At 39.4% G+C, this 72,089-nt stretch overlaps 1 long non-coding RNA gene and 1 pseudogene across 1 annotated transcript; both read left to right on the forward strand.

The window, feature by feature from the left end:
* Positions 1-5,756: 5,756 nt before the first annotated feature.
* LOC110129018 (kallikrein-7 pseudogene) lies at positions 5,757-10,300 on the forward strand (annotated as a pseudogene).
* A 10,288-nt stretch (positions 10,301-20,588) lies between these two features.
* LOC110129026 (uncharacterized) lies at positions 20,589-57,547 on the forward strand. Its single transcript, XR_002311363.2, has 3 exons — positions 20,589-20,665; positions 55,506-55,674; positions 56,811-57,547. It is a non-coding gene; the product is annotated as an uncharacterized lncRNA (long non-coding RNA).
* The last annotated feature ends 14,542 nt before the right edge of the window (positions 57,548-72,089 follow it).

Genomic DNA, 72,089 nt, shown 5'->3' on the forward strand with positions numbered 1-72,089 from the left:
TTTTATTATCAGCGAAGTTGTATGATATCACTTAAATACAGACTATGATATGTTAATGATGTGTAGTATGTACCCTAAAGCAACCACTACAAGGACACAACAGAATTACAGCCAACAAGGAGAAAAACCTGGAATCATAAAAAAATAAAATAACATAAAAAACCCACTAATCCCAGAGAGGGCAGGAACAAAACAAAAAGAACAGTTGGAATAAGTTAAAAAACAAACATCATGGTGGTAAATTTAAAACCAACCACATCAATTACCACATCAAATGTAAGTGTGTTAACTCCTGAATTAAAGATAGCAGTTGAAAAACTGGATTTAGAAATAACAGAAAACAAGGTTCAACTACACATTACCTCAGGATACACACTTCAGTTATAAAAACAAAAACAGTTTAAAAGGAAAGCACAGGGTCAGACGTACCAGACTGCCACTAATCAGAGAAAACTTGAATGACTGTATTGATATCAAATAATTCATAGTAAAGAATATTACTAGGGATGTAGGGAGTCATTTTATAATGTAATGGTAGTCATTAAATCTAATGGTACATAATAATTCTGGATGTTTATGCTAATAACATTTCAAAATTCTTGGCAAAAAAACTGATAAAATTGCAAGGAGAAATTAAGAAGATCTACAAATAAATTGGACATTTCACTACTCTTCCATAAATAATTGGTATAACAACTAGACACAAAATCAGTAGGGTTATAAAAGACTTGAAAAACACTGTAAACCAACTTGAACTACGTGACAAGGTCACAGAAGTGTGTGAACTGTTAGAGAACTAAAAAACAGTTGTCCTGAATAAAAAACAAAACAAACTTTAAGAAAGCTCAGAAAAGCAGTTTAATGAGCCCAGTAATAAAATTAATGAACAGAAGGAATACTTTATAAAAGAGATTGAAGCTGTAATAAAGAACTAAATAGAAATTTTAAAGTTGAAGAGCTCAATAAATGAGATGAAGAATCCAATAGAAAGCATTGGAAATTGAGCAGACCATATGGAAGAGAGAATTAGCAAGCTCAAAAATAGAAATCTAGAAATGATTCAGGTAGAAGGGGAGAGATTTTTTTCAAAATGAAGAAATTCTGTGAGAACAGTCTGCCTCCATCAGGAAAAGCAACATAAGGTTAATGAGTATCCCCCAAATGGAAGAAAGGGAGAAGGGAGCCGTGAGTTTATTTGAAAAAATAATAGTTGAGAACTTCTCAGCCATGGGGAAGGTACTGGACAAACAATTCCACAAAGATAAGAGAACATCTAATTGTCTCAATGTCAAAAGACCCTTTTCCAAAACACTTTATATTAGAGCTGTCAAAAATCATTGTTAAAGAAGAAAAGTCAATGATAAGCAATTTTGAAGGCAGCCAGAGGAAGAAAGACAGCAGCCTACAAAGGACACCCATCAGGCTATGATGAGCAGATTTCTCAGCACAAACTCTACAGGCCAGCAGAGAGTAGAATGACATACTCAAAATATTAAGATTAAAAACTGTCAGCCAGGAATACTCTATCCAACAAAGTTACAGATACGGAGAAGTAAAGGCTTTCTCAGGCGAACAAAAGCTGAGGGAATTCATCACAACTAGACTTGCCTCACAAGAAATGTTGAGGAGAGCTCTTACACCTGAAAAGAAAAGGTAAAAGTAAGGTGATAAGTAGAAAGTTGCAGCTCTATATCAGAATACATTATTAAATGTTTAATTATAACATAAAAGTTATAAAGGAAAAACAGCAGAAAGAATATTTACTTCAATATGATAATGAGCTCAAAATGTGAGAGAATAAGTTGAGACAACAGAAGTATTGAAGAGGAAATGAATGAACCCATATAGGCAAATAAAGATAAGATGCTTTCAACAGAAAAAAAAAAAACCAAAACCAGTCATATCATCTATGAGACACTTTATACAAACCTAAAAGTAACCTTAAAACATAAATCTAGAGCAGAGACATGAAACAAAAAAAGAGAAAACTGGGAAAAATATTGTAAGAAAATCACCAAACCAAAATGACAGAAACACAGAGAAAAGAAAAAAGATACAGTGTAACCAAAAAACAAAACAAATATAACAGTGCTGTGTACTTATCTGTCTGTGATAACCCTAAGTAAATGGATTGATACCACCAATCAAAAGACACCGAGTGGCTGGATGTATTAAGGAACAATACTCACCTATATGCAGAGTTCAGGAGATTTAGCTTTGAAAACAAACACAGATTCAGAGTTAGGAGATGAAAGATGATACTCCAAGAAAATGGCAGACAAAAGAAAGCCATAGTAGCCTACTCATATCAGACAAATAGATTTAAATTAAAAAAAGATAATGACAAATATGGACATTATATAATGGTAAAGGGAATAATTCATCAAGAAGACATACTTATTAATAAATGTGTACCTAACATGGGAGTACCAGAAGTACATAAAACAATTACTAATAGATATATGGGGAGAAATTGACAGCACCACAATAATAGGGGACTTTAACACACCCCCTTATATCAATGGATAGATCATCAAGGCAGAAGTCCACGAAGAAATACTGACTTAAATGGATTATTATACTCGATGTACCTAATTGATATGGCTTCCCAACTGGTGCAGTGGTAATCTGCCTGCCAGTGCAGGAGACTCGGGTTTGATTCCTGGGTCTAGAAGATGCCCTGGAGGAAGAAATGGCAACTTACTCCAGTATTCTTGCCTGGATAATCCCTTGGACAAGGGAGCCTGGTGGGCTACAGTCCATGGGGTTGCAGAGAGTTGGACACGATTGAGCAATTGATAACATATATAGACTGTTCCATACAAATGCAGCAGCTTCTTAACTGTGCAAGGACCATTCTCAAGGATAGCCTATATTTTGGGACATAAGTCTCAAAAACTTTAAGAAAATTGAAATTGTAGTAAGTATCTTTTTTGACCACATGGTATGAAACTGTATCTGCAAGAAGAAAGCTGGAAAAATCACAATTATGTGGAGACTAAGCAGTATGCTACTGAACAATTATTGGATCAATGAAGAAATGAAGTGAGAATCAAAATACCCGAGGACAAAGGAAAATGAAAGTGCAATATAGCAGAAACTGGGATTAAACGAATGTGATACTAAGAAGGAAGTTTATAGAAATACAGGCCTAACAAGAAACAAAAATGTCTGAAACAATCTAACCTTACACCTAAAGGATTTAGAAAAGAACAAGCAAAGGCCAAACTCAGTAGAGGAAGAAAAAAATCAGAGTGAAAATAAAGAGAGACTACAAAGGCAATATAGAGATCAGTGAAAGTATGAGCTGTTTCTTTGAAAAGATAAATTTGACAAAAATTTCACTAGACTCAATAAGAAAAAAAGTCTCATGTAAAAAAGGAGAAATTACAATGTGTAACACAGAAATACAAAGGATAATAAGAGAATACTATGAACAGCTATATATCAACAAATTGGACAACCTAGAAAAAATGTACAAATTCTTAGAACCATACAGTCTTCCAAGACTGAATCATGAAGAAATAGACAAATCTGAGTAGACTAATCACTATTAAGGAGGTTCAAATAGAAATCAAAACCTCCCAAAAAACAAAGCCAAGGACTAGATGGCTTCACAGGTGAATTCTGCCAAACATTCAAAGACAATCTAATACCCATCTTTTTCAAACTCTCAAAAAATTGAAGAGGAGGGAATGCTTTTTAATAAATTTTATGAGACTAGCATAAAATTTATGGACAGGCCTCCCTGTCCATCACCAACTCCCGGAGTTTACTCAAACTCATGTCCATCAAGTTGGTGATGCCATCCAGCCATCTCATCCTCTGTCGTCCCCTTCTCCTCCTGCTCCCAATCCCTCCCAGCATCAGGGTCTTTTCCATTGAGTCAGCTCTTCGCATCACAGGTGGCCAAAGTCTTGGAGTTTCAGCTTCAGCATCAGTCCTTCCAGTGAACACCCAGGACTGATCTCCTTTAGGATGGACTGGTTGGATCTCCTTGCAGTCCAAGGGACTCTCAAGAGTCTTCTCCAACACCACAGTTCAAGAGCATCAATTCTTCGACACTCAGCTTTGTTTATAGTCCAACTCTCACATCCATACATGACTACTGGAAAAACCATAGCCTTGGCTAGATGGACCTTTGTTGGCAAAGTAATGTCTCTGCTTTTAAATATGCTATCTAGGTTGGTCATAACTTTCCTTCCAAGGAATCAACATCTTTTAATTTCATGGCTGCAGTCACCATCTGCAGTGATTCTTGGAGCCCCAAAAAATAAAGTCAGCCACTGTTTCCACTGTTTCCCCATCTATTTTCCATGAAGTGCTGGGACCAGAAGCCTTGATCTTAGTTTTCTGAATGTTGAGCTTTAAGCTAACTTTTTCACTCTCCTCTTTTACTTTCATCAAGAAGCTCTTTAGTTCTTCTTCCCTTTCTGCCATAAGGGTAGTGTCGTTTACATACCTGAGGTTATTGATATTTCTCCCAACAATCTTGGTTCCAGCTTGTGTTTCATCCAGCCCAGTGTTTCTCATGATGTCCTCTGCATATAAGTTAAATAATCAGGGTGACAATACACAGCCTTGACATACTCCTTTTCCTATTTGGAACCAGTCTGTTTTTCCATGTCCAGTTCTAACTGTTGCTTCCTGACCTGCATACAGGTTTCTCAAGAGGCAGGTCAGGTGATCTGGTATGCCCATCTCTTTCAGAATTTTCCACAGTTTATTGTGATCCACACAGAGGTTTTGGCATAGTCAATAAAGCAGAAATAGATGTTTTTCTAGAACTTTCTTGCTTTTTTGATGATCCAGCAGATGCTGGCAATTTGATCTCTGGTTCCTTTGCCTTTTCTAAAACCAGCTTGAACATCTGGAAGTTCACGGTTGACGTATTGCTGAAGCCTGAGTTGGAGAATTTTGAGCATTAGTTTACTAGCGTGTGAGATGAGTACAGTTGTGTGGTAGTTTGAGCATTCTTAGGCATTTCCTTTCTTTGGGATTGGAATGAAAACTGACCTTTTTCAGTCCAACAAAATATTAGCAAACTAAATATACCAATACAATAAAAGAATCATACTGTGTGATCAAGTGAAATCTGTTTCAGGTATGGAAAGATGATTCAGTGTCTGTAAATCAACCAGTGTGATACACCACATTAGCAAACTGAAGAATAAAAATTATATAACTAACTCAATAGATGCAGAAAAAGCATTTAACATGATTCACACATATTTATGGTAAAAACTCAATAAAAATATACGTTAATACAATAAAAGTAATATGTGAGAAACCCATTGCTAACCTTTTAGTCAATGAGAGAAACTGAAAACTTCCTTTAATAAAGATCAGGAATTAGATGAGGATGCCCATTCTTGCCACTTTTATTCAGCATGGTATTGAAGGTTCTAGTTAGAGCATTAGGTAAGAATAAGAAATAAAAGCATCCAAGTTGGAAAGAAGAAGTAAAATTCACTATTCGCAGATGATGTAATTTTGTAAACAGAAAACCCTGATCACTACCAACATAATAGAAGTGATAAATTAATTTAGCAGAATTGCAAGGTAAAAAAATCAATATAGAAAAGTTGTTTCATTTCTTTGAACTGTCAGAAATTTAGAAAATTATCCCATTTATTGTTGCAACAAAATGAATAAAGTACCTAGGAGTAAATTTAACTAAGGATGTGAAAGATTGTACACTCAAAACTATTAAGATATTCTTGAAAGAAATTAAAGAATACCCCAAAATAGAAATATTTTCTGTGTTCATGGATTGGAAGAATTAACTTTGCAAAAATTTCCGTATTACTTAACATAATATGCATATTTAAGGAAATCCCTATCAAAATCCCATTGACATTTTTTAACAGGAATAGAACAGAAAATCCTAATACCTGTATGGAACTACAAGGACTGTGAATAGCCAAAGCAATCCTGAGAAAAAGGAATAGATCTGGAGGCATCACACTCTCTAATTTCAAGTTAAAGTACGAAGTGTAGCAATCAAAACAGCATGGTATTGGAAGAAAAGCAATGACAAACCTAGACAGCGTATTAAAAAGCAGACACATTATTTCCCTACAAAGGTTCATATAGTCAGCTATGGTTTTTCCAGTAGTCATGTATGGATGTGAGAGCTGAATAGTAAAAAAGGCTGAGCGCCAAAGCATTGATGCCTTTAAACTGTGGTGTTGGAGAAGACTCTTGAGCATCTCTTGGACAGCAAGATCAAACCAGTCAATCCTAAAAGAAGTCAATCCTCAGTTTTCATTGGAAGGACTGATGCTGAAGCTGAAGCTCCAATACTTTGGCCACGTGATGCAAAGAGGTGAATCATTGGAAAAGACCCTGATGCTGGGAAAGATTTAACGCAGGAGGAGAAGTGAATGACAGAGGATGAGATGGTTGAATGGCATCACCAACTCAATGGACATGAGTTTGAGCAAGCTCTGGGAGATGGTGAAGGACAGGGAAGCCTTGTGTGTTCCAGTCCATGCGGTCACAAAGAGTTGAACACAACTGAACGACTGAACAAACTTGTTAGAAAAAGCAGACATCAATGCCTGACTCCCAACTGAGTGGTGCCCAGGTCAGATCTGACCTTTTGGAGCTGAGAAGGGGCTTCATTTATGCCCCAGCAGAAGAGAGCCCTCCCTTGCTGGCAGCCCCTGAGAAACTCAGAGGTTACCATGGTGGCACCCTTGCTGATCTTATTGCTGTCCTTTGTCCTGGGATCTGCTGCACAGGATGCCCAGGGTGACTAGAGTTTGGAGAAGATTATTGACGGAGTCCCGTGTCCAAGAGGCTCCCAGCCCTGGAAGGTGGCCCTGTGCAAGGGCAGTCAGCCCCATTGTGGAGGTGTGCTGCTCAGCGAGCAGTGGGTGCCCACCACTGCCCACTGCGTGATGAATGAGTACAACGTGCACATGCACAGTGATCGGCTGGTGGGAGGCCAAAAGATCAAGGACACGCGGGCCTGTCCACCATCGGGGTTAGTCCATACAGACCCGCGCTAACAGCCTCGTGCTGGCGAAGCTAAATGACTGGGCCAAGCTGTCATCTACTGCCAAGAACGTCAACCTGCCTTCCCACTGCGACCCCCCACCCGCCCCGGACCACGTGCACTGTTTATGGCTGGGGCACCACCACCACTGGCCCTGATATGACCTTTCCAGTGCAGCTCATGTGCGCAGACGTCAAGCTCCTCTCCCTTCGAGACTTCAGGAAGTTTTGTAAGGACTTGCTGGGAGACTCCATGCTCTGTGCTGGCATCCTGAACTCCAGCACCTGTGGAATGGTGTGCCTGCAACGGTGACTCAGGGAGACCACTAATGTGCAAAGATACCTTGCAAGGCCTGGTGTCCTGGGGAAGTTTCCTTTGCAGCCAACCCAATGACCCAGGTGTCTATACCCAAGTCTGCAAGTATGTTGATCGGATAAAAGATAATGAGAAGATAACTGCCAGTCTCTCCCTACTCCCATCTTTCCATCCCTATGCCTTGGAACAGGAAATTCACAGAAATAAGGGCATCAGTGACTTACAATTCTCCACGACCTTATCTTTCCTCAGAGACATGTCAGAGCCTCAGCAGTATGTGTATAAGCCAACAATACGTGTGTAAGCCAGTCAAATCAGTAAGGACCTAAAAACAAAAACAAATACAGAAACCTCGGTGCTGGTAAGGATGTAATGAGACCAGCCCTCTCTGCCACTGAAACTGTAATTTTATACAGTTTTTATGGAAGGTGATTTGGCAGTTTGAGTGGTACATTTGTTCTCTACCTTTGACCTAGTAATTCTAGTTGTATACTAAAAAAAAAAAAAAATCCAAAATGTGGAGCAGAGTTTGAATTTGTCACAGTATTGTTTTTTATAACATGATAGTGGAAACACTGAAGGTATCTAGAAACAATGGATTGGTTAAACAGTAGGCTGGTTTGAGGCAAGGATACTCTGAAGCTGTTAAGGATAATAATTGTGTAGAATTCTTAGTATTATCTGAGGATGTTTATGCTATGTGATACTAAATGAAGGAAGGAAGATACAGAAATATATGTGTATGTGATTCTCACTATGTAAAATGAAAATATTCACAAAATAAAACCTGAAAAGACATTTATCAGCCTGCATTTAAAAAAAAAAAAGACTTGCAAATCAATGGAGTAGAATCAAAGAGCCCAGAAATAAGCCCACACCTATAGGGACAGTTAATTTATAACAAAAGAGAAAAGAAACACAATTGAGAAAGGATATTCCCTTAATAAATGGTGTTGGGAAAACTGGACAACCACATGCAAAAGAATGAAACTAGTCTACTGTCTCATACAGCAAAAAAAATTAATTCAAAATCATTTGAAGATTTTAAGACCTGAACCCATACAACTCCTAGGAGAAAACACAGGTAGTATGCTCTTTGACTTTCATCTTAGCAATATTCTTTTGATTGTTTCCTAAGGCAAAGGAAACAAAAGGAAAAATAAATAGGACTACAGACTAAAAGCTTCTGCAGAGCAAAGGAAACCATTAACAAAATGAAAATAGAGCATACTGCATGGGAGAAAATATTTGCAAATCTTATATCCAATAGGGGGTTAATATCCAAAATACACTACCCTGGTGGCTCAGATGGTAAAGCATCTGCCTGCAATGGAGGAGACCCAGGTTTGATCCCTGGATTGGGAAGCTCCACTGGCAGAGGAAATGGCTATTCACTCCAGTTCTTCCCTAGAGAGTCCCATGGACAGAGCAGTCTGGCAGTCTGGCAAAGAACTAGACACAACTGAGCAACTAACACACACATCTAAAATATACATGAAAAACTGACACAACAACAACAAAACCAGTTAAAAATGGTTAGAGAATAGACATTTTCCCAATGAAGACTTTCATGGGGCCAACGGGCATATGAAAAAATGCTTAACACTAATCATTACAGAAATGCAACTAAACCTACAGTGAGGTATCATCTCACACTCATTAGAATGACTGTTGTTACAGATACAGGGAATAACATGTTGGAAAGGGTGTGGTGAAAGGGAATATTCATACACTGTTGATGGGAGCGTAAAATGGTACAACCACTATGGAAAACAGTATGGAGATTCCTCAAGAAATTAAAAATAGAATTTTCATGTGATCCAACTATTCCACTTCTCGGTATTTATCCAAAGGCTACAAAACTACTAATTCATATATATATATGTATACTCACACCTTTGTGTTCATGGCAGTAACTTACAATAGCCAAGAATCAAAGTACCCATCAATGGATGAACTAGACAAAGAAGATGTAGTATAGATGAGAACATCAAAGTCCATACCATTTGGGAAAAAAAGAGACTGTGATTAATTAAAAGTAAGCATGTGTGCCTAGTTATTTCTTTAGTAACCGCAAAACTCAGTGTGCTCTGCTGAACATCAGTTTAATGGAATTAGAAATTCTGTTTGAAGCCTGAAGTTTCCATACAGTTGCCAATTTAGTCACTGAGGGCATGTTCACCCACATTAAGAGAAAGTGGAATGTGGCCTGAGGTTGAATTTTGCATCCTGATGGCAGTGTCTTAAGTATAAAACCCCACTGTGAGGTCAAGATTAGAAAGATTAAGGGCACAGAGCAATTTTTCTTCGAAGAGCAAGCTCTAGACTTGTAGGTCTGCTTGATAACAGAGCTTTGATCTTTCTCATTTTGTTAATCTGTAAATCCAATCATACTCACAGTTGAGCACAGGAATCTCATTCCCTCTCATGAGCAAGGCATTCCTCGGAGCTGCTGTATGGCCAGGCAGAAATTCTCCCTGAGAGAATTCATGGTAAGTCTCATGACTTAGACTTACGGTTACAAAATGCATTTGAGTTTTAAAAGGAGAAAGGAATGACACAATAACTATTGTAAATATTATGTACAATTAAGATAGAGGTGTTAGAATCAGTAAATCAGACATTTTTAACTCAGCATATTTATTGTATATATCCTGCATATTTATATGTGCATATATGTATTAGAATTTGCACCAGAGAACAACTGTTAGCAAACTTAACCCATTATGTTAGATTTGTAAAGGTTTCTAGGATTATGTGTGTGTGTGTGTGTGTTAGTAGAACATAAATACAGCATTCATAATGGGAAATAGAAACATATCATTGAGCTAACTTTCTAATCAGTCACTTAGGTAATGAAATTATTCAATGAATGACATTGGGTCAGCTGATTATTAAAAAATCATTACTTCAGTTCTTATTCATCTGTTTCCCATGGATAAAAATTTTAAATGTTGGAAATTTGAAAAATTAATGTATCAAAGAGTGCCCATAAGAACATTAAAAAAAAATCTTGTGTTTATTATGTGTTTGGATGTCTGTGGTCTGTGGTGTGGCATGCAGGGTCTCTGTGTGGAGCACAGGCTCTGTGCTGTGGCGTACAGACGTCTCTTTAGCTGTGGCACCTGGATCTGCAGTGGGCAGGTTCATCCGCGGTGCAGCGGGCCTAGTTGCCCCACCGCACATGGGACTTTAGTTCGCCGCCCAGGAGTCAAACCCTTCACTTGCGCTGGAAGGTGGGTTCCCAACCACTGAACCACCAGGGAAGTCCCTGACAAGTCATGGAATAGGGAAAAAGGGTCATGAAAACTGAAAACCAGAGTGGAAGTTATTGAAAATATTGTCTATGTAAACATTTTAAACTTCTGGGGGGTAAGAAACTGTGCAAAAGAAAGTCAGATCAAACTACAAAATACACAAAAGTAAATTAAGCCTCTCTGTATAAAAGTTAATATTTGTAACATGTCAAAGAACTAATCTCTTGATTCTGCTTTAAAATCTTGCAAATCAATAAGAAAAGGACCAACTTAAAAGAAGTAGGGAAGGGGAAAATGATTAAGAATAGGCATTTTAGACTGAAAGAAATATAAGTAACTCATAAACAAATGAAAATGTTATATTTTAACCATACTAAAAGAAATGCAAAGGAAAATATTAAGATTCTGTATTTCACATATCAAATGAGATAGATATGAAAGTTTGATAATATATAATTTTGTGAAGAGTGGGGAGAAATAAGCACTGTTTGTGGAGGTTGAAATTGAGAAACTGTTTGGAAAAAACCAACTGTATTGACCCAAAGGTAAAACTGTATGTAACTGTTTATTCTAGCAATCTTAGTTTTAGAAATTTACGTAGTCATATTCACACATAAACAGAGATAACATGTACAAAAATAATTAGTGCAGTTTTATTTTAAAAGGCAAAAATCTGAAAATAACCTTGATCCTATCAGTAGGGAGTATTTACATAAATTACATTATAGCTATACAACAAATGTGATGCTGCTATTAAAGAATGTGTCTTGCCTTGGAAATCCATGCACAGAGGAGCCTGGAGGGCTGCTGTCCGTTGGGTTGCAATGAGTTGGACATGACTTAGTGACTAAACAACAACAGAACTAAAGAATGAGGTATGTTGATGTGTGCCAAAATGAACAGAATATATCTTTGAATGGATAATGGCAAAGTAGAGAAAGGTGTATTAAAAAAACTCCCATTTGTATAAATATGAAGAAACTATAGACACTCATATCTATATAGCCACAGCAAAATCTTGGAAAAATATATGTGAAACAGCTAATGATATTAAACTTCTCAGAAGTAAAATTGGAGCTCTGGGGTGGCAGGAAGATAAATTATTTTAAATTAATTGGCACCGGCTACATGGCATGCAGTATCATAGTTTCTTGATCAGGGATCCAGCATGTTCCCCCTGCAGTGCAAGTGCAGATTCTTAACCACTGGACCACCAGGGAAGTCCTTGGATCTGCCTTTTTGTGTAACTTTTTGTACTACACAGATTCTTTTTACTGTGTATATATGTAATTTTTATAATAATGAAATATTTTTATTTTATTTTTCCCTATTATTTTTATTAGTTGGAGGTTAATTACTTTAAAATATTGTAGTGGTTTTTGCCATACATTGACATGAATCAGCCATGGATTTACATGTGTTCCCCATCCCGATCCCCCCTCCCGCCACCCTCCCCATCCCATCCCTCTGGGTCTTCCCAGTACACCAGCCCTGAGCACTGGTCTCATGCATCCAACCTGGACTGGCGATCTGTTTCACACTTGATGATATACATGTTTTGATGCTGTTCTCTCAGATCATCCCACCCTCGCCTTCTCCCACAGAGCCCAAAAATCTGTTCTATACATCTGTGTCTCTTTTTCTGTTTTGCATATAGGGTTATCATTACCATCTTTCTAAATTCCATATATATGTGTTAGTATACTGTAATGGTCTTTATCTTTCTGGCTTCACACTGTATAATGGGCTCCAGTTTCATCCATCTCATTAGAACTGATTCAAATGAATTCTTTTTAATGGCTGAGTAATACTCCATGGTGTATATGTACCACAGCTTCCTTATCCATTCGTCTGCTGATGGGCATCTAGGTTGCTTCCATGTCCTGGCTACTATAAACAGTGCTGTGATGAACATTGGGGTGCATGTGTCTCTTTCAGATCTGGTTTTCTTGGTGTGTATGCCCAGGAGTGGGATTGCTGGGTCATATGGCAGTTCTAATTCCAGTTTTTTAAGAAATCTCCACACTGTTCTCCATAGTGGCTGTACTAGTTTGCATTCCCACCAACAGTGTAAGAGGGTTCCCTTTTCTCCACACACTCTCCAGCATTTATTTCTTGTAGACTTTTGGATAGCAGCCATTCTGAGTGGCATGTAATGGTACCTCACTGAGGTTTTGATTTGCATTTCTCTGATAATGAGTGATGTTGAGCATCTTTTCATCTGTTTTTTAGTCTGTATGTCTTCTTTGGAGAAATGTCTGTTTAGTTCTTTGGCCCATTTTTTTATTAGGTCATTTATTTTTCTGGAATTGAGCTTCAGGAGTTGCTTGTATATTTTTGAGATTAATCCTTTATCTGTTGCTTCATTTGCTATTATTTTCTCCCAATCTGAGGGCTGTCTTTTCACCTTGCTTATAGTTTCCTTTGTTGTGCAAAAGCTTTTAAGTTTCATTAGGTCCCATTTGTTTATTTTTGCTTTTATTTCCAATATTCTGGGAGGTGGGTCATAGAGGATCTTGCTGTGATTTATGTCGGAGAATGTTTTGCCTATGTTCTCCTCTAGGAGTTTTATAGTTCCTGGTCTTATATTTAGATCTTTAATCCATTTTGAGTTTATTTTTGTATATGGTGTTAGAAAGTGTTCTAGTTTCATTCTTTTACAAGTGGTTGACCAGTATTCCCAGCACCACTTGTTAAAGAGGTTGTCTTTTTTCCATTGTATATTCTTGCCTCCTTTGTTGAAGATAAGGTGTCCATAGGTTTGTGGATTTATCTCTGGGCTTTCTATTCTGTTCCATTGATCTATATTTCTGTCTTTGTACCAGTACCATACTGTCTTGATGACTGTGGCTTTGTAGTAGAGCCTGAAGTCAGGCAGGTTGATTCCTCAAGTTCCATTCTTCTTTCTCAAGATTACTTTGGCTATTCAAGGTTTTTTGTATTTCCATACAAATTGTGAAATTATTTGTTCTAGTTCTGGAAGTATACCATTAACCTATGCTTATCTCAGTAGATCCAGAAAAAGCCTTTGACAGAATTCAACATCCATTTATGATAAAAACTCTCCAGAAAGCAGGAATAGAAGCATTATACCTCAACATAATAAAAGATATATATGACAAACCCACAGCAAACATTATCCTTAATGGTGAAAAATTGAAAGCATTTCCCCTAAAATCAGGACCAAGACAAGGGTGCCCACTCTCACCACTACTATTCAACATAGTTTTGGGAGATTTGGCCACAACAATCAGAGCAGAAAAAGAAATAAAAGGAATCCAGATAGGAAAAGAAGTGAAACTCTGTTTGCAGATGACATGATCCTCTACATAGAAAACCCTAAAGACTCTACCAGAAAATTACTAGAGCTAATCAATGAATATAGTAAAGTTGCAGGATATAAAATTAACACACAAAAATCCCTTGCATTCCTATATACTAACAATGAGAAAACAGAAAGAGAAATTAAGGAAACAATACCATTCACCATTGCCACAAAAAGAATAAAATACTTAGGAGCATATCTACCTAAAGGAACAAAAGACCTATACATAGAAAACTATAAAACACTGATGAAAGAAATCAAAGAGGACACAAATAGATGTAGAAGTCTAATATGTTCATGGATTGGAAGAATCAATATTGTGAAAATGAGTATACTACCCAAACAATCTATAGATTCAATGCAATCCCTATAATAATGAAATATTTTAAAAATGTCACTGCACTGTTTGCCAGATCTGCATCTCCATTCCTACCCTGCAGATAAGTTCATCAGTACCATTTTTTCTGATTCCATGTATATGCATTAATATATTTGTTTTCTCTTTCTAACTTATTTCACTCTGTATAACAGGCTCTAGGTTCATCCACCTCATTAGAACTGACTCAAATTCATTCTTTTTTATGGCTGAGTAATATTCCATTGTACATACACAGTAGGGGAAGGAAAGAGTGGGATAAATGGAGAAAGTAGCATCGACATATATCCATGATCATGTGTAAAATAGACAGCTGGTGAGAAGTTGCTGTGTGACATGGGGAGCCCAACGTTACCCTCTGTGATGGCCCGGAGAGCTGGGATTGGGGAGGAGGGAGGCTCCTGAGGGAGGAGATACATGTATAGTTATGGCTGATCTGCTTTGTTGTACAGCAGAAACCAGCACAGCATTGTAAAGCAATTTTCCTCCAGTTAAAAAACTAAAAAATCACTGCACTGAAGTTTTTAATGTATGACTTCAGAATAATGATATCTATTTAATGAGTGCTGATCATGTGTCAAACACTGTGGTATGTTTTATAAATATTATTTCTTTTTAAAAAATTTATTGAAGTGCAATTGATTTACAAAGTTGTGTTCATTTTTGCTGTACAGCAAAGTAATCCAGTTATATATATATACATACACACACACACACATTCCTTTTCATATTCTTTTCCATTACAGTTTATCGCAGGATACTGATTGTAGTCCTGTTGCTGTAGAGTAGGATCTTGTTAATCTATTCTATATATAATAGTTTACATCTTTCAATCCCACACTTTCAACCCATCCCTCCCCCGCCCTGGGCACCCACAAGACTTTTCTATATGTAAACATTATTTCAAAACCTCAGAACAACTATGAGGTAGAAATTATTCTGTCTTCAGTTTAAAGGTGAGTAATGCAACATCACTCGTTATCAGAGAAATGCAAATCAAAACCACAATGAGGTACCATTACACGCCAGTCAGGCTGGCTGCTATCCAAAAGTCTACAAGCAATAAATGCTGGAGAGGGTGTGGAGAAAAGGGAACCCTCTTACACTGTTGGTGGGAATGCAAACTAGTACAGCCACTATGGAGAACAGTGTGGAGATTTCTTAAAAAACTGGAATTAGAACTGCCATATGACCCAGCAATCCCACTCCTGGGCATATACACTGAGGAAACCAGATCTGAAAGAGACACGTGCACCCCAATGTTCATCACAGCACTGTTTATAGTAGCCAGGACATGGAAGCAACCTAGATGCTCATCAGCAGACGAATGGATAAGGAAGCTGTGGTACATATACACCATGGAATATTACTCAGCCATTAAAAAGAATTCATTTGAATCAGTTCTAATGAGATGGATGAAACTGGAGCCCATTATACAGTGTGAAGTAAGCCAGAAAGATAAAGACCATTACAGTATACTAACACATATATATGGAATTTAGAAAGATGGTAACGATAACCCTGTATGCAAAACAGAAAAAGAGACACAGAACAGTACAGACTTTTGGACTTTGTGGGAGAAGGCGAGGGTGGGATGTTTTGAGAGAACAGCATCGAAACATGTATATTATCTAGGGTGAAACAGATCGCCAGTCCAGGTTGGATGCATAAGACAAGTGCTCAGGCCTGGTGCATTGAGAGGACCCAGAGGGATCGGGTAGAGAGGGAGGTGGAGGGGGGATCGGGATGGGGAATACATGTAAATCCATGGCTGATTCATGTCAGTGTATGACAAAAACCACTACAATATTGTAAAGTAATTAACCTCCAACTAATAAAAATAAATGAAAAAAAAAGATGAGTAATGAAAGTTTGGGTATGTTAAAAGACTTGCAGAAATTCACATAACTGTTAAATGCTACATTTACTCCATGCAAAAGTCTCATTAACCAAATGAATTAGAAGTTTGGGTTCTTAAGAAGCAATGCCAGGATCTAGCACATTTGTGAAAATGGGAACAATTTGCTCTCCTTTTGTAGCTTTATTGTTCGTTAGATTCATAAAATGTTCGTGGCAGAGGGAGGATTCTTAATCCTGGCTTGACACAGTAACTGGTAATGGTCTAGCCCTACTGCCATAAACAGCTATAAAACTAGATAAAACTGGAAATAGAATGTTTTTTAATGTGAAAAAGTACTCTCGGACACTGTACAACAGACACAACAGAACCGTGATCCCTAAATAAGGAAAACGAGTGAAGTGAGCTCCATGGTGATTGCAGCATTCTGCTCAGAGGCACATTGTGGTTGTAGCATCTGGGACTGGAGACCAGGAAGAGCACAGGTGTCTGGCTGAGTGAAGGAGACAGAGTTCAGAGTTTGGAGATACTGTGGGGGCCTGGAGTTTAGAGACAGAGTAATAGGAAACAACTGCGTAGGAAAAAGGACTGTGGATACTTGCATGAGACTCCCACTTAGCGTTTAGCCGATACTACGATGTGCTTGCGCTGGGTGAGACTCTGAAATCCAGGGTGAAAACCAGTTACCAGGGAGCTGAGGAATCAATGGAGATTACAGAGTTTACATGTGTTGTGAAGACATTTGAATTCCACCCACCACAGACTTTATTGACTGCCTCAGATAACTGACACTTCAGAAAAGCCACATCTGAGGATTCAGCCCAGCCCTAACAAAACTTATAAAGTCTCAAGATGATCAAGCTGATCCACAAGTAAACTAGTCTGCAAGTTAAAATTTCTCTCTTTAACTGGGACTGAAACTATAGCATCTTCAATATCTAGGATTAAGTAAAACATTGTTAGACATGCAAAGACACAGCAAAATGACCCACAATCAAGAGAAAAATCAGTCAACTATTAAGGACATGCAAAAATGACGAAGATGGTAGGAATTAACTTACCAGGACATAAAGCAACTATTATAAATATAGTCAAAGTATACAAAAATAAACCACTGCATGAAAAAGGTAATACTATTTGCAACATGTATCAAAGAACTAATGTCTTGATTCTACTTTAAAATATTACAAATCAAGACGAAAAAGACCAAGTTAAAAGAAATAGGAAAGGGGACAATGATTAAGAATAGGCATTCTAAACAGAAATAAGAACTTAAAGGAGTAAATGAGAATAAGGAGGGAACAGATAAAAGTATTGTAGTGGAAAAAAATGGAAACTATAAAAGAGAAAAAAATAAGCTTTTTGGTATTGAAAGAAGTAATATCTGAAAAAAGTTCATCAGATCAGTTCAGTTCAGTCACTCAGTCGTGTCCGACTCTGCGACCCCATGGACTGCAGCACGCCAGGCCTCCCTGTCCATCACTAGCTCCTGGAGTTTTCCCAAACTCATGTCCATTGAGTCGGTGATGCCATCTAACCATCATCTCATCCTCTGTTGTCCTCTTCTTCTGCCCTCAATCTTTCCCAGCAATAAACTTGTAAGTAAATAATAAACTGTAGAAAAAAATGTATCAGTGACCTTGAAGACGGGAATAGAAATGATTAAATCTTAAATGAGGAGGAGTAAGAAAAGAATCTTGATGAACTATGGGACAGTAACAAGTAGTAAGATGTGTAATTGGAGTCCTGGAAGAAGCAAAGAAAGAGCTTAGGGGTAGAGAGAGGCAATGTATGAGAAAAATAGAGAAGGAAACAATGATTAAAATTTTTCAGATTTCATATAGAATACAAGCTCATAGATCCAAGATTCAACAAGCCCCAAGCAAGATAAACAAAGTGACATCAATGCCCATTTTAAATATTGCAAGCTAAGGAAAAAATTCTTAAAAGTAACAAGAAAGAAGAGATACTACAGATGACAACAGAAATTCATAGTAGAAAGCAATAGAGAAAATTAACAAAGCCAAAGTTGGTTCTTTGAAAGTATTAATGATAATAAACCCTTAGAAAGATAAATCAAGAATGAAAACATTCACCAATATGAGTAACAGACAAGTGTATCACTGTAGGTATATGCTACAGTCATTAAAAAGAATATAACAAAATTCATGAACAACTTAATACCAATAAATTTTATAAAGTAGTTTTTTGTACTTTGCTGTGTTGATACCTTTGTTGAGCCCTATCCTCCCTTTGCATGAAATTTCTCACGTGACTTGAGGTGAAAAAGGAAAAATCAGCAAAACAATACCATATTCAATGCAGCAAGTGATTCTAGATGCTACATAAGCCACGCCACATTCTCAAACATTAAGATAGTTTTGGTTGGCCCATGAGCTAAAGGACTTTCCTGCCTGATTATGATCATTAGTGTCCTAAAATATTTTCTGTAACAGGATGACACTTTTAAGATTTCTAGCATTAAGTACAGTTTAGGTTATTACTTTATTCTGGGATAATTAACTGTTAAGTTTGAATGTGTGGAATTTACTCCTCTCTCAGAATCCCTGACCTTCTGTGGCTTATTAACATTATTGTAGGTCAGTATATCTGTTGTTCTCTTGGGGCAGAGGAGAAAGAATGGCTTAGCAGCCTTGGGAAATATGCTTCCATGTGCTTTCAGGCTGATGTTTATAGAACTGTTGTTGATAAGAGTTGAATGAGACCAATGGAAGGATAAAATTCATTAGGGAGAAGAGTTTACACTTTCCTGATGGAACGTTGTGTTCCACACTCTCCAAAACAACTCTGAAAGTTGAAATGGGAACCCCATGAAATGCTGTAGAATCAAGGAACAACAAAATAGGCTGGACTTGTAGTTAATTCAGCAAGCATTTACTGAGACCATGTTAGGTGCTAGAATCAGAAAAACACAGATACGTATGATAACCTTGCCCTGGAATCAGTCTGCCGTGGTTTTTATTAATAGCTCTTAGTGCACATGAATCACTTGGGATGCTTTTAATGAATATTTATGGAAGGAGCACACCCCAGGCAATTAAACCCTCATCTCTGGAAGTAAGGCCCAAGCATCGGCGGTTTGGAAAGCCCCTGTGTTCCATGTGCAGACATGATTTACGGAGGGTGAAAGCACAAATAAGCCAGAGGAAACACATCCGGAAAGGTATGATTTAGTTGGTGTTGGATGTATAGAAAAAATTTGCATAAATTTTGAGGATTCAAAGGAGGTATTTAGAAATGAAATGAGCTTTCTACTGAGTGTAACAGGAAGGATTTGGATGGGAATTAATGAAGTAAGAGAAAAATATGCATGAGAGAATAAGGGTGAAAAGGAGAAACACTAGCAGCTCTTCACTAACCCCCTCTTTTCTTCTTTCTCTTCCCCCTCCTCTTCCCCTCCTCTTCCTCCTCCTCCTCTTTTTTTTCTCTGCAACAGTGGGTCAGAGAACATGGGAGAGATTAAAATTAGGTAAACATTAGGGATAGTGATGTGTTTGACAAAAGGTGAGAGGGTGTGGAGAAGAGGCTTTTACAGTGTTGATGGGAATGTAAATTGATAAAGTGACTATGGAGAACAGTATGGAAATGCCTTAAAAACTAAGCATAGAACTACCATATGACCCAACATTCCTACTATTGGGCACAAACCCTGAGAAAACCATAACTCAAAGACATGTACCTCAGTGTTCATTGCAGGACTATTTACAAAGCCAGGATGTGGAAGCAACCTAGATGTCCATTGACAGATTAATGGATAAAAAAGATGTGGTACATATATCCAGTGAAATATTCCTCAGCCAAAAAGAGGAATGAAATTGGATCATTTGTAGCGATGTGGATGAACCTCGAGTCTGTCATACAGAGTGAAGTAAGCCAGAAAAACAAATATATGTTAATGCATATATATGGAATCTAGAAGAAAGGAACTAATGGACCTATTTGCAGGCAGCAATAGAGACGCAGGTGTAGAGAATGGACTGGATGTGGGGGACAGAGAGGGTGGGACGAGCTGAGAGAGTAGCACTGAAGATGCACGCTACCTCTTGTAAAATAGACAGCTAGTGGGAAGCTGCTTCATAGCTCAAGAGCTCAACCCAGTGCCTTGTGACAACCTAGAGGGGTGGGATGGGGGCTGGAAGGGAGACTCAGTAGGGAGCGGGCATATGTAGACGTAAGACTGATGCATGCTGTGGTACAGCAGAAGCTAACACAACATTGCAGAGCAATTACACTCCAGTGTAAAGGTGACCTTTGGAGCAAGTTTCTAAGCTGGTAAGATGAATGTTCGAGAATGGACCGATACCACCTTTAGACACTTCACTTAAATGTTATTTGTTGTTGTTTTGTGAGCAATCTTATGGATTTTACGCATTATGACCTGACCAAGATATAAACATTCTTCCTGGAAACGGAATTCCAGCTGTGGGGGGTCCTAGAAAGTCAGTGGGGTCTCGGTTCCTCTGCGTCAGTCTCCGCTGGACTAACACTGGAATGTTCGTGGGGGATGAAGGTAGGCTCTGGACCTTGGCATGTGCTGCTCTATTACACAGTTTTAGTTTAGAAGGTTTTAGTTCATGCCCAGCTTACTTACGTGGAAGACTTCCCAGGTGGCACAGTGGTAAACAATCCAGCTGCTGACGCAGGGGACACAAGAGATGTGGGTTTGATCCCTGGGTAAGGGAGATGCCGTGGAGAAGGAAATGGCAACCCACTCCAGTGTTCTTGCCTGGAAAGTTCCATGGACAGAGGAGCCTGGTGGGCTTCAGTCCGTGGGGTCTCAGAGAGTCGGCAGGACCAAGTGCAGTGCAGCCGCACCTTACTCCAGCTTCGTTTGTCTCTCACAACTCATCTCAGTGTTTCTGTCTTCAGGCACACCATCCCTGGATGACTCGACCCTATCTCTGCCTTTTAGGACACTGGGATAGAGAAGAATAATTGTGTTCCTTCCCTGATGCTACTTGTCCTGAAATTTTCCTTTCAGCCCATGGAAATCATAAAGCAATGAAGATGTAGGAGCTTTTCTTGATGTAACGGTAGCAAAAAAACCCCACATGTATAGTACAACATAGTTCATGTAAAATTTTATAGCATGTGTCCTCTTTGATGATTTCCAAATCCTTCAAAAGCCATTATTAAGAAAAGGAAACAGGCTTAAAAAGTTAAGTTTCTGCCAAAGTCATTTGGCCAGCACATGTCTTTTTCCAGACTTGTACCAGACAGTGCCTTTCCCCCACGCCTTTCATATGCGTTTGAAAGACATTCCTTTCCAGTTCATCAGAAATGTGCCAGAAGCTCATAGCATCTGAGAGTCAGAGGAAATCTTAGTCCTCCCCTCCACTTATGCGGCCAGTGCAGTGATCCCCTCCACAGGGTTCTTTACAAGTAGACAGTTAGCTTCACTGGAATATCCTCAGCAGTGGGCACCTTATTCTTTGCTCAAGGAGCGCATTTCAGTGTTGAAGTGCCCCACTTATCATCTCCCTCCACGCCAATATCTAGTATCAACAAATTTACACAGATAACTTAATTCCTGCCTAAGTGATAGCAACAACAACACCATTTCTGAGAATATTTGCATTAGAAATAAAAGCCTTGGGACAAAATACCTTAGTAGGAAGCAATAAAACTAAAAGTGCAATGTGTGTGTCTGTGAGTGTATGTGTTGCTCAGTTGTGCCTGACTTTTTGCAACCCCATGGACTTCTGCTGGGACTTTTGTGACCCCTGCTGGGCTTCTCTGTCCATGGGATTCTCCAGACAAGAATACTGGAGTGGGTAGCCATTCCCTTCTCCGGGGAATCTTCCCAACCTAGGGATTGAATCCAGGTTTCCTACATTGCAGGCAGATTCTTTACACTCTGAGCCACCATGTAAGCCCCAAAGTGCAATAGCAGGCATCAGTAGGGGTTGTATCTGGGTCCTGCCATACTGGGGAGCCTCGTGGTCCTTACTGCGTGAGGAGCTTCTGGTTTGTCTTGTGATCACATCCTTGGTACCTTCTCCTGCCATTCTGTCTTGTGGAAAATAGTAACAGAAATTATTACCACCTTTATTCAAGTAAGGAGCTCTTAAAAAAACCCAGAGGCATAGTTGGGAACTGGTGAAAAACTTGCATTCCCCACCCTACTAAACTAAGAAAAAAAGAACTCCATGATATAACAGTATGCCTTGCTAGAACCTTGGAAACAATGAGTGTTGAAACCTGTGACATTTTATTCATTGATGCAGTTCTTAAATATTTATTCAGTACCCAGTGTGTGCCAGTTGTTAAGCATAATGCTGAAGATACGATCCTGAGCAAAACCAGACAGGCCTCTGCTGTTGTAGGGTCCAGAATCTAGAAAGGAGGCCCTTGTTCATTTTCAAAATTGAAAGCAAATGTGAAGTTGCACCTGAGGTTTGTACTCTCAATAAGTGATTTTGTATCTTGAGGAAGTTCAGGGAAAGTGACTCTATAGAGTTGACTGGTCTGAGATATGAAGGTGACCAGCTGTGTTATTAGGGGGAAAGAGTAGAAGGCAAGGGGTGAGGAAGAAAAGGTTTTTTCCCTGAAGGTAACAGCATGTGCAAAGGCCCTGCAGTTGGTGCAGCATGGTATATTGGGGAAGTGAAAGTAGTGCATTTGAAGAACAGGCACTGAGTGAATTCATATACCTGGTGAGGCCTTTCCCCGGAGAAGGTCAGATGTTCATTTCAGCTAGTCACAGTTTTTACCATCTCTGCAGAGTTGTTGGGGCTTCCCTGGTGGCTCAGATGGTAAAGAACCTGCCTGCAATGCAGAAGACCCAGGTTTGATCCCCAGGCTGGGAAGATCCCCTGGAGAAGGGCATGGCAACCCACTCCAGTGTTCTTACCTGGAGAATTTCATGGACAGAGGAGCCTGGCGGGCTACAGTCCATAGGGCCTCAAAGAGTGGGACACAACTGAGTGACTGACATTTTCACTGAGTTGGTAGCTTTTAGAGGTTATTCATCTCTCCAGTTGAATAGTTGGAATGTTTTTCTTTTTTCCCTCTAGTGAATGTAACCTAGATTCATAGACAAAAAAATTAAAGATCATTCAATCCTGAGGTGGCAAATAGATACAGTTTCGAGTGCCAATCCTTCCAGACTCTTGGTGGCTGCTTGTAGTCATATCATGACAGGGATTCTGACTCATGTCTGTCTCAGATTCCACCTTCTTTTTCTCTTTTGGTCAGACCCTAACTCAGTTCTAGCATCCTGATCACTCTGCTTTTCTGCCTTTGTCTTGGAAAGAAAGAAAGGCTTTATTTTCCACTGGTGCTGAGACTTTTGAAGACGTCTTTTCTTCTGGGTATTAAAAATAGAAGTGGACACCATTCGAGGCATTCACTTTGGAAGGGTAGTTTGCCTTTGGATGAATTCTGGATCTGTATCTTCATTCTCAGCTCGTAAAAGCAATTGCGAATGGACTGGTGCTTTACAATTCTCTGTAAAATTTAGGCAAATGTATGCATTTGTTCTGAAAATTTGGGGGATAAATCCTTCCATCAGTTTCATTAAAAGAGAACAATGATACCAAATCTACAGAGGAGATTACAAAAATATGTATCCTAACACTAATCAGTATTAATTTCAAGAACTACAGGTTTTTAAGATTTGGGAAATTTGGCAGCAGAACTTCATTTCAGATATTGCATGCTACCCAAGAAGATGAAATATTTAGAAACTGGAGATTGCTAGAGGCATAAAATATCGGTGTTTGCAAAAACCTACAATGATAAAATATTTACAGCCTTTCCAAGCGGAATTTTAATAAAAGTGTCAGCAAGTAGAGCTTCAGGGTCAGGTCTGTAGGCATATTGGCTGCCCCATGATTTTGGACATGTGGGAGAGGTTACCAAGAAGAATGCAGATTTTAGTTTATGGTTCTCAGTTTGGGGGCAAGTTTGAATAATTGTTTTAAATGCATATTTATTTATGTTCATTCTACATACTTTAAAAGTATAAAATTCCCCAACTGGTAGTAAAAATACTCTCAGTGCCTCAGATGTGTGGACTTAAAAAGGAAAAACAAGATCAGTAAGATAGGCTTCAAGTAAAAGATGTGTATGGAGTCTTTTTGTAAGAAGTAAACTATTAATGAATCATTCTTGTGCCCAAAGCAATTGGAATAGGATGAAATCAACTGAATACAGAGCAGAGGAATATGCAAGCTCTTTTGAGAGTCTAGTATGTACCAGGCTCTTTGCTGCATACTTTATACATACTAGGCTCTTTAATATTCATAAAGATATTTGACAGAGATAGCACCAGTCCTGGATTGCAAAGGAGGGAATTGAGGGTCTGTAGGATAAGTCACTTATGTGATGTGCACGTCTGGGATCTGAACCCATGTCTGTCTGACTTAGAGATGCCTCCTCTCTTTCCCACTCCCTGGAAATACCTGTTGAGAAGACAAATAATTCACTCTACTTTTTCTGTCCCCTAGTTCAACACCCACGGAAGACTTGCTTTGTATAGTTTTTATGGAAAGTTGGAGACTGAATCTTCTCATAACCCTCAGCAGAGAGCAGTATGTTTGATGTGATGTGTCTACATCCAATTTGAAATGGTTTTCTTCCTCCTACATGAGTTGACCCAGATTCCAGCAAACACTGCCTCTCCTGATTTCTAACTAGATTTTTGCCTTCTCATAATGTAACACTTTTGGTATAGACGTCTTGTGATCTAGAGTTTCAGAGGCTCTTTCAAAAGGTGTCTGGAGAAGGATTTAATGGCCCTTGCCATGATCACCTTCTGAATGTCAGTGGAAATGGAAGATCACGGAGTATGTGACTCAGCAGTAGTCATGCAGGCAGCTGACTTTAAAATCATGTAGAGGGGAAGGGGGCCAAATAACATGTTCCAAGGTGTCTCAGATGCCAAAGACTCTGCCTGCAATGCAGACCTGAGTTCGATCCCCAGGTCGAGAAGATCCCCTGGAGAAGGGAATGGCAACACACTCCACTGTTCTTGCCTGGAGAATTCCATGGACAGAGGAGCCTGGCGGGCTACAGTTCATGGGGCTGCAAAGAGACAGACGTGACTGAGTGACTAACACTTTCACTTTCAAGGCACAAATACCTACACGGGAATAGTGTGTACAAGAAATGTTCCTTTCGAAGACTTGGTTTGTACCCGCTTTATAGCACTCATCACAGTCTGCTTTACCTTGGGAATAGTAAATATGAGTCTGTCTTCTCAACTAGGTTGTCCATACACTCTGTGTTTCATTTCTGTGTGGCCCAGTGGCCTGCACAAAGTCAGCCTTCAAACCGTGTGTGCTGTGTGGATTGGAAGTATACACACGCCAGAGCAGGGTCAGGCACACTCGCCCGTTGTGAAGCTGGGTGGTGCCGCAGAAGCAGTCAGAGACCCCCCATTGTTTACCTGTGTGCCTCACCTGCTCATCCATGAAGTGGGACCAGTAGTCCTTTGTTTTCTGAGAGGTTGGGAGAAATAAATTTAAAAAACTTTTTAAGTTGCTCATCACATACTTGCAATGAAACAAGTTTCATGAGTCCCTGCTACCCCCTCTTCTCTTGCTCCTCAAAGCAAAGGGTTAAGGAATCAAAGTGCCCCCCACCCCCAACTCTGGGCACCTCCTGGAAGGAGCACAAACCTATATTCCCTACATTTCCTTACAACCCCTGCCCCTTTCCAAATCTGTATGCCGTATCTGACACCAAGGAAAGAGAGATGTTTAAGTATTATCCCCACCTGCCCATCATCTGTACTGTGTGTGACTCTCATCTGATCCATCAAGGATGTTTCATGCCTTCAGTTTAGCAACCACACTCATAAGTCAGACAAGCTGCTTTCTTTCCTCAGGTTCCTCACTAAAGCAGTTCACCGCCAGTTCACACCCGAGGGTGCTTTTTATTCTTCTCTTTAAACAAACTCAGTCTGTTTTCCAAGTAACCATTTCTGTTGAACTCCATCAGCCCTACAAAATGAGGCCAAGAAGGTGCTGGAAAAACACATTTCTTTTATAGAAATTGAGATGACTTAATACATTGGTGATTAAGGTGGCTGTTCTAGATGGCTCATTTGTAATCAGGGCTACTTAACCCCTTCTTTTTCCAAAGAAAGGAAATTCAATATGTTTATGGTCCTAGCTCCTTCATAATATTAAATATTTTATATTTCTTCTCTTTTGGTGAGTAAATGAACACATATATGTATATATGTAGTGTGTATATTATATATATATAATATTCAGTAATACATATGAAAATATATTTCATATATGTCATCCAGCATACTTCCCACACAATAGCAGACATACTGGATGTTATTTTAATACTGTTGTTCCAAATTTTAATATGAAATGAATATCATTGCTACCAGGCAAAACAATAAAGTGCCAAGGGTATTTCTTTAACCAGTACAGCAGAATTTGTGTTCAAATCATTGAGGTACATCTGTATCTCACAGTGATCTCTTTAAGAAGCAGCACATTTAAATCAGTAGTTTCACTCCTGGTGCATAATATGGTGGAACTACTCATAAGGAATCTGTGGTGTATAGTATATCATGAAGGTAATTATCATCACCACCATTAAAATGGCTAGTGGGAATTCCATGGTGACCCAGTGGTGCTCTCAATGCCAAAGGACAGGTTCAATCCCTAGTTGGGAAACTAGCATCCTGTAAGCTGCAAGGTCTGGCCAAAAAAAAAATACTGTTTTTGAGTGTCTAATGGTACCTCTTTACTCTCGGACTAGCATGTCCTTTCTCTGCAGAACTGCTTCTTCCTCCCTCACGCCTCACCCCTGCTCCACTGAGTGGTCTCTTGTGTTTGTTGGGGGATGTTCTGTGCTCAGCTCTCTGCCTCTTGGTCACAGCTGATTGGTCTTAGGTAGGCCAACCAAACCCCTTCCCAGCGTATTTCTAAACAAGAACTAGAAGAGGATCCAGTCACCTTTAGAAATTAAAACTCTTTAAGAATCATGAGGCTTGAAAGCTTGCCAGTGTAATGTTTCCTGATGTATGAAAGACTCAGTCTTCAGTAAGAAAGAAGGAACTGAGACTCTGCCCAATCACTGAACTATTATTTCTTGACAACAGTCTAAATGAGAGAGGAGATCAGGGCTGGCTTATGAGCATGTGACCTGTGCAAAAATTAGAAGGGCTTCATTCTGGCTTTAATGTTTTTCTGTTGCTCTCTTGACATTCACATTAATTTTTTTAGCAAGAGGCCCCATGATTTCATTTTGCATTGAACCTGGATAGGATATACTAGTTCGGATATAGTAGTTCAATACCTGACACACAGTGACTACTCAATAAGTGAATGAATTCATCAATGAATAATTTTTTTCCCTTAAACATAAATTGGAAATTTCCAAGTAGAAAGGGAAAATATTTTTTAACACAGAAAAATATTTGTGTGGAAAGCACAGAGTAGAAAAGAACTTCTGTGATTCAGGAAATGATAGGAAATTTGAATTCATGACAAGCCCAGCCTATTTGGGCTTTCCTGGTGGCTCAGACAGTAAAGAATCCACCTGCAATGCAGGAGACCTGGGTTCAATTCCTGGGTTGGAAAGATCCCTTGGAGGAGAGGATGGCAGCCCAGTCCAGTATTGCCTGGAGAATTTCATGGACAGTGGAGCCTGGCGGGACAGTGGAGTCCATGGGGTCGCAGAGAGTTGGACACTACTGAGTGGTTAAGCACAACACAGGGAGAGATGAAGTTGAAAGAAAATGAGAATTTTGAAAGCTTTCCATGTCATTCTGAAGAGGCTAGGCTTTATTATATGGATTAAATAATTCATGGAAGTCCACTAAACAGGTAAATAACAGGGATATGGTGTGAAGTTTAGAAAGTTTCTTCGTCTGGTGACAAATGGACTGAGGGTTAGGTAAGTTTCAAGGGATACTTAAGCAGTAGAGGTATGTTGGGAAGGAAAAATAATTTTTCTCCTACCTTTCTTAGTTCTTGACTAAGACCCCCTGTAATAAAAGATGGATTAATATGAGAAAAACAAACAGATTTATTACCATGTATATCTCATGTATTTATGAAAGATAGCCAGGGAAAGATGAGTAACTCTCTGGGGTGACTTAGAACTCTGACTTAAAGTACTATCTTTGACTAAAGACAAAAGAAGAAAGGTGTGTATCTTGTGGGAGGAGAGGTATGGGGAAAAAGGTTGCAGAAGAGTTACCAGGAAAAGCATGATAATCAAGGTCATGTTTTTTCCACTGATTCAGGTTGGTGCCTTCCCCATAGATAAAATTCTGTTTGATTTAATTATCCTCCTCCTGGTACTGAGAGGAACGCTCCCTTACAAATGGATATTTCCTTTACAAATGCAAATTTCCTACAAAAGAGTAATTTCTGCCCTGTGTTCAGAGCCTCTTCTGTGTCTGCTGTTTGTCAAAATAATCAACCCCCAAAATCCTTATGACAAAGAAGCTTATTTTGGGGTGGCATATTCTGCTACCATTAACCTCTCAATCATGTTTTTCAGTTTCCAGTGTACATCTTACACATATTTCCTCCATGGGTAATTAATTTTTTTATCCATATTTTAAAATATATTGTTTTAATTTTTCAGCTGCTTCTCAATTGCATATAAAAATAAAATTAGTCTTTAAAAAATTATTGACTTGTCTTTGCAATGAACTATTTTTGCATAATTGTACACTATGATTAAACATTTTTGAAGGTTCAAATTTGTACATTTTTATTATGTATCTTTTCTCAAATGTATTTATTATATATGTTAGATTATTTGAATAATTTCCAATTATATACTCAGTTCACCAAACAGGCTCAGTTGCATATATTTCCATGAGATATCTTCTCTCAGAGGTTTAACAATCTTAAATTCAATATAATAAAATATAAGCATCATGTATTCACTCCAGATCTCCATCCTCAGCCCATCCCCATCTCATTTGGTAGCAACTACATCTTTGCAGTGGCTCCAGCCAAAACTCTTAGAGACAGCCTTGATGCCACTCTTCACATTCCACATCTAATAAGCAACTCCTGGTGACTCTAGCTAAAATACATCCAAATTATAATTCAGCTTTTATAATTGACCTAGTGAAAGTGAAGTGAAGTCGCTCTGTCGTGTCCAACTGTTTGTGACTCCATGGATTGTAGCCTACCAGGCTCCTCCATCCATGGGGTTTTCCAGGCAAGAATACTGGAGTGGGTTGCCATTTCCTTCTCCAGGGAATCTTCCCAACCCAGGGACCAAACCTGGGTCTCCTGCATTGCAGGCAGATGCTTTATGTCTGAGCCACCAGAGAAGCCCATAATTGACCTAGGCACAACATAAAATACTTATGTATGGTTAAAGAAGAAAATATAAGATTTCTTAGCTTTGACAGTCAAAAATCAATGCATATAATTTGATAGTTGGCTCTCCGTATCCACAGCTCCTTGTTTGCAGATTCAATAAACTGTACATAGTTCATGTAGTACTGTAGTGCATACCTAAGAAAATCTGTGTGTAAGTGGCCCCACACAGTTCAAACCCATGCTGTTCAAAGGTCAACTGCATATGAACTTCAGAGTCTTTTCTAGCCCTAAGATTGCATGGTTTTATAGTTTTTTGTATTACATAGTTAAGTAATGTAATTACTTAATTAAGGTAATTAAGGTAGTTAAGTAATCACCTCCTCTTACATGGAGGTGATTCTCCATAATTATACCAGATTGTGAGCTCTTAGAAGGCAGATACTTTTACTTCTTCACCTCTGCAAATCTAATATGTAGTGTAGTGTTCTGTATGTAGAATGTCTTTTAAAAAATCTTTCTTAAATAAAAAATTATTTTCTATCATTTATAATTTTTATACAGTTAATAGAACCAATAAATCACTCACTATGCCTCTAATATTATGAAATTCTCTAAAAACTGACAGTATAGAGGAGAGGTATAATACCTGCCCTTATGGTATATAGCAAAGAAAATAGCATATTCTAGCAGCAAAAATAACAGAAAAACAAATATGCACACACACATATAGTATGAGATAGTGTCACATAATGATGTAGTAGAGTATGAGCTCTGGGTTCAGAAAAACTTGGGTTCAAACCTATATGCTGCTACTTTAGCTACTGTTAGCATGGAAAGATTTCCTGGTTTCTGTGTGCTGCTTTTATAAAACTGGAGATAACAGTTTTTTTTCAGAAATGTTACAAGGACTATATTACATAATATGTGCAAGGGAAGAGTATTATATGGAAAAGTAACAACTGTGAGATTCTTAGACCAAAGTTAGAAGAGTCAAACTGGCTTTGCTTTTATCATTATATTTTTGCTTGTATTATTATTATGCTTATATTTCCTCATTACATAAAATTGACCTGTGATAATAAACGTCGTTCAAATTGTTCCACATAATCTTGGGATCCGTTCATGAGTTTGCTCTCTCCCTTCATCCATGTGCTATCTTCAATTTTTTTGAGATCTTACTGTCCTTCAAATATTGTGTTATAGCATATATTATATCCCTTAATCCCAGCAACCAGTCTTGCCAAATAGTTATTATTTTCCTAATTTTACAGAAAATGAAATGATGCTTAGAGAGATTACATACTTTTCTCAAATTCATACCACTAGGAAAAAGTGGAAACAGTGACAGATTTCATTTTTCTGGGCTCCAAAATCACTGCAGATGGTGACTGTAGCCAAGAAATTAAAAGACACTTGCTTCTTGGAAGAAAAGCTATGACAAACATAGACAACATATTGAAAAGCAGAGACATCACTTTGCCAACAAATGTCCATATAGTCGAAGCTATGGTTTTTCCAGTATTCATGTATGGATGTGAAAGTTGGACCATAAAGTAGGCTGAGCGCCAAAGAACTGATGCTTTTGAATTGTGGTGTTGGAGAAGACTCTTGAGAGTCCCCTAAACAGCAGTGAGATCAAACCAGTCAATTGTAAAGGAAATAAACCCTGACTATTCATTTGAAGGACTGATGTTGAAGCTGAAACTCCAATACTTTGGCCACCTGATGTGAAGAACTGACTTATTGGAAAAGACCCTGATGCTGGGAAAGATTGAGGGCAAGAGAAGTGGGAGACAGAGATGAGAGGGATGCCGTCACCGACTCAATAAGAGTTTGAGAAAACTCAGGGAGATAGTGAAGGACAGGGAAGCCTGATGTGCTGTAGTTCATAGAGTCTCGAAGAGTCAGACATGACTTAGCAACTGAACAACAACAGCAGTAACAAAATACCACTAGAAGGAGCATAGTTTTAACCCAGATTTTCAGACTAAATCTTGCTGTTAAACATCACTTTCTATTACTTTTCAAATATTTTCTGCACATCACACTACAGGTAGAGTACTCTGTAGAGCACATGACAAATGCTAGTCAGTTTCTGACAAATTAAATAATAAATTTCTGTTTGGGCCCCTGAAGAAAGAAGAAGGTAAGAGTGGCCAGAACAGCAGTGAGTAACTAATGTCAGTGAAAAACTGTTGCCTGCCATATCAGTCTACAAAGAATATTGCAGCTGTCAAGTCATCACATTACAGTGGCCCAACGATGAGCCTTGGGGGACCTCAGGCTAGAAACAGGATGCCCACCATCTAGCTGGCAGCAGCTACAGCCACACCTGAGGGTGCAGCCTGAGGAGACTCAGGACGACAAAGCCCAGGGCACTGGCCCCAGGTGGTCGAGGTGTTTATCAAAGGAGTGATTTCAATGAGCCCAGTCTCTTGAATCTTCCGGCATATAGAAAAACGCTAAATTCTTTAATTGAGATACCTGGTTTTCTTTAACAGTGATCATTTAATGTTCCAACTGCCTGGTCTTTGTTGCAAAAACCCCTGTATATCCTAGCTTCTCCTTTATTTTTTCAAAGCAGTCCCTTAGCACTATCTTGAGTGGCTGTGTTTCGGGCTTAAGTCCCCAATTATGTCCACCAAATAAAACATAATTCTCAGCTTTTAGGTTGTGCTTTTTTTTTTTCCTTTCAGTTGACACTTAAGACTGATAGGACCCACATGGGGTCTCATTGATAAGATGGCTCATTGTGTCGACCTCGCAAACAATAAATCACAGTGGTCTATGAGACTGACCAAATTTCCCGAATGGCATCCTGTTAACTCACTGGTGCCTATCTTCTCAAAGCTGGGAGATCACCAGATTCCCATCCATTCAGAGAGTTTTTCATTGGTGGGTTATAAAAAGGACTCCCGTCAGAAAGGGAGAACGCAGGTTCTCCTTCAGAGCCAGTCAGCCTCTCTTTTCCCTCTAATAAATTTCCTTTTCTTGCCTGACTGCCCGGCTCGCTCTCTTTTTCTCTGCACTCGCCTTACAGACTCACAGTTTTTTCTTGGTAGAGCCGGTAGGATAAGGTGGATGTTGGAGTCAGACATACTTGGGTTTGAATCTCAAAGTCACTCACTGACCACAAGAACTGGGAAAGTTGTTTAGCTTCTCAGAGTCTCATTTTTATGTAAAGGAAGATGGTAATTGTAAACCTGCTGGGTTTTTGTTTGCCTTAAAGGAGATAATGAATGTGATTTGGTCACACTTGGCACACAAAGGCACTCCTGGGAAGACACTTCTCTTTTCCTATTCCATGGGGTTAGTTTTGAGATAGGTATCTCATTCTCATTTTACAGTAAGGCCCTTTCTTCTAGAGAGTTAAACTGGCTAAGGAAAACTGTTTTCTATTTCTTCTGCTCCAAAACTGGTTGACACAGATAATCTTTTATTCAACGCATTCATTCAGTACAGTGATATACCACACAACGTGCTGGACATCAGTGTAAAAAGGAAAAAAAAAAGCAGGTGCTTCAGCATCAGGATATCTATGAGAGCCCTGGCTCTTATCAGGTGGTGTAACCTCGGACAATCAGCTCATGTTTCTAAACCTCACTTTGTTTATGTAAAATGACCAAAATGCTATCTCTTTTATTATAGAGCAGCTGTAAGGATTAGAAGAGATAATTAAAATTGCTTTGCACCTAAGAAGGGGTTAGTTTAACAGCTATTTCTCCTGACCTTGATACCCTTTGGGGAGAGTCAGACTGCTTGACTAGTTGCAAACCAACTGATGGGTGTGTTGGAAATGTTTAACGACAGGCTCTCTGGGGGGGAAAAATGTCTGGTTGTAGCATTTGATAATGTCTGTGATATAAATTCTTCCCAGCAGCTCCAGCCTACCACTGACAGCTGTTTATCTTGCTCTGTCTTAATAGCATGCAAGTCCAGTGATGTCCTTTGTGATAAGGTATCCATAAGTTCCAGAGATGAGGGTGTGGACATCTCTGGGGCCACTTTTCTGCCTACCACACACGGCTACCATTTCTTTTGCTTTCTGTGCATTACTATATCCTCTCAACAACACGATTAAAGAGAGATGCTTAACCCTACATTGAGGGTGAGGGAAATGTGACTTGGAAAGATGATTTGCCAGAAGTAACCTAGGCACCAAGTGTCAAACTGAGGTCTGAACTGGTGTCATCCAATTCCCAAGACCATTTATTTCTCATCTTCCTTTTGTTGTCTCCTCTATCAAGGACTGAGTAAGTCAGTTCCCTGGTTTAATAGAGAATTTCCATGGCAACAGTTGGGTTGCTGTGGTGGTAGTAGAGGGGGATTTATTTTCAGAGTTGCATGGAGTGGTCTAGAGTTCTGAAAATAGAAGTTGCACCTGGTGGCATGTCCAGAGCAACCTCCCCCCACCCCCCAGAGATATTCTAGAAATACTCGGTTTATTTTAACAAAGCTTAACTAGTTTAAGCTAGGTTAATTTCACAAAGCTTTGCCCACTGTGGTCACACAGGATATTTATTTAAAATGAAAAAAATAAATCAGTGAAAATTAAATGAATTGTCTCCAAATAGCTGTGTTAGAACTCAAAGCTGTCTTACAGAGCAATAAAAATAGGAAAAAGAGTAAATTACACTTCAATTTCAGCCAGGTTTATTGTCATCTTTGGGAGAGAAGGAAAGCTCACAAAAGCCATGCCTCATAAAGTCATTTCTGAAAAGTAATCCAAGTACTCCTTAAGAAAATATGTTAACTCAGTTTCCATGGGAATCTTCCCTAATATTGATATTCTACAGCTGACAGGAGAAAGACGCAATGACAGAAACCTAAATGTGTAGCTAGAGATTTCCTGTCCATTTCTATAGCTAAACATTTTGGTATAGCTATATACCAAATGGGATGCCATTTGATTTTTCCTTTAAGTGTTAGACATCAGACCCTGTTATATTTTGAATACAGAAACTGACCCATTCAGTTTACATCCATATCATCTAGCATTGTGACAGACAGGAACTAAGTTCTCATACACGCTGGTAGAATAAAGGTGAATATTACATTACCCTAGTAAAGTGGTTCCCAAATGCAAGCAAGCCTCAGATTAATAGTCCTAGAATTACCTAAGCTTGTTGTTCAGTCACTCAGTCATGTCCAACTCTGTGACCCCATGGACTGCAGCAGGCTAGGCTTCCCTGTTTATCACCAACTACAGACCTTGCTCAAACTCAGGTCCATTGAGTCAGTGATACCATCCAACCATCTCATCTCTGTTGCCCCCTTCTCCTCCTGCACTCTTATCTTTCCCAGCATCAGAGTCTTTTCCAATAAGTTAGCTCTTCCCATCAGGTGGCCAGTGTACTGGAATTTTAGCATCAGTCCTTCCAATGAATATTCAGGACTGATTTCCTTTAGGATTGACTGGTTTGATCTTGCTGTCCAAGTCGCTGTCAGGAATCCTCTCTAGAACCATAGTTCGAAAGCATCAATTCTTTGGCACTTAGCCTTCCTTATGGTATAACTCTCACATCCACACATGACTAGTGGAAAAACTATAGCTTTGACTATATGGATCTTTGTCAGAAAAGTGGTATCTCTGCTTCTTAATATGCTATCTAGGTTTGTTATAGCTTTTCTTCTAATGAGCAAACATCTTTAATTTCGTGGCTACACTCATTGCCTGCAGTGATCTTGGAGCCATAGAAACACTAGCTGATATTTTATTATAAATTATTTAAAAGTGTCTACTTTATGTCTACAAAAAATATGTCTGCAGCACCTGAAAGTGTGCTCCACGGGGAAAATGACCTGTTCACTATTCTATTCCCAATGCCTTTTGTTGACCTTACTCATCAGTTACTAGTTGAATAGATGAGTAAATGAAAGAGAGAGACTGAGTGAATGAATAATCTTGGGAATGAAGTGATTAAAAAGGAAATTCTGTTTCTTTTCAAACACTAGTTTGAGAGGTCATTTATCAAGCATAAAATATAGAAAGAGTGCTAGTCATATAAAATAAATACTTTCTGTTCTAGTCGTATAGGATATATGCTTTCTGTTCCCACACCAAACAGGAAATCGCTCTTCTCACCAAAATGGAATATAAAATTCCTCAACTTGAAGCAGCAGTCACTATCATCTAGTCTCAGTGTAATAAAATAAACACCACAATTTCAGGCTAACACAGTAAAACATAACTTCTTTTTCCTGTCACAGCCCCTTGAGTGGTTCTCCTATAAGCTGTGACTTGGGGAGCTCAATGCTTTCCATCTCGTGGCTCCACTGTGGAGCTCTTTGAAGTCTTTTGAATTCTTTCTTTTCAAAGCTTTAAAGTGGGAGTAGAGAGAACAGGGAAGGTACATGTGGCATGTTACAGCCAGGATGTGAAGTAACATACATGACTTCCTCTGTATTCCACTAGCATGAAAAATGTATCCTGTATGCCAGGGAGGAAGATTACAGTTTAGTGAACATATAGCATTGTCTCTTGTTATTTTTTCTACACTGAGTTTAAAAATAAGATAAGCCATACTATTTCTAGTCATAGCCAACAGGTATAGAAAACACAAATGGGAAAAAAAAAAAAAGTATATACAAATTCTTTAATAAAGACCCAGTATTAAGATGTCACTTAATTCACTCACTAGATATATATGAAGTTATTACTGTATACCACTCTGTGTCTTATAGCCTACAGTTTAGAAGGAAAGATGAGTGTATTGATAAAGAAGAGTAAGTTGTGGGAAAATTGTAATATTTTAAAATAATAATTGCTAAGATTTTGAACATTTGCTGAGTATCAGGCACTTGAAAGATATTATTGCATTTATTTTTCACAATGATAAGAGGTAGACACTATTATTGTTTTGTGGATGGGTAAATCAAGCCTTAGAGAAAATCAGAAGCTTACTCAAGGTCACACAGTAATTAATATACTTCAAATAACTGAATAGGCAGTGATTAGCCTTGGTAGTGGGCTTCCCAGGTGACTGAGTGGTAAAGAATCTGCATGCCAAGCAGGAGTCAGGAAGATCCTGTGCAGAAGGAAATGGCGACCTACTCCAGTGTTCTTGCCTGGGACATCCCATGGACAGAGGAGCCTGGTGGGCTACAGTCCCTGGGGTCAGGAGAGTCTGACACGACTGAGTGACTTAACCACAGCAGCCTTGGTAATGAAAGTTTCTGAAACAAGAATGAGAGTTTTACCTCAGATTATGTCACAGAGAATGAAATTATGAAAACTCCCAGAGGAAAACGCACATGAGAGGAGCTCTGAGACGGTGCCATGAGCACACAGGGGTTCTCACCAGCCCATTTGTGAGGAAGAACCAGAGATGAGATCCACTGTCCCTCCCTTTGGTCTGCTGCACGGAGGGCTGAAGATAGAACCCACAGACTTCCCATACCAGAGTGTGTGCCCTGCTTCTTTTTAGCAAATCTTTTTTGTCTTTTTGTAGTCCCAACTTAAAAAAAACCAACATCACTGCAAAACACTATATCTCCTTATCCCTTTATCTATCTATCCATCCACCATCTGTCTAGTCTATCATTTACCTACTTATCTATCAATCATCTATCTGATTAATATCTATCTATCACCTTTATCTAACTGGTGGTATTGTTTATTCACTAAGTTGTGTCGAACCCTTTTGTGACCCCATGGATTGTAGCCCACCAGGATCTTCTGTCCATGGGATTTCCCAGGCAAGAATACTGGAGTGAGTTGCATTTCCTTCTCCAGGGGATCTTTCTGATCACTTGTCTCCTTATCTGTCTATCATCTATCTTATCTGTCTAGTCTCTCCCTCATACATATCTGTATACTACTGTTGTCGTTTATTCACTAAGTCTTGTCCAACTCTTTTGTGATCTCATGGACTGTAACCCACCAGGCTTCTCTGTCCATGGGATTTCCCAGGAAAGAATACTAGAGTGGGTTGCCATTTTCTTCTCCAGGGGATCTTCCTGACCCATGGGTCAAACCCATATCTCTTGTGTCGGCAGTCAGGTTCTTTACCACTGAGCCACCTGGGAAGTTCAGCTATCTTGTATATTATCTATCTATCATATAGTCTATCATCTATCTACTTATCTGTTCATCTATCTATCTGTCTATCTAATCCATTTTACCTACCTACTGATCATGCAGAGATGGGCACAATAAAGGAAAGAAATGGTATGGACCTAACAGAAGCAGAAGATATTAAGAGGTGACAAGAATGCACAGAAGAACTATACAAAAAATATCTTCATGACCCAGAAATCCACAATGGTGTGATCACTCACCCAGAGCCAGACAACCTGGAATGCAAAATCAGGTGGGCCTTAGGAAGCATTACTATGAACAAAGCTAGTGGAGGTGATGGAATTCCAGTTGAGCTATTCCAAATCCTGAGGGATGTTGCTGTTAAAGTGCTGCACTCAGTATGCCAGCAAATCTGGAAAACTCAGCAGCAGCCACAGGACTGCAAAAGGTCAGTTTTCATTCCACTCCCAAAGAAAGGAAATGCCAAAGAATGCTCAAACTACCAGTTGTACTCATCTCATACACTAGCAAAGTAATGCTCAAAATTCTCCAAGCCAGGCTTCAACAGTACGTGAACCATGAGCTTCCAGGTGTTAAAGCTGGATTTAGAAAAGGTAGAGAGATCAGATTGCCAACATTCACTGGATCATCAAAAAAGCAAGGGAGTTCCAGAAAAACATCTGCTTTATTGACTATGCCAAAGCATTTGACTGTGCGGATCACAAAAAACGGTGGCAAATTCTTCAAGGGATAGGAATACCAGACCACCTTACTTGCCTCGTGAGAAATGTGTATGCAGGTCAAGAAGCAACAGTTAGAAGTGGACATGGAACAACAGACTGGTTCCAGATCAGGAAAGGAGTACATCAAGGCTGTATATTGTCACCCTGCTTATTTAACTTATATGCAGAGTACATCATGAGAAATGCTGGGCTGGAAGAAGCACAAGCTGGAATCAAGATTGTTGGGCGAAATAACAATAACCTCAGATATGCAGATGACACCATCCTTACAGCAGAAAGCAAAGAAGAACTAAAGAGCCTCTTGATGAAAGTGAGAGGAGAGTGGAAACGTTGGCTTTAAACTCAGCGTTCAGGAAATCATGGCATTTTCTGGCATGCATTAAGGTCATAGCATCTGATCCCATCGCTTCAGGGCAAATAGGTGGGGAAACAGTGACAGGCTTTATTTTTGGGGTCTCCAAAATCACTGCAGATGGTGACTGCAGCCATGAAATTAAAAGATGGCTTGCTACTTGGAAGAAAAGCTATGACCAACCTACACAGCATATTAAAAAGCAGCAACATTGCTTTGCCAACACAGGTCCATCTAGTCAAAGCTCTGGTTTTTTCAGTAGTCATGTATGGATGTGAGAGTTGGACTGTAAAGAAAGCTGAGGACTGAAGAATTGATGCTTTTGAACTATGGTGTTGCAGAAGACTCTTGAGAGTCCTTTGGACTGCAAGGAGATACAACCAGTCCATCCTAAAGGTAATCAGTCCTGAATATTCATTGGAAGGACTGATGTTGAAGCTGAAACTCCAATACTTTGGCCATGTGATATGAAGAACTGACTCATTTGTAAAGACCCTGATGCTGGGAAAGATTGAAGGTGGGAGGAGACAGGGATGACAGAAGATGAGATTGTTGGAAGGCATCACCGACTTGATGGACATGAGTTTTAGCAAGCACTGGGGAGATGGTGAAGGACAGAGAAACCTGGTGTGCTGCAGTCCATGGGGTCTCATAGAGTTGGACATGACTAAGCGACTGAACTGAAATGAACCGAGCCGACTTCTCTAGAGAGAAGTGAATTGTAGTGACGTAGGTGCTTCCTTTCATATTTGTCTTTTATGCTGGGACGTGCTATGCATGGTGGCAATGTGGTTACATCTCCACATAAATAAATATAAAAAATTTGTGATTGCACACAGTCCCTTTCCAAGTAAATGAGAAATTTTATGGTCAGCTTAAGTAATTTATTGTTTTACTGATTGATGTAGGCATTAGTAAACAACACAATTTATATTTATGATATTCTTAATATGAACACCATTATCTTTCCATAGTCAAAAACAAACCCAAAATAGATAGAGTTCTGCCTAGCTTTTTAATATGTCCTGCCTCTCCCCACCCCGCCCTAACTTCTTTGCCAGAATTTACATTCCTAGGCAATATAAATTTTCCCACCGCAGCAAAAGAAAGATTCAGTAATTGTTCTGCAAAGTAAAGAAGCCAGCTAGGATAGGCTACTTGACCTGGATATTTTCCATTGCAGTAATATGGAAATAACAGATGTAATGAGAATAGTATAATGAGGTAGGGGAACAATTTCATCCTTGAGCCAAAGTCACATTTTTCTCTCCACGGGATGGAGTAAAGATTGAGGATTGAGCAAGCAGCTCACCTGATGAACCCACTGTTTCTTGCAGATGTAAGTGACTCACAGCTGGATTTCACTGCTGTGATTTGCTTACCTGTATGTGATATTACATGAAATAAAGAGAAGATGAAACTGGGGAGTGGAAAATGCAATTTTTAGCATAGTCTCACTGTCAGCAATGGGAATTGCTTTTCTTAAACAGAAAGTATCCTTGATGAAAACGTTCTTTGACATACTCAGCATTGCCTTGGGATAAATTCTTCCAGAAACCAAGGAACACTTCCTCTTCATTTTGCCATTTTATAGCATTTTATTGTCTACTTTATGAAATGTTGTGAAGCTCTTGCACTGCCCTCTGCTGTTTTGTGAGCTGAATAACTGGGGTCTTCACAAGCAAGGGGCTGAGATCATTTAATTCAAACAAAGTACTTCTCTGAGCACCTGTTAAACACTAGGGATTCATGTGAAACCCTCTCAGTCATATCCAACTCTGTGCGACCCCATAGACTATAGCCTGCCAGGCTCCTCCATCCATAGGATTTTCTAGGCAAGAGTACTGGAGTGAGTTACCATGTCCTTCTCTAGGGCATCTTCCCAGGGATGCAAGAACAATTTAAGAAAAAAAATTATAATGAGTAAAGCCCAGGTGTTAAAGTCAGGCCAAATGCGTCTTGATCCCAGGCCTGTTTCATGCCAGCTATGGGATTGTGGGAATTTATTTAAATTTTCTCAGGCTTAAGGCTTACTTTTCTTAAATCCAGAATAGGAATAGAATGCTCAAGAGGGGTTTCTGAGGTGGGGCTAGTGGTAAGGAATCTGCTTGCCAATACAGGGGACATGGGTTTCATTCCTGGGTTGGGAAGATGCCCTGGAGTAGGAAATGGCAACCCACTCCAGTATTCTTGCCTGAGAAATCCCATGGATAGAGGAGCCTGGCAGAATAGGACATGACTGAGCAGGTGAGCACCTACGAATAAGTAATGCATGCCGAGAGTCTGAAACAGAGCAGACACCACAGCATACAACTATTGCAATAGAGATGAGTCTTGTGCTCAAGAAGAGGATGGGAGGAGTGAGGCTCTGGAAGTTTAGGACTATGGTAGCCGGTAGAGGGTGTGATTGGATGGCTCCTACAGTGGGCCAGAGAGTGAAATGGAGTGAGAGCCTCACCAAGGACATCAGCTGTGAGGATGAAACTGCTTTAGGAGCGCCATGCTGTTAGCCAAGTGGAGCCCATTCAGCAAGGAAGTGGAGAGAGACTGGAAGGTGGATTGAGCTAGATACTTATGATTTGCCCGTTTTTCTCTGTGTGTGTTTCTATGAAAGTATATTTTTAAATGTACAAGATTTGTTGTAGATAATTTATGCTTTTCATGGGAGACACTAATAAAGATTTAAAGTGTGTGTATGTGTGTTTGTGTGTATACCACAAACTTCGGGATCAGGTTTGAAATCCTAGAACATATCACATATTCGGGGAATTACTTTGTAGATGTCGTCTTTTTGTTCACACAACACCCGACATCTTACCTAAGCCGAGCTGGTGGCAGAAGGTGGGGAGGGCTTGTTGAGAATAGATCACAGTCTGCTTCTCTGGAATCTAGACATTTCAACAGCTTGTCCTGGAGGCAGTGAGAATACATAATGACATGCTTTGACAAACAGACTAACAACAAACTTGAATCATATTTGGGCCCTCAGGTGAAATCAACTAAACATAAAATGATTTTCTCAAAGTTGTTTGGTTCAGTTTTTACATATTATATATTAAAGCCAGTGTTTGGATCCAGATTAAAGTTTGGAACAAATGGAATTGTTTGTATGTAAAATATAGTTATGAAATCATTTTAACATTTTGAATACTGTAGTAAAACACAACATAATGCTATGAGTGGTAAAAAATAAAAACCAAATTGCATAAAATGTAGGATTGAATGATTGTATTGTGAATGAAAAACCACAGTTTTTATTTGGTCTGAACAAAAAACACAAACAGCAAGACAATGATCGTTATTCTGTACACAAACACCAGACTGGGAGAAAGCCTGTGTGGTTGAGACTGTCACTCTTCTCTCCTTCCTTTTCCTCTCCAGACCTCAGCTTCAGAACTGGAGTCGGAGAACCAGCTTGGGCAGAGTATAAGAGCAATTGTGTTGTGTCTCTGCTTGATAATCATTTTTTCTGCTGCAATTTACATGGACATCTTTTTTAATGTGAATGTTATTAGAAAATACAAACAGGGTTCTAATTTAGCTCAAAATCACCCAAAGGAAAACAAGAATAAAGAAACAAGTACAACTCAAAAAACCAGAGGAGCCAGTAGCTATGGTAAAGAAGAGTGATGGAGGCCTGGTGACAATAGGTGCGTAGGCCCTGCAGTGATTTTTATTTTATTTGACAAAAGGTGTTTCTTTAAAAAAAAAAATTATGTGTAGAAGTCAGCACAAACAGCTGCATCATGAACAGAAGACCTAAGTCAGCTTTGGCGCAAATCTGTTTTATACACCCCTGTATAGCAGTATTTCTGAGCCTTTTTCATGGTGACTCACAGCAGGTGATGTTCATGTGTCTGACATTCTGGGCATACACAGATTTTCCACAGAACTGCAGAGGCTTTTGTGAGAACATACAGTAAGTAGCCCCACAGAAATCTTTACTTTTCTGTGAGGCACTCAAGAAAGTGAAAGTCGTTCCGCCGTGTCCTGACTCTTTGCAACCCCATGGACTATCTAGTCCATGGAATTCTCCAGGCCAGAATACTGGAGTAGGTAGCCTTTCCCTTCTCCAGGGAATCTTCCCAACTCAGGGCTCAAACCCAGGTCTCCTGCATTGCACACAGATTCTTTACCAGCTGTGCCACAAGGGAAGCCCAGGAATACTGGAGTGGGTAGCCTATCCCTTCTCCAGAGAATCTTCCCGACCCAGGAATTGAACCAGGGTCTCCTGCATTGCAGGTGGATTCTTTACCAACTGAGTTCTCAGGGAAGCACTCATGAAAAATATTTATTGAGAGCCTGTCAGTAATAAAATCGATAACAAAATCAGTCCCAAAGAAGTATTTGCTTTAAAAGGCTAAAGAATATCATGACTAATCTAAAGTTATTTTTAGAAAGGTCTGGTTTTTTCCTGGACTTCTGTTCCACAGGTATTATTAAGATGAACAATTTAATAGCATTTCAGGATCAGCACTGACATAATTTTTATTGTTAAAGTTGTAATAGAATTTTCTGATCATCATGTATTTTATGATACTAATTTTTTTCTTCTCCAGGATTAGCTTAATCTAGTTGCTTTTGATTTGGTAGTAGGTGCATGCTTTTGACATCAGTGCTGGAAGTGTTCTGTGTGTCACACAGGAACACAGCCAGTCGGTTGGGCTTTGCTGGACTGATAGGATGTAGGTTATGGGCTGTCTCTTACTCAAGAAAGCAGAAAGGAATGCAAATGAACAAGGACAATGTTATTAAAGATCATTATGTGTGTACCCCAATGTTTTTCAGCAAATCCTTCACAAATACTTCACAGAAATCAGTGAAAACAACAACAAAAAAATACCTGATATATGCCTTAGAATGACAGCACTATAACAGTTGTGCTGTGATATATCCGATCACAATAAAATTGCAGCATTTTCCAAGGAGAATTGATACTTTTGTTAATGCAGAAGCTGTGCAGTGGATTGAGCAAGCCTCCTCTCAGGGTTCCCGTTCAGGCCCTGAAGTTATAGTGACTGTGAGTGGTCATTTAATTTCTCAGAATCCCAGTTTTCTAATATTTAAGTTTAGTGTAATAATATTTACCACCTAATATTAAGGAAGATTAAATTAGATGACATGTGTTATCTAATAATAAGTGGAGCATACTAAATGATCTAGCAAATAGTAACTGACCTTGATGAAAGCAAATGATGATCAGGTAGCAGAGAGCATTAAAGGACATTTTGCCACAAAAATGTAAGTTGTGGTAATAGTGATATTTTGAATGGTTCATTTTATGGTTTTTCTTCCCTGAATGCTGTTAGGAGAGTGAGGATAGGATAGGGCAGTGGGAAAAGTCAGCCAGGAGCGAGGCCCAGCCGCAGACTCCCCTCAGTCTGTTCCCAGCAGGAAGCTCTGACGCGTGAGCAGTCTGGCAGTCTTGGTCTCATCTCTGGGCAGTGGGGGCAGCCTTTGCTACACACCTCCCAGGGAAGTCCGTCATTGGCCGCAACATGTGGATCCAAAGGATGCAGGGCCGAGATGGGGAGGTCTCTTGCCTAAGGGGGGCAATCCTCCTGGAAAGGAAGCACCTGAAGCGCCTGGGGTGATACACCAGCCAGTAAAGGGGATATGGATAGAGTACCACATAGGGCCCCCGTGACTGCCATTGGAACTCAGGAGGGGCTGTTCAGTAGCAGAGATGCCCTCTGCTGGGAGTATATAGCCTAATGTGTGCCCACCCTCACACATTAAAGGTAAGGAAAAGACTTATCCTTTCTTTTCTCTTTTATTCCCTTCCCCACCCCCACCCCCAATCTGGATCAGTCTTTAATTTCTGTTGTCACCTTCTTTGTTCCATAATGTCCTATAGTTCAAGATATTCCCTGCCATACTTGTCATTTCTGTGCATCAGTCTTGGTAGACCCACTGCAGTGGGTTTCAGCAACTTTGTCCAAAACTCTGGAGTGTTTTGTCCTTAAAGTGCGAAACGCTGCAGAGTGATGTGGGTAAGGCCCAGGGTACAGAGACGCAGCTTGGGTTTGAAATTTATCTCCACCATCTACTGGCTCAGTGAGCTGTGCTGTGGGTCTCAGTCTCTATATCTGTAAATCTGAATACCTGCCTCTGATAGAAGTGTTACCTGCCTCTTAATGTTCCTTGATAATTCAGTGAGCTAGTACATTTAAAGAACTCAGAACAGTATCTGACACAGGGGAAGCAATAGGTAGTTATGTAGTGGTCATAGTCCTCAAACATAGAGGGTACCTTTTTGAATGTCAGACTGTATCAATTACATTTTTAATTTTCTGGTTATTACCATCTCAATAGCTATTGCCACATATGTACACTTTTCGGGTATCTATAAGGTCTAATTCTTCCTCAAATATCAGCAAGCTCTACCAATGTCTTCTGGCTACAAACAATTTCTGGAAAAGCCTTATGAATACCCTTTGTGACTATATTAATTAGGTGTGGTTTTTCATGAAGCTATGATCAATTTTTAGACCAAGCGTTGCGTGGACAACTGATCCTCAGTACCATGAAGCCCTTTCTTTTTATGGCATATTTTTTCTGTCTCATATCTACTGTTTTTCAAGCTCCAAAGCCTGAAAATAAAATTGTCTCATGGAGACAAAATTTTAGTCTTTAGAAATATGAACCACTATTTGGCCATGGTGGTGCTCCTTTACTCCTAAAGATTACCCTAAGAGATATTATCCCCATTGATTTAGAAACCAAAACAGTAAGAAAGCCCTAAATGTAACACTGGAAATCATAAAACTCCTAGATGAAAACAGGCAGAACACTCTTTGACAAACATTAGCAACATTTTTGAATTTACCTCCTCAGGCAAGGGAAACAAAAGCAAAGATAAATGGGACCTAATTAAACCTAAAAGCTTTGCACAGCGAAAGAAACCATCAATAAAACTAAAAGATAGCCTACTGAAGGGGAGAAGGTATTTGCAAATGATATATCTGATAAGGGAGTAGTATCTAAAATATATAAAGGGCTCATACAACTCAATAAAAAAAAAACCCTTGTTTTAAAAATGGGCAGAAGATATAAAATTAACACACAGAAATCCCTTGCATTCCTATACACTAACAATGAGAAAACAGAAAGAAATTAAGGAAACAATACCATTCACCATTGCAACAAAAAGAATAAAATACTTAGGAGTATATCTACCTAAAGAAACAAAAGACCTATACATAGAAAACTATAAAACACTGATGAAAGACATCGAAGAGGACACAAATAGATGGAGAAATATACCGTGTTCATGGACTGGAAGAATCAATATTGTCAAAATGACTATACTACCCAAAGCAATCTGTAGAGTCAATGCAATTCCTATCAAGCTACCAACGGTATTTTTCACAGAACTAGAACAATTTCACAATTTGTATGGAAACACAAAAAACCTCGAATAGCCAAAGTAATCTTGAGAAAGAAGGAACTGGAGGAATCAACCTCCCTGACTTCAAACTATACTACAAAGCCACAGTCATCAAGACAGCATGGTACTGGCACAAAGACAGAAATATAGATCAATGGAACAGAATAGAAAGCCCAGAGAGAAATCCACGAACCTATGGTCACCTTATCTTTGACAAAGGAAGCAAGAATATACAATGGAAAAAAGACAACCTCTTTAACAAATGGTGCTGGGGAAACTGGTCAACCACTTATAAAAGAATGAAGCTAGAACACTTTCTAACACCATACACAAAAATAAACTCAAAATGGATTAAAGATCTAAATGTAAGACCAGGAACTATAAAACTCCTAGAGGAGAACATAGGCAAAACCCTCTCTGACATAAATCACAGCAGGACCCTCTATGACCCACCTCCCAGAATATTGGAAATAAAAGCAAAAATAAATGGGACCTAATGAAACTTAAAGGCTTTTGCACAACAAAGGAAACTATAAGCAAGGTGAAAATACAGCCCTCAGATTGGGAGAAAATAATAGCAAACGAAGCAACAGACAAAGGATTAATCTCAAAAATATACAAGCAACTCCTCCAGCTCAACTCCAGAAAACTAAATGACCTAATAAAAAAGTGGGCCAAAGAATTAAACAGACATTTCTCCAAAGAAGACATACAGATGGCTAAAAAACACATGAAAAGATGCTCAACATCACTCATTATCAGAGAAATGCAAATCAAAACCTCAATGAGGTACCATTACACACCAGTCAGGATGGCTGCTATCCAAAAGTCTACAAGCAATAAATGCTGGAGAGGGTGTGGAGAAAAGGGAACCCTCTTACACTGTTGGTGGGAATGCAAACTAGTACAGCCGTTATGGAGAACAGTGTGGAGATTTCTTTAAAAACTGGAAATAGAACTGCCATATGACCCAGCAATCCCACTTCTGGGCATGCACACCAAGGAAACCAGATCTGAAAGAGACACATGTACCCAAATGTTCATCGCAGCACTGTTTATAATAGCCAGGACATGGAAGCAACCCAGATGCCCATCAGCAGATGAATGGACAAGGAAGCTGTGGTACATATACACCATGGAATATTACTCAGCCATTAAAAAGAATTCATTTAAGTCAGTTCTAATGAGATGGATGAAACTGGAGCCCATTATACAGAGTGAAGTAAGCCAGAAAGATAAAGATCATTACAATATACTAACACATATATATGGAATTTAGAAAGATGGTAATGATAACCCTATATGCAAAACATAAAAGTGTTGAATCACTATGTTGTGCACCTGAAACATTTTACAATGTTAGTATGTTTCACCAACCTTACTTCAGTTTAAGAAAAGAAAGAAAAAAGAAGCAGGGAGGGAGATTCAGTCCACATGCAAGGTCACAGAGATTCTGTGTCCAGCTGTTTCATGCCCACTACTTGTGGGCTACCTCAGCTGCCCCAGGGCCTACTGCACCAAGGTCCTACTAGGCAAGGCCCTGGAAACACACATGCACAGAAAAGATTTGCCTAGACCAGGTTCTAAAGCATCTCTTGTGTCTGTTTCTTCATCAACGTTGACACTCAGGGAAAAGCAGGTATTGGTTAATTTCTATTATTTAAGCAATTTGCTGTTGTCATTTATTTATTGACAGTTGTTTTGAATTGTAATTTTAGTGGGTAAAGATAGAATAAATGTCACTTTACATCAGATTCTTGATTCCATCTCCATTTACAGTTGAAATTTTCGGCGCTTTTCATAGAATACACCGGGGAGAGCCCTGCGCTGTAGTGGTTGCTAAGACCGCTTAGTGATGGTGACGGTGGGTGGTCATCAGATAGCACCATGCTACTCTTTCCTCTTCTTTTAAAGTAGGGCTAATAATCCTGGCTATTTATAGCTATAGAGCACAAATAAGATAATATGTAAAAGTGTATATTTAAATGTCAGTCACTGTTGTTATACATGGAGCACACTCTGGAGGATAGCGCAGAACAGAGGAGCCTGAAGGGCTAGCGGTCCACGGGGTTGCCGAGAGGTGGACATGATGTGACTGAACAACAGCAACAACAAATCGCTGTGCATGGTTATGATAAGGTAGAGGGTAGCACGCTTTGTGCATTAGTATTGGCTAAAGGTTGCTGGTATCTTTGGATAAATAAAGGACTCATGAATTTAATAATAGGAAAATGATTAGACAAATATATAGGCAGGGCATTCTGTAGGACAATTATACTGGATTCTTCCAAAAAGTCTATGTCATTAGTGAGAATGAAAAAGCCAGGAACTTTGGGTTAAAGGATACTAAGGAGGAAGACATGACTTACTGTTGAAATACTTCAGGTTTAGGTAGTATGACATGTGTTTACTTTCAGTCTGAGCACAAACAGTGTATGTTTGCACATAGGTGTGTGAGAGAGTAACAGATGTGCCACAGTAATTTGTCAAGCATAAGTAGGTATTTGGATGCTCAATATATTAACCTTTCACTTTTCCTGTAGGTTTGAAATTTCTTAAAATGGATATTTTGGGGAGAAATATGGCTCATCTAGGTGCTAATTTACACAGTTGTTTCCAAGATATTTGTTTTCTCATCCCATCTCCAGTAGAACTTAATGCTTCTTATTGCCAACATTCCTTCCTTCCTGCTCATTCAGGAATCTGCTCCCAGAAGTTTCTCCTAAGGAGTCTGTGTTCTGGGTGAGCCAGTTTGTAAGGTGCTGCTGAGAACCTCTAGAGCGTAGGCTACCACAGCGCCCTCTGCACATCCTAACCAAACCAGAGCTCTCAAAGCTTCTTCTGAACATTTTGTCTATTTCTCATACCTGGTTTCAGAGTTCCTTCCAATGCAAGATTCTTCCATTTTAGCGGCAAGTCAGAGCTTGCAGTGAAATTTGAGGAGCCAAGTTTGGCCACGCAGCAAGCTAGGATTATCGAGTAGGTACTTGTGGGAGGGTCTATAGCAAACGGTTGCGTCTGTGTAGCAGCTGTATCTGCTGGCCTGCTGCCTAACCTATGATGTATGTGTGTGTTGGAGGGGGGATGTTCATATTCACAACCAGAATTCAGAAAAATGAGCTGGATGCAAACAAGAGAAGAACAAGGATAGGTTGACTCTACCCAGTTATGTCTGCATCCACCCATCATCATAAATGACTTCAAATACTGCCAGGGGACAGCGGCCACTGATTCACTTCTGCCCTCCTGATCCTCCACAGGTTTCTTTTTGACCCAACTCTAGGCTAGAACTGTGCGAGGAAGGGAATTCTGGAAGACATCAGTTCAGTTGTATCTGACTCTTTGTGACCCATAGACTGCAGCATGCCAGGCTTTCTTGTCCATCACCAACTCCTGGAGCTTGCTCAAACTCATGTCCATCCAGTTGGTGATGCCATCAAACCATCTCATCCTCTGTTGTCCCTTTTGCCTCCTGCCTTCAATCTTCCCCAGCATCAGGGTCTTTTCAAATGAGTTGGTTCTTCACATAAGGTGGTCAAAGTATTGGGGTTTCAGCTTCAGCATCAGTCCTTCCAATGAACACCCAGAACTGATCTTTAGGATGGACTGGTTGGATCTCCTTGCAGCCCAGGGGACTCTCAAGAGTTTCCAACACCACAGTTCAAAAGCATCAGTTCTTCAGTGCTCAGCTTTCTTTACAGCCCAACTCTCACATCCATACATGACCACTGGAAAAACCATAGCCTTGACTAGACAGACCTTTGTCAGCAAAGTAATGTCTCTGCTTTTTAATATGCTGTCTAGGTTAGTCATAGCTTTTCTCCCAAGGAGCAAGTGTCTTTTAATTTCATGGCTGCAGTCACCATCTGCAGTGATTTTGGAGCCCAATAAAATCAGTTCAGTTCAGTTCAGTCGCTCAGCCATGTCCGACTCTTTGTGACCCTGTGAACCGCAGCAGGCCAGGCCTCCCTGTCCATCACCAACTCCCGGAGTTTATTGAAACCTGTGTCCATTGAGTTGGTGATGCCATCAAACCATCTCATCCTCTGTCATCCCCTTCTCCTCCTGCCCTCAATCTTTCCCAGCATCAGGGTCTTTTTAAATGAGTCAGTTCTTCGCATCAGGTGGCCAAAGTATTGGAGTTTCAGCTTCAGCATCAGTCCTTCCAATGAACACCCAGGACTGATCTCTTTTAGGATGGACTGGTTGGATCTCCTTGCAATTTAAGTAACTCTCAAGAGTCTTCTCCAACACCACAGTTCAAAAGCATCAATTCTTTGGTGCTTAGGTTTCTTTATCGTCCAACTCTCACATCCATACATGACCACTGGAAAAGCCGTAGCCTTGACTTGATGGACTTTTGTTGACAAAGTGATGTCTTTGCTTTTTCATATGCTGTCTGGGTTGGTCATAACTTTCCTTCCAAGGAGTAAGCGTCTTTTTTAATTTCATGGCTGCAGTCACCATCTGCAGTGATTTTGGAGCCCAGAAAAAATAAAGTCAGCCACTGTTTCCACTGTTTCCTCATATATTTGCCTTGAAGTGATAGGACCAGATGCCATGATCTTAGTTTTTTGAATGCTGAGTTTTAAGCCAACTTTATCACTCTCTTTTACTTTCATCAAGAGGCTGTTTAGTTCTTCTTCACTTTCTGCCATAAGGGTGGAGTCATCTGCATATCTGAGGTTATTGACTTTTCTCCCAGCAATCTTGATTCCAGCTTGTGCTTCATCCAGCCCAGCATTTTTCATGGAAGTGGAAAGACATTTTTTCCAGCTTAACTAAGTGTCTTCGGCACAGTCCAGCCCACTCCCCTGACTCCTCATTTTCAGTTGAATGCTCATCCCTCTGCCCTTCATCCATACTGGGCACTTCAGCTATTGACCTCCTGACTTTTTCCCAGAAGATTCCATAATTGCTTGTTTCTTCAATTAGTGTAGTGTCTTGCTCCAACACTTTACCCATAATCTGGTACACGGTAGGAGTTTCATACATGCTTATTGAAATAGAATGAACAGAGAGAGGGAAAATAAAGAAGGAGTTTTGGTGAAGGGAGTTTTCTCAATGAGTATACATCATAAGGGAAGTGCCAAGATGCTTTAGAAAGCAACTTAGATCAATAATAGAATCCAGCTCATTTCAGTCATGATAGAAAGCTAAAAATAGAGCTTAAATAGAGCTATCCTATTTTTTTAACCTGATAAACATGTTTATAAAGAGAAACATGTCATGAAATCTATAGAAAGCAATGGTATTGGAAGTGACTCAGTTAGAAAGATTGCCCATGGAGTAGCATCAGCACTTGCCCAGAATTAAAGTTGATGTTCACACAGAGACCCAGAAATCTTGATGCTTTCTCCTTGTTTAACTCTTTTCTCAGTATTCTGGCAAGGTTCGGTAGCTCTCAGCCTCTCTCCCTTCATCCCGACTCCCTTCTTGCTTTGGATGTCCTTTTGTTCTTTCCCCTAATTTTCTCCTTTTCAGGTAGTTTAGTTCCTCATCCTGGAAGGAAACCAACCTGGTTTTAAATCTTGGCTCCATTTTTCATGCATGCCTTCTGTGCTTTGGATTTCTCTTCTCTAAAATTGAGAATAATATTTTCTTTTTTTTTTGTTTGTTTGAGAATAATATTTTCTACTGCAAAAGCTAACAGCCAACCCATTGTAGGTACCTGATAAATGTAAATTTCCCTCTGTTTCCTTCTTTCCAAGGTTAAGAAGAGAGATGTGAAGCCATCTGTTGTTGCTCCTAACGTGCTCCTTGGTATCTAACCTTTGCCACCCAACCCTCTACCCCTCATTTCTTTCAACCACATGAAATACTCTTCTGGGAGAAACTCTGGTAAACACAAATTGCCCCCCACCACACACCTTGTTATGTTTAGGCTGACTGGCTTTCTAAGTCTGCTGACTCTCATGATTGTTTAGCCTTGAGTTTCCCCTTCCTTCTCTCATCTTCTCTTCTTCCATCCCTTCCCTTCATTTCCTCTTTTCTTGACTTCCTCTGTGTATTAGTTTTCTAGTGCTGTTCTAACAAACTACCGCATATTCAGTGACTTAAGACTGAATAATAAATAACACATTTATTATTTTATGGTTTTGAATTCAAATATCCAAAATCAATTTGACTGGTCTAAATTCAAGATGTTAGCAGATCTGTGTTCCTTTGGGATGCTCTGCTTGAGAATCCATTTCCTTATTGTCTTCAGATTTTAGAGGTTACCTGCATTCCTTAACTTGTGGCCCCTTCCTCCATTTTCAAAGCCAGCTGCATAGCCTCTTCTCTCTGACCTTTCCTGTTTTCCTCTCTGGCTTCGAGTCACTTGCTTCCTTGTTATTAGGAGCCTTGTGATTACATTGGGTCCACCTGTATAATCCAGCATAATTGCCACATCTCAAGATCTTTACCTTAATCACATCTGAAAGTCCCCTTTACCATGTAAGGTAACATATTCACAAGTTCTGGGTATGAGGACATGGACATTTTAGGGGGTCCATTATTCAGCCTTTCACGCTCCATGTCTTCCCTTCTCCTTCTTCTCTTCCCTGCCCCTGTTTTCCTTTCTGGTGACCCTCTTATAGAAGCACATCTATACCTTTTGTATCACACATGGTCAAAATAAGTGACCATCATTTTGTCAAATGTGTTGCAAAGTACAGATGGCAAGAGAATAGTCATATTTACTCAATTAGATATTGAGGTAGAAAAACTGACTCTTCAAATACATAAATTGGTTGGAGGATCTGTTGTTCATTCATCTCTGGGAGTTTATGTTGGTGGTGATCAACCACACTGAGAACTGCACATCTTTGATGTTAACCTATTCTCTCTTTCCCCCCATCTAACTTTTCTTCAACTAATAATTTTTTTCACACTTTATCTTTCTTATTTCTTTCAGTGTTTGTAACTGTCCTGTTAGTCTCTTCACAGTTTGTATGGAGGAGAGAACTTAGATTAGAATTCCAAATAATTGTAAAGTAATTAATCTCCAATTAAAATAAAAATAAAGAACCTAATAAGTGACATTAGATCCTAGCCTGACATTCACTAGTTGTATGGCTTTGGACAAATCACTTAGCTCCTTTGAGAATGAATTTCTGTATGTGATTAAAGAAAAGCTTAAAAAGTCTTCTAAACGTGCTGTCAAAATTAAATAAGACAATAATTATTAAATAACTCGTACAATGCCTGAAAACTGTGGTGTTCCAAGGATGGAAGACTACTGTGAAACTTACTGAGAGGGTTGTTTCAAAGTTAAATGAAATGATGTAAACGTAATGAAGGAAAATGCTGCCAGTACTGCTGCTATTCCTACTGGTAATAATAGTAATAATTTACATGTGTTGAGTGAATTCTGTAGGCCAGGCATTGTGCTAGAAGATTTAAAGCGACCAATGCATTTTCTCAAGCTCAAGAGGTAGTATTAAAAAATTATGTTTATTTTCTGATGACTCTTTAATTTCATACTATTTTGAGGCCCAGAGTAAGTCCTCAGGTAACATAAGTGCTATAATGTAATAAGATGCCTCAAATGTAGTATTAAACCCTAAGCGTTTTACATAATCTGGAAAATCAGCAATTAAACTCATTGGGCAGGGTCTCTTATAAGAGGTTTTATAACAGATTGTCCACAAGAGGAGCATCTGAATAGACTGAGTGGGAGAGAATTGTATTAATCTGGTAGAATAGCAGTGTGAGGTCACCACCAGGCCCTGGAGGGAAACGATGAAGGGATCACCAACACAAGTAGGAAGGAAGTCCTGGCATCCTTTCTAGGCAGAGTGTGGTTTCCAAAATTCCCATGTAACGATCTCTGCGGGACTCTGTGAGCAAGAGACTCCATTGTCAAGATAGTTTGGGAAATACTGGACATGATATTACTTTCTTGGAGATGCTCATTCTATTTCATTACATTCAAGGCTTTGCCAAATTTAGCAATAGAAAAACCTACTTAAAATTTCCCTAATGAATTTGACCATGAATCCTCTTTCTTTTAAGGAACATTTTATGATATCCTATTGCATTGGGTTCCCACGAACACTTCAGAAATTCAGAGGTAGGAAATAGTGGGAAACAGTGTCAGTAAGGAAAAGTGAAAGTGAAGTCGCTCAGTTGTGTCCGACTCTTTGGGACCCCGTGGACTGTAGCCCACCAGGCTCCTCCGTCCATGGGATTCTCCAGGCAAGAATACTGGAGTGGGTTGCCATTTCCTTCTCCAGGGGATCTTCCCGACCCAAGGGTCAAACCCAGGTCTCCCACGTAGTAGGCAGACGCTTCACCCTCTGAGCCACCAGGGAAGTCCTGTCAATAAGGAAGGTGGAGCCTAATTAAAAAGGACCTTACTGTTGCATGCAGAGGAGGATTTTAGTGTTGGACTGAGACACTAGAGAGAGAGTGAAATAACAAACAGTTGTTGAAGCATTCTGAACAATTAATTAATACTGATTAGCTCCTTCAGGGTACTCCAGAAAAGAGTCAAATAGCAACAGAAGCAGACATAATCCCTGCCAAAAAGGCCTTACAAACTCGTATGTAAAATACAAATGTATATTTAGTGAGCATTTTTCAGCCAGTGCAAAAAGTTGAAAATAACATGTTGATTAATGTTATTTTAATTTTTCTAACTTGTATTTCACTGTTTTTAAGATCAAGCTACATGCTAGGCACAGTTCTAATTATGTTCACATGTGTCACTTAATTGATTCTTTGGGCAAACTTGTTAAATATTTATTATTCCCATTGTAAAACCCAAGATTGAGGCTGAGGGAGAGAAAATTGCCCAAGGTCATAGTAAGAGACAGTCATGGAACTAGAATTCGAGCCAAGGACTTCTGGCTGCAAAATGACTTGTTTTCACCACTTTTTCTCATTGACCTAAAATAAAAATATGTGAATCAGACTTTGAAAGAATGCATGAGCTAAATGACCAGAGATATGAGTAGGAGAAGAAGTAAACAATTTTGAAATCACAGATTTTCAGAGAGTAATTGCATTGATCACTAAATAATGCAGAAGTCATAAGTCTTAGTACCAACCACAATCCTCTTTCAGAGGATTAAAAACACAGCCACCAGAGCATGATTTTATCAAGCAGTTGGGTTATGACATTTGAGGGGGGCCTCAATCTAACAGTCACTCTCCGAATTTTTATTTAGAGCACCATGGTGTTTACGCTACCATGAATCAAACTACAGGTGTGTCTTATGTGTCACAGTTCACTTTCATGTATTTCTGCAGATCCTGGCCCAGTTCTGTGCCTGAAAGTTAGTGCACTTCCCGCTATGGGAATTTAGGTTGTACATACACCACCCAAAGCTATAATCTTGCCCCTTTGGCTCACTCCCACTTCATGCTTGCTGGTGAAGAGTGAGGCACACTGATCTGTGGTGGTCTTAGAAAAAGAATGCAGAAGGAAGAAAGAAAACCAAACTATTTGGGGCACATAACATATATTGGGCATGTAACATATACTGGGCAGCTTCTCTTGCAGCACTGGGATTAGAACCCAGACCTCTATAACTTTGGGAGACCACGGTCACCATTCCTCCACTGTTCATTCTTTTCCTCACTCTTCTCCATCCAGCCCCTAACAGTGAACATCTGCAAACATCTTCTGTGTATCTGGTGATACTCAAGACACTGAAGATACACACTCAGTAGCACTAGGGAAGCTCAGTGATCCATGCAGAAGGAAAGCACAACAGATGAATCGCTGTATTAAAGGGAGCCTTATTAAAGTTTTCACCTTGTGGGTAAGTTTATTCGTTGATCAAGATAAGGACTTCATAGCTATGTATATAATATTCAAAGTGGGATTCTTAATGAAAACATACAGCTCCTTTGGGCAGTCTGGTGGCTCAGTGGTAAAGAACCTGCCTGCCAATGCAGGAGACCCGGGTTCAGCCCCTGAGATGATCCCCTGGAGAAGGAAGTGGCAACCCACCCCAGTATTCTTGCCTGGAGAATCCCATGGACGGAGGAGCCTGGCGGGCTACAGTCCATGGGGTCACAAAGAGTCAGACACGACTGAGTGACTAAACAACAGCTCCTTTCTTCAAAAAGTTTCAGGTGGTTATATAAATAGCTCTGACTTTTAAGATAAAAACAAACCAAAAATCCCCAATTGCTATCTTTTACTTTTGACTTTATCAGAAGATACAAGGTTCAGATGTTATTTATTTTCTATCAAATAAGTTGGAGTTTTTGTTTCATTGTTGTTATTTCCCTAGCATTAATTTTAATCAGCTTAGTCTAACAATCAAGTAAATCTGTAACAATCAAGTAACTCCATACTCCATTTTAAAAGGCTGAATCCATTTTAATATTTTATGAAAAATATTATACATTTTGTTTTAAAATTATATATAATGCAAAGTATGTACAGTGAAAAGGAAATGTTTCACTTTATCTCACCCCTCAAATTCTCCACTCTCTTTTCTAAAAGTAATCACTGTTAACAGTTTGATATCTATTCTTTTATAACCTTCATGTACATTGCATGTACATTTAGCTTTACAAATTATAATTTAACTTTTACATAAAAAGGTCACACTGTTTATGTTGTTTTGTAATATGCCCTCTTTACTTAATGATATATCTTGGTGATATTTCTAAGTCAGTACAATTAAACTTATTTATCTGAACTGATGTCATGTAATTCATTCATTGAATAACTGCTTTATTGATGATTAAGTAATTGTCTACACTATCACTGCTACAATTCTATCTTTGTATCTTTATGATACACCTTTGCAATATGTATCTTTAATATAGTATAGTGAAACTTCTAGGCATCCAGCGTCCATTATCTGTTTATTTCTAATAGTGAAATCCCAATGACTAAATGGCTTCTTTTGGAATCTCCCTACCACTCTTGCATGTGATTCAGAGAGGACCTTATCCCAATTAACCAAGTGTGACCCAGACCTGTGCCAGTCAGAATATCCCACACCGAAGACCTGCTCTTTGCTCTGGTGATGGGCACTGGACCCAAGCAAGTCAGTAAGCATCCTGACTTCCACTTAATTTGGAAAGAAGAGAAACATCATTTTCTACTGAATGTAAATCTGATACAGTATAGTGTTGAAACTGCTGCAACCTTTCTGCCACTACCATGAGTGAACCTGTCTGGGAATGGAGCCAAAATAAAGGAAGCAGAGAGAGAAGTAAGTCCTGTTGACCGAATGCCAGGTCCTCAAACAAGATGTTTCCTGCTGCCAGCAATGACTAGCCCTGGGACTTTGCAGTCATGTGAGCCAATAAATTTCCTTTTACTGACTAAGCCATTTTAAAGTAGCTTTTCTGTTGATGGCAACCAAAAGATATCTTGGTGGTGCTGACACCTAGAAGTGTAATTGTCAGGCGACAAAGAGTATATACAGTTGAAATTATGACAGATAATAACAAATTGCCCTTCCATAGATTCTACCAACCAAAATACAAAACCCCAGCTATCAAGAATATCATAATTTTATCTTTTGACAAAATATTTTTAAAAATTTTAAATTATGTTATCTGATAACTCACTGATCATCTTTTTATATGTGTTTTGACCATGTATAATTTTTCTACTGTGATTTAATTGTGCATACATTTTTCCCCACTTTTCTATTAGGTAATTCATATGACTTTAGGCAGTCTTCACATATCCTTTAAATTAATCCTTTATTACATAAGGTATGTGTATTTTCTTCCAAACTGCCCCTTGTCTTGAAATAATATTTATGGAAATCTCATATGAATGATTTAAAATTTTACCAGTGTCATGACATCTGTTAGTTATTTTATCTGTAGTTGATTTATTTGTCTAATTTAGATTAGACAAATATTTACTGAAAAATATTAACCTCCTTGAATTTTTATTTTATACTTAATTTTAAAATTTTATTTTACTACTTGCTTTTAAAAATATTTGAAATTCATTGCATATTGTAAGGTAATATATAATTGTTGATTGTGCTAAATATTAATGCTATTTATTAAATAGCTCATTCCTTTCCAGTGATTTGAAGTGTCATTTTATCTTCGTTACACCTTAGTCTGTTGCCTAGCTTTATTCTGCTTCACTGATCTATTTCACTTTTTTTTTTTTTTTTTTTGGCCTCAGGTATACATAAATGCAGTAATTTTGTTCTTTATTTTGTTGTATCCTGTCACCATTGGTTTCTGAATTACCTGATTTCATTTATTTGGTTGGTTTGACAATTTAATAAATACTTGCAAATCCATATCTGGGAGCAAAATCTAGGACCTTAACAATGGACCTATTGGATATATCTCAATTTTTGGCTATCTTCTCCCTATCCCATTTCCTGCTAACCCATTGTTCTCTTACTTCCTTTGTAAATACTGTTGTAAATATTATAAATATTTTATAAGTTCTATAATTACTTCTAGAATTAAACATTTATTTTGATTTGTTAACTTTAAACAGTGAGATCAGAGATGCCTTTAGCATCCGCAGGGCTTTGGAAAATTATTTTTGTGGGACCTTTGACTAGAAACAATTCTAATCACCCCAAATAAGTGTGCCAGAATCTTTCTAGCTGCCCAGTCTCTTGTGAGGGCTTTCCAGATGGCGTTAGTGGTAAAGAACCCACCTGCCAATGCAGGAGACATAAGAGACCTGATCCCTGGGTCAGGAAGATCACCTGGAGGAGGGCATAGCAACCGACTCCGGTATCTTGCCTGGAAAACCCCATGGATAGAAAAGCCTGGGGGGGTGGGGGTGGGCTATAGTCCATGGGTTCGCACAGAATACCTTTATGGCCTGTGGCAGCACTCCTTATCAGGTTGCCCTTCTGGAAGCAGGACCCTGCACTGGGCTCTAGGAGAATGCCATAGGCATGAGTCCAGAGTTCTGCAGAGCATTTGGTCAACCCCACCACAGAGCAGAGAGTCAGAGTACCCCAAAGGAGGGAAACAGGGACTGAGGGCCGCAGGGTCTGGTCTGGGGTCAGGGTGCCCACCGGAATGGCACCCAGGACCAAGGCTCATCCTGGCATTGGAGGGGCCTTAAAAAAGCTGAGGAAGTCACTCCAAAGCAGGGAGGTTAGGTTTAGGGTCCAGGCCAAGGGCTTCCTCTTATCCGTGTCTGAGGGCAGTAATGACATGTGCAAAGCTTTCTCTTGCATGTGTATCTAGGAATAAAGTTAGTCATAGAAATATTCAGGATTAGGAGATAATGCCAAATACTTTTACAAGGTGGTAGCACTAATCTTTGTTCTTGCCAGCAATGTCTTCTCTCACTCTACAGCTTTTCTAACACTTGGCGATATTAGAGTTTTTAGTTTTTCAATCAGACATAAAATATATTTCAAGTAATTTTGTTTGGCATTTACCTGAATAATGACATGTTATGTTAAACGTATCTTCTTGTGTTTGCTTTATGTGTTGCCTCATCTGTGAAAATGTCTGTTCATGTTTCTGGGATTCTTAGTACATTTTATTACTGAAAAAATATATATTTAAAGTTTATATATCCTTTATAAAACATTGATATTGACACTAGTCCTTTGTCTCCTTTGTCAGTGGTGTATAATGCAAGTATCCCCATTTATAACTTGTCTTTTCATGTTTTAAGGTGTTTATGAACTATAGTTGTTTATTTTAATGTAGACAAGACTATAATTTTTATTTTATAATCAATAATCTTGCTATTTTGCTTAAAAATATTTCCCCTAAAGTGATTAAAAGATATTTACTTGTAAATTGTACTAAGAGTTTTAAAGTGTATTACATTTACTAATCCATCTAGGCAGGGGTAAAAAAAGCTTTTCTGTTAAGAGCTAGTTAATAAATAATTTGGCTTTGTGAGTCACATGATTCCTGTTGAAACTATTCAGTTCAGATGATGTAACATGAAAGAAGTTACAGGTAATCAATAAATTAATGTGTGTGACTATATTCTAATAAAACTTTATTTATAAAAGCAGATAGCAGCCTCAACTTGGCCCATGGACCCTTGTTTGCTGGTCATTGATCTAAGGTTTTTGTTTTCATAAATTATATGGAGTAGAAAGCTAATAACTTTTTTTATGTGGATTTGGCAATTCATTCTATTTTCTAGTTGTTCAACATTTCTTTTTCCCTGTTAATCTAAATGCAAATTAAACCATATGCCAGACTTCATATGCCAGTCTGTGTCTGGCCTCTCTATTATATATGATTAATAAACTTATTCCTGGAACAGTACCACATTTTCTCAATTAACATAGACTTCATAGAAATCCTATTATATTACAGGGAAAGCGTTTCATGCTCTTCACCTGAAAATAGTTGACACAGTTTCTCTGTCAAGTGAAATATTTATCTGCTAGACCAAAATATAGTTTAAAACATACCTTAATCAACTATAGATAAACTTTGATGATCTAGATTTTCTGACATAATTCAATCCTTATTTTGTTTGAAGCAGTTGTTCTCAAGCTTTGCTTAGTGGGAATAAATATTCTAATGTTAAATTATTAAATTCTATGGAAAATTCTTAAAGAGGTGGGAATACCAGACCATGTGACCTGCCTCCTGAGAAATCTGTATGCAGGTCAAGAAGCAACAGTTAGAACTGGACATGGAACAACAGGCTGGTTCCAAATCAGAAAAGGAGTACATTAAGGCTGTATATTGTCACCCTGTTTATTTAACTTATATTCAGAGTACATCATGTGAAATGATGGGCTGGATGAAGCACAAGCTGGAATCAAGATTGCCAGGAAAAATGTCAATAACCTCAGATATGTAGATGATACCACCCTTATGGCAGAAAGTGAAGAAGAACTAAAGAGCCTCTTGATGAAAGTGAAAGAGGAGAGTAGAAAATTTGGCTTAAAGCTCAACATTCAGAAAACTAATATGGCATCCAGTCCCATCACTTCATGGCAAATAGATGGGGAGACAGTGGAAACAGTGGCTGACTTTATTTTGGGGGCTCCAAAATCACTGCAGATGGTGACTGAAGCCATGAAATCAAAAGATGCTTGCTCCATGGAAGAAAACCTATGACCAACCTAGACAGCATATTAAAAAGCAGAGATATTACTTTGTCAACAAAGGTCCATCTAATCAATACTATGATTTTTCCAGTAGTCATGTATGGATGTGAGAGTTGGACTGTGAAGAAAGATGAGAGCCAAAGAATTGATGCTTTTGAACTGTGGTGCTGGAGAAGACTCTTGAGAGTCCCTTGGACTGCAAGGAGATTCAACTAGTCCATCCTAAAGGAGACCAGTCCAGAATATTCATTTGAAGGACTGATGCTGAGGCTGAAACTCCAATACTTTGGCCACCTGAAATGAAGAGCTGACTCATTTGTAAAGACCCTGATGCTGGGAAAGATTGAAGGCAGAAGGAGAAGGGGACAACAGAGGATGAGATGGTTAGATGGCATCGCTGACTAGATGGATATGAGTTTGAGTAAGTTCCAGGAGTTGGTGATGAACAGAGAAGCCTCACGTGCTGCAGTTTATGGGATCACAAAGAGTTGGACACAACTGAGCAACTGAACTGATCTGAAATGAATGTTAAATTTGTATTACTTCAGTTATTTCTAGATATGATGAAAAAAGATTTTTCAATAATAAATTTATCTAAAACATGTGGTGTCTGTGATTCCTTTCACATACTGAATTCCATATAAGATGTTTTATTTGAATAAGTATGCCTACTTGTTGCCACAACCAACCTCCAAATCTTAGTGGCTTAAAATAATAAAGGTTTATCTTTCACTCATATCATAGTCCAGTGTGAGTGAGTGCTGCATGCCAGTTATCCACAGATCCAGAATCTTTTCACATCATGTCACCTCTGTCTTAACACAAAGTTTCAGTAGGACAGGAGGAGTATGTAGAGAATCATCCAAATGGTTTTACGTGTCAGTCACAGATGTGGAGCACATCACTTCCACTCAGTCCTTATGGACAGAATGTGTTTATGACTTTATATTTACTTCTAAGGCTTAGGACTTTTGGTCTTTCTGTATGCACAGTAGGAAAGTGAAATAAGTTTGGTGAATTTATAGCATTGTCTCTTTCACATATATCTCATTATATGTCTTTGTTTTAGCATTGTATTTCAGTGCATCATGGTGTTTTATGAAATTATGACTTTTAGAAAGCCATTAGCTTAAAATGTTTGAGGAACACAACTGAATGTTGGAAAATTTCTGTGTTTTACTGTAGATTGAATGTTTCCTTATAGGAAAACTATGGAAAGTGTAAACAGAAAAATACAAAGAAAGAGCTGCTGAACAGCTATGCTGTGAAAATGTGAAAGTGTTAGTTGCCAAGTCGCCCGCCAGGCTTCCCAGTCCGTGGAATTCTCAGGCCAGAATACTGGAGTGGGTTGCCATGCCCTTCTCCAGGGGTGTCTTCCCAACTCAGGGATGGAACCCGAGCCTCCTGCATTGCAGGTAGATTTTTTACCATCTGAGCCACCAGGAAAGCCCCACTATGCTGAAGCTATCTATCCTAATCACCAGAATTGTTCAGGATTGTTTAAAAGATGAATATGAGAAAGAAATCTGAATATCTACTGCAGTTAGATTGTATAGAGTATTCTCTATTTAGGAAAAGACTAAATTCTAACTCCTCCATTCCTATTTATATTCCATAGGCTAGGTGTTTATTCTATGAAACACTTTTATGTAATTTTTCTGTCTGATCGTCTTTGAAAATATGTGGCAAACCATTATTTGTGAAGTGATATTTTAAAACTTCTACTTCATTCCACCTCCTCTGTTCTCCACGTTAACTTTAATACCTTGGAATTGATCAACTTGAAGCCATGGCAATAAATAATGCCTCTAGCATAATGACCAAAAGTTATTTGTTAGTATCTGATGACTGTGCATGTTGTTGACAAGGTCACTGTTCTGAATCGATTTTCAACCTCAGTAGGCCAGCAGAGGTCTCCAGGAATACTGCAGAAATGGAAAATCGGGAGTTTATTGAAGAGGAGACCAAGGAAACTACACTTCTCTCTGGCTTCCCATCCACAACTTTATGCAAACATTCACATACACTGAATAAACTATGAAAAATTTGAGAACCAATGATTCTAATTTTGATGAAATCTGAGCATTTTCAGAGCAATGGAATAATACAAATTCCTTCTGTTTACTAACAGGAAAATTTTCCATGAAAAACAGATGAAATTTTTAGTCCAGACTTCAACAGACATATATTTTAAGAAATCTCAGCCAGTCTAACAAATGTATAAAATACAGGGGAAAAGTTATCCTGTAATTTTCTGTGTTTACTGTTTGATCTTTACATAATTAAGAAATGTTTGTTTAAAAATGCTGTTTTATTTTTAATTCCCTATTTTAGGGATCAATTTTCATATTTTCATATCATAAAATTAAGTTTTGTGAAAAGGAATTCAATTATAAAATTTTGCTCCTTGGGAGAAAATATTTCACTTATCATGGGTTTACATGTGGTTGCTACCATGAACTAAGTCAAAAGACTAAGGGAACAAATGGCTTCCTACCAGATGAATACTCGGTTCAGTTCAGTTCAGTTCAGTCACTCAGTCATGTCCGACTCTTTGCGACCCCATGAATCGCAGCATGCCAGGCCTCCCTGTCCGTCACCAACTCCCGGGGTCTACTCAAACCCATGTCCATCGAGTCAGTGATACCATCCAGCCATCTCATCCTCTATCGTCACCTTCTCCTGTTGCCCCCAATCCTTCCCAGCATCAGGGTCTTTTCCAATGACTCAATTATTCGCATGAGGTGGCCAAAGTATTGGAGTTTCAGCCTCAGCATCAGTCCTTCCAATGAATGCCCAGGACTGATCTTCAGGATGGACTGGTTGGATCTCCTTGCAGTCCAAGGAACTCTCAAGAGTCTTCTCCAGCACCACAGTTCAAAAGCATCAATTCTTTGGCTCTCAGCTTTCTTCACAGTCCAACTCTCACATCCATACATGACCACTGGAAAAACCATAGCCTTGACTAGACAGACCTTTGTTGGCAAAGTAATGTCTCTGCTTTTTAATATGCTATCTAGGTTGGTCATAACTTTCCTTCCAAGGAGTAAGTGTCTTTTAATTTCATGGCTTCAATCACCATCTGCAGTGATTTTGGAGCCCCCCAAAATAAAGTCTGACACTGTTTCCACTGTCTTCCCATCTATTTCCCATGAGGTGATGGGACCAGATGCCATGATCTTAGTTTTCTGAATGTTGAGCTTTAAGTCAACTTTTTCACTCTCCTCTTTCACTTTCATCAAGAGGCTTTTTAGTTCCTCTTCACTTTCTGCCATAAGGGTGGTGTCATATGTATATCTGAGGTTATTGATATTTCTCCCAGCAATCTTGATTCCAGCTTGTGCTTCTTCCAGCCCTGCGTTTCTCATGATGTACTCTGCATATAAGTTAAATAAGCAGGGTGACAATATACAGACTTGATGTACTCCTTTTCCTGTTTGGAACCAGCCTGTTGTTCCATGTCCAGTTCTAACTGTTGCTTCCTGACCTGCATACAGGTTTCTCAAGAGGCAGGTCAGGCGGTCTGGGATTCCCATCTCTTTCAGAATTTTCCACAGTTTATTGTGATCCACACAGTCGAAGGCTTTTGTGTAGTCAATAAAGCAGAAACAGATGTTTTTCTGGAACTCTCTTGCTTTTTCGATGATCCAGCAGATATTGGCAGTTTGATCTCTGGTTGACAGGGAAATGATCCACTCTCAGCACATAAAACTTGATAGTGGAACATGAATTTGGAGAGAACTGAGTATTCATGTCTGTTCATTCATTCAACTGAGATGGATACTCAGTTCTCTCCAAATTTTACCAACTGCAGCTGACAGAATAATGGTACCCTCAAAATGTCCACAAGCTAATTCCTAGAACCTGTGAATATGTTACTTTATATGGCAGAAGACACTTTGTAGATTCATCTCCAGGAGGAGAGAATAATCTGGATCGTCCGGATGGGCCCAACCTAAGCCATGAGCCAGTAAAAGCAGAGAACCATCCATGGCTGTGGGGAGAGACATGACATGAGAAGGCCTCTGCCTGCTATTGCTCGTTTGAAGATGGAGTAAGAGGGCATTAACCTGGAACGCCTCGAGAAACCAAAGAGCCCCTCAGCTGACAACCAGGAAGAAACAAGAGGGAAAGGGGTCATCATCAATTCTGCCAACAACCTGAATGAAATTAAAAGATGCTTGCTTGCTCCTTGGAAGAAAAGCTATGACCAACCTAGACAGCATATTAAAAAGCAGAGACATTACTTTACCAATAAAGGTCCATCTAGTCAAAACTATGGTTTTTCCAATAGTCATGTGAGAGTTGGTCTATAAAGAAAGCTGAGCGCTGAAGAATTGATGCTTTTGAACTGCGGTGTTGGAGAAGACTCTTGAGAGTCCCTTGGACTGCAAGGAGATTCAGCCAGTCCATCCTAAAGGAAATCAGTCCAGAATATTTATTGGAAGGACTGATGCTGAAGCTGAAACTCCAATTCTTTGGCCACCTGATGCAAAGACCTGACTCACTTGAAAAGACCCTGATGCTGGAAAGATTGAAGGCAGGAGGAGAAGGGGATGACAGAGGATAAGATGGTTGGATAGCATCACTGATGCAATGGACATGAGTTTGAGCAAGCTCTGGGAGTTGGAAATGGACGGGGAGGCCTGGTGTACTGCAGTCCATAGGGTCATGAAGAGTGGGACACAACTGAGCGACTGAACTGAACTGAACTGGCTCCACACCTGAAGCCTCTAGAAAAGGATGCAGTAGCTCTGTTGACACCTTGATTTTAGGCTGATGTGACCATGTTGGGCTTGTGGCTTACAGGATTGTAAGATAATAAAGTTGTATTATTTTAAACCCCTAAGTTTATGGTAACTTGTTACAATAGTAGTTGAAAACTGATATACCAGCACTTTCGTCACATTCAAGACTTTCCTGATTTAAAAATTCAGATATTTTGTGGGTTCCTTTTACACTGCTCCCAAATCACATGTCTGTTCCAATTAAACTTTCGTCTCCTAGGCCATAGCATTTATCCTGTACTTGCATTTCTTGGCTCTTGTTATCACTTCTGCCTTGATGAAATGCCATGCCCTTTGTAGAACCTTCGCAGTCCTTCCCAGGTGTACCTGACCAGTCCTTTTCTTAACCCAAATGGATGTTCTGCTTCACCTGTGATATCAAAACTGTGGCACATTTATTTATAAGAGGCAGACTTTAAACTTACTTTGTGGTTATTACAAGTATTCCTGTTAGTTAAGAAGCATTCCATTTTGTTGTGAAATATGCCTTGATAAGTCAATTTCAGGTAGATGTGTAGCCACCAGGATCTGGATTTGCCTGGTATCCAGGCTTTAGAAAAAGGAAAAGACATTTGCAGAATGGAAAAAGGATTGCTGAAAGACCCAGGAGAATTTGTAAAGAAGGCAGTAGAAAGGAGAACAGGCAAAGATGTCAGAGGAGGCACTGAGAGGAAGTGACCACCAGTTGATCCATGAACGGGACCCAGACTATAGGAGGGTCTTCATCTCCATCCCAATCATTTGGATATACATTCTGTCCACCCTTCCCATGACTGGAGTCACTTCATGAATGAAGTCTTGAGAAAGCAATGTGTTGCTGTAATCATCTGAACAGGTGCATGGCTGAGCCCCATTAAAGTTTCTCTGTAAACTTTAAAGATTCTGGCAAGCAGGTGCAAAGAGCTACTTATCTTGCAGCCCCAAAGACAAAGTTAGTATGCAAGCTCCCTTGCTTATTAAAGCTGCCACTTTCCTGTTTGGAGGGGTCTGGCTTTTTCTTCAGTCTCTCTTTCCCTCCATGTATGGGGGCCAGTTTGCAGACTAGCAGAAGGGGAGAGGAGCTGCAAAGCAAGGATGTGTGCTGTGCAGTTTATATACTACTCCCCCTAACTCTCAGTTGCTACTCTCTGTATATGTAAATGGTCCTATCTATTTCCAGCAGTATTTGATGTTTAGCCCTGTGAAAAAGATATATTTAACTCTGGGATAAGGAAAAATATCTTATTTTTATGTTGAAACTTGCTATTACAATTGGAATCTGTTGCCTAGGACTGACTCATGGCATGCTATTGATATCTCAACATCATGGGCTTTTTTAAGATCAATGTTAAGAAAGATATATCATCCCAGTCTTCCAATTCATCTGAGCACTACCTCCCTTCCCCCTTGGCATCTGTACATTGTTCGCTGCATCTTTGTCTCTAGTTCTTCTTTGTAAGGGTTTCCCTGATAGCTCAGTTGGTAAAGAATCCCAGTTTAATTCCTGGGTCAGGAAGATCTGCTGGAGAAGGGATAGGCTCCCCACTCCAGTGTTCTTGGCTTCCCTGGTGGCTCAGCTGGTAAAGAATCCACCTGCAATGGGGGAGACCTGGGTTCAATCCCTGGGTTGGGAAGATCCCCTGGAGAAAGGAAAGGCTACCCACTCCAGTATTCTGGCCTGGAGAATTCCATGGATTATATAGTCCTTGGGATCACAAAGAGTTGGATGTGTCTGAGTGACTTTCACTGCTTTGTAAATAAAGTCATCTATACCAGTTTTCTGATTGCACATATTTGCATTAATATTGTCTTTCTGACTTCTGTATGACAGTCTCTAGGTCTGTCCACATCTCTGCAAATGACACATTTTGGTTCCTTTTTAAGGCTGAGTAGTATTCCATTGTGTGTATGTACTACAACTTCTTTAGCCACTCCTTTGTTGATAGACATTTAGGTCGTGTCCATGTCCTGGCTGTTGTACATAGTGCTGCAATGAACACTGGGGTGCTTGTGTCTTTTTGAATTATGGTTTTATTTGAGTGTGTGCCCAGGGGTGGGATTGTTGAGTTGGGAGATTGGGATTGACTTATGTACCCTACTGATGTTATGGCTCAGTGGTGAAGAATCTGCCTGCAGTATAGGAGATGCAGGTCCGATCTCTGGATCAGAAGATTCCCTGGAGAAGGAAATGGCATCCCACTCCATTATTCTTACCTGGGAAATCCCATGGACAGAGGAGCATGGAGGGCTATAGTCTGTGGGGTCACAAAAGAGCTTGACACGACTTGGCGACTAAACAACAACAATAGAATCAGTAACTAATGGGACTGTGCTGTACCACAGGGAACTCTGCTCAGGGCTCTGTGGTGACCTAGATGGGAAGGAAATCCAAGAAAGAGGAGAATGTGTGTACATGTAGCTGATTCACTTTGTTGTGCAGCAGAAACTAACACAGCGTTGTAAAGCAGCTGCACTCTAGTAAAAGTTGTGAAAAAAAAGAAAGATATTATGATCAGGAACAGACACCATTTTCTAAAGAATATTTTTCCTCAGAATCTTTTCCAAGTGGAGGAACACTTCTTCCCAGCAGAAAATTTGCCTTGCTAACTGTTGTTTTCAACAGCTGTGAAGTGTGTGTGTCTGTGTGTGTGTGGTGGGGTGGGGAGTGAAATGATTAGGAGGGCATGTTTATGAGTCTCAGAGTTCAGAGTTCAACCAACCATTTCCAGGTGGTAGAATTTCCTAGAAAGACCCAGGTTGTGTTAAGAGTACATTCTCAGAAGAATCCAGGCTTCTGTGCAGAGTTTAATTCTGAGATTTAAAGAGATTTGAAAACTTCAGCCTCACGTGAGTTTTTAGAAATTACTAAATGGAAACTACCCTCCCTTCCCAGTGTAGGGGAGCGCACTTTACCATCCTAAAATGTGTCTCTTTGGCATGAAAATTATATTAGGCTGATTAAAAAAAAACAAACAAACAGAAGACTCAGGAAGTTTTTCTTCTTATCTCACCGTCCCCTGAACTTCCTGAGAATTTAGACTGCTATCACCAGGAGATAACTACAGAGGCGGCGGCCTAGCGGCGGTAGATTGGGAAAACATAACGAAAGGCTGCTTTGTGTCCGTCTGTCTCTGCATGGCATGGCCTGGCAAACACTTCTTTACCAAACGTCTGCTTTTCCCTTTTTCCTTTAAATTGCCGTCCTTCCTTGGAAGTTCCAGACCCCCACCCCCTTTTTTGTAGCTCACAATGACATATAAATATCAATTGCCTGACTGTTAAGGAGCCTCATATCTTTAAGGTTCCCATACGTACAAGTTTGTTTTTCTTCTGTTAATCTGTTGTTTTGTTTTAATTTGGTTGTTAGATCAGCCAAAGAACCTAGAAAAGTAGAAGGGAAATTTTTCCTCCCTGACACCAGCTATATAGCCTCAGCTTTTATTATCTGTTCCTTTGTTCTTTTAATGACATTAAGTTCAACTTACATTCGTATGCAGGTAATAACTCAGAACAATTCTGTAAGCAAGTTTCCCAGATCAGACTAAACAAAGAGACAACTGAAACAGTTTATCTTTAAATGTTTGCTTATTTAGGCATGAAGTGACATTCCAAACACTGCCTTTAGGTAACCTAAATAAAGGTTCTGTGAACTGTGGGGAAAAAATAATTTGGGATTCAATTTCACTTTAAATGGTATGACTTTATGATGTGGAAATCACTTCAATCCATTTTCATTAACTCCTAATATGCCAGGCAGTGTGTGCCATGCTAAATGCTAAAGATATGGAAGTCAGTGAAACACAGCCTCTGCATTGAAGGTGTTTACAATTTAGTGGTGGGAGCTATGGGTGGGAAGAGAGGCAAGCAAATAAAAATGCCTCAGGCAACAGAGGCTACAGTCAGTCTCAATAAAATGTTGTTGTTATTCTCATTTGAAGGAAGTGAAGGATATTACTATATGAGACTGTGTACCTTTTCCAGAAGAAAGGCCAAGGATGCATATTGTATTAGGTGCCAGTGCATCCTTCTCCTTATCAGGAGGGAGGACCACCTCCAACTTGAAGCTGTTGGAGCAACCATGAAATGTAGATTCTCAAAGCTAGATTGGTTTTAACGAGTATATTTGAATTTTATGAATACTGTTGAATTGCTACACAGCTCAATGGACAGGACAAGCCCTCTGATGCTCCAGGATGCAAGTGAGATCTGTTTTGGAAATGAGTTGAAGCATTAAGATATAATCCCTAAGGTTAAATATCAAGAAGTACTTCTAACCCTTTGACAATGGAACGCAGACACTCTGTGTCTGCTGGTGTGTGTGTGTCTTACTGCTGGGTTAGAAGCTCTATAGCAAACTCGTCGATCAGTCTTTGGTGGTGTATTTTTGGAACGGGGTGGTAGGAAGGGGAAGAGATTAAGAAAATGCAGGTGTTGTGCTTAAAATATTTTGACTAGCGATCCGAAGACTACAAAACTGAATGAGACTATGAGCCGTCACAAAGGAACATTTCCTAAGGAGCTCTGTACATTCTTCACTAACCTCCCCTAACACACACACACACACACACACACACACACACACCCCAAACTCTCTGCTTTAAGAGGAAGATTATTTGTAGAGGTAGGAAGTATGGTAAAAAGCAACACTGTCAGAGTTATGGCGATGGGGTGAGGGAATTGTAACCTTTAGATTTACAAAGCAAGCATGTTTGTGTATTAAATGTAGAAGAGAGACTTTTTTCATTTCTAGGAAAAATCAACTATTATAAGATGATGTCCCCAGGGAAAGAGGCTGCGGCAGAACTGATAATATTTTGCTGACTCGGTGCTTTGGAACTTTCGTTATGGCTTATCTTATGAAGACTTGGTCCTTTTGCAGACAAAGATTAAATTGCTTAACTAGTTGAGTTCCTGTGCTAAGTTTGAAATATATTTATGTAGAGAGGGGTTACTGAACACAAGGTTTGTATGCCCACATACAGTGGAGCCAAGCAAACCAAAACATTGGACTTTAGACCAGAGAAAGGTCTACTCTAGGGCCATGTGAAGAGCTTCCTAGGCAGCGCTTGTAGTCAGGAGCCCACCTGCAATGCAGGAGATGTAAGAGAGCTGGGTTCAATCCCTGGGTCAGGAAGAGCCCCTGGAGGAGGGCACAGCGACAACCTGCAGTATTCTTGCCTGGAGAATCCTTGGGACATATGAACCAGACGGGCTACAGTCCATAGGGTCGCACAGGGTTGGAAATGACTAAAGTGACTTGGCATGCACAGATGCATAGAGATGAGTGGCTCTTGCCCCCAAAGCCTCAAACCCCTTGAAGGGTTTCAGCAAAACATTTTTAAAGGCAAGAAAGGAGGAAGGCATCATTAGCTGCAAACTTGTTGATGTCAGAATCCGTTGTTCTTACAGCTGTCTACATAGGTCAGAGGCCAGGTCATGATGTTCCTATAAATGCCTGACAAAACAAATGTTAGTCTCTATTCTGCAACTTTTTAATCTCTATATGAATAGACTGTTAAGCATCAGAGCCCTGAGAATAAATTATCCTATATTTTTCAGGCTGTAGGCAACATTCTTCTACAAAAGGTGCAGACCCACCATGACTAAGCGCAGGCAACATAGCACATTGTCAGTTGCTCAGTTGTGTCCGAATCTTTGTGATCCCATGGACTGTAACCCACCAGGCTCCTCTGTCCATGGAATTCTCCAAACAAGAATACTGGAGTGGTTAGCCAATCTCTTCTCCAGGGGGTCTTCCCAACCCAGCACAAAGGTTAAGTAAAAGGAACAGATCCTGCATGGAGTCAGATTATTTCTTCCCTATTACAAAAATGTGTGTGTGTGGTGTGTAAATGTGTGTACCTACAAGGAAGTACCCAGTGAGGCAGAACTTTCTTTTGTTCAACAGAACAGCCCTTTCAAAGCTGCTTGCTGTTTCTGTTGCTGATGGTGGTGTGAGAAGACCATCCTAAGGACCCTTTGGTTATACCATAGAAAGCAGAACAATGACCACACATTGTTGGGAGGATAGAAAAGATTTTTTTTTTTTTTTGGCTCTGAAGATTCTAGAGTTTAAATTCTAGAAGGTGAAGTTCTGATATACTTACCTAGTACTTATTTGATCCATCATATTTCTTCAGGAAACTTTCTGGATGGAAAAATGGAAGGAGAGGGATTATTTCTCTATAAAAAACTAAAGTTACCAAGCACTTGGCTGGCTGGCAGAAGACAGCGGAATCTCCCAAGTGATATCCACAATCAGGAAGAGGTAAGACCTGGGCTCCAGGCCAAAGGCTGTGATATGGTAGGGATGTGAGGAGTGTGTGGCATGCTGAAACTCTTTCCAAGGCATCATGCTAATTCCTTAAAGCAGACATGTAGTTCAGAGGAGAGTGGTAACATGAGGGAAAT

The sequence above is a fragment of the Odocoileus virginianus genome, chromosome 28 (genome assembly GCF_023699985.2).
Source record: "Odocoileus virginianus isolate 20LAN1187 ecotype Illinois chromosome 28, Ovbor_1.2, whole genome shotgun sequence".
Taxonomy (NCBI): Eukaryota; Metazoa; Chordata; class Mammalia; order Artiodactyla; family Cervidae; genus Odocoileus; species Odocoileus virginianus.